At 40.8% G+C, this 72089-nt stretch overlaps 1 long non-coding RNA gene across 1 annotated transcript; it reads right to left on the minus strand.

Moving 5' to 3' along the window:
* Positions 1-13958: 13958 nt before the first annotated feature.
* Positions 13959-29359, minus strand: LOC122238341. Its single transcript, XR_006217249.1, has 3 exons — positions 29172-29359; positions 18317-18490; positions 13959-14246 (listed from the first exon to the last, which is right to left on the minus strand). It is a non-coding gene; the product is annotated as an uncharacterized LOC122238341 (long non-coding RNA).
* Between the last annotated feature and the right edge of the window lie 42730 nt (positions 29360-72089).

Consider the following 72089-nt stretch of genomic DNA (forward strand, 5'->3'; position numbering starts at 1 on the left):
TCCTGGGGCAAAAAAGGTTAGCCATGAAAGAAAAGTAATAATAAATTCAATAGTATCAAAATTATAAATAACTAGAAAACCTGAACAGACTGATTACTAGTCAGTAAATTAAAACTGTAACCAAAACCTCCCAACAAAGTCCAGGGCCAGACAGCTTCACTGGTTAATTCTACAAAACAAAGAAGTAATACCAATCCTTCTCAAGCTCTTCCAGAAAAAAAAAAAAAAAGAGGAGAAATACTTCCAAACTCATTCAAACAAAGCTGGAGGCATCATGGTCCCTGATTTCAAACTATATCACAAAGCTATAGCAATCAAAATAGTATGGCAATGGTGTAAATATAGACATATAGGTCCACAGAACAGAATAGAAAGCTCAGAAATAAACCTACACTTACATGGTCAATCAATTTATGACAAAGGAGCCAAGAATATAATGGAGGAAGAAACAGCCTCTTTAATAAATGATGCTGAGAACACTGGACCATCAACTCAAAATGGATTAAAGACTTGAATATAAGACCTGCAATCATAAAACTCCTAGAAGAACACATAGGCAGTAAGCTTCTTGACATAAGTCTTGGTGATAATTTTTTGAATCAAAAGCAAAGGCAACAGAACCAAAAATAAACAAGTGAAACTATATCAAACTAAAAAGTTTCTGACAACAAAATAACCTGTCAACAAAATGAAAAAGCAACCTACTGAATGGAAGAAAATATTTGCAAACCATATATCTGATCAGGGGTTAATGCCCAAAACATATAGAGAACACGTACAACTCAACAGCTAAAAAACAATCCAATTAAAAAATGGGCAGAGGATCTTAATAGACGTTTTTCCAAAGGAGGCATACTCTTGGCCATAGACACATAAAAAGATGTTCAAAATCACTAACCATTAGCGAAATGCAAATCAAAACCACAATGAGATTACAGCTCACTCCTGTCAGAATCATCTATCTATCTATATAGATATAGACACAGATATAGAGATAGAGATATATAGGATGTATTAGTTGCATAATATAAACATTAATAGAATTTTTCCTGCATTTTTCTTTTCCTGTACAACAAAAAACAAGTGTTGGCAAGGATGTGGAGAAAAAGGAACCCTTATGTGCTGCTGGTAGAAATGTAAATTGGAACAGCCACTAGGGAAAACAGCATGGGAGTTCCTCAAAAAATTACAAATAGAAATACCATATGATCCAGTAATTGCACTACTGGGTATTTACCCAAATAATACAAAAATACTAATTGGAAAGGATAGATGAACCCCGACATACACTGCAGCATTACTGGACAATTATTGGACAACCTAACTGTCCATTGATAATTAAATGGATACAAAGACTCAGTATACATGTACAATGGAATATTATTCAGCCATAAAAAGGATGATATCTTGCCATTTGTGACCACATGAATAGACCTCAAGGGTATTATGCTAAGTGAAATAAGTCAAATGGAAATATGGAAATGCCATATAGTCTCTCTCAGAAGTAGAATCTAAAAAAAAAAAAAAATGGAGTGGATGCATATGAAGAACAGATTAGTGGTTGCCTGAAGAGAAAGGTAGGGGCTGACGGATGGGGAAATCAGTAAAGGGGGTCAAAGGATACAAATTTCCAGTTATACAATGAATAAATCATGGGATATAATGTACAGCATGGGGACTATAGAAGAATACTGTATTGCATACTTGAAAGTAGTTAGGAAAGTGGATCTTGAAAATTCTCATCATGGCAAAAAACAATTTGTAGCTGTGCGATGATTGATGTTAACTGAATTTACCATGGTGATCATTTTACAACATATGCAAGTATCAATTCACTACATTGTACACCTGAAACTAATATAATGTTAGGTCAAATATATTTGAACAAAAACAAGAAGAAAGGAAAACAATTTATTCATCAAAAGGCATCATAGAATTAAAAAACAAATGGCAAACTAGGAGAGAGATTTAAAACTCACTTAATAGACTAAGGATTAGTACCCTGAACACATAATAATTTCTATAAATAAATAAAACAGAAAACCCAGCAGAAAACTAGGCAAAGATCCAAACACAGGCATAAACACAGAAGAAGAAACAAGTTTGTCCCAAACACATGTCAAAAGGTTCTCAATCCAGTTAATAATCAAGGAAATACAAATTACTGCCAAAATGGGATAATTTTGGGAATGAGATTCCATTTTACACATATTTAGTTGTCTCAAATCTAAATATTTGATAATAAATACCAAGTACTGGAGAGGAAGTGAGTCAACAGGAAAGGCAGAGGACACTAAGTTGTTATTATTACTTTAGAAAACTATTTGGCATTCTCTTGTAAAGATGAATATTCACACACCTGATCTCCACCCAACAGCTGGGTGGAGTGATTCCTGGGTCAGTGATTTTGACCTCTAGAGAATATGTGGCAGCTGTCTTTAGACATTTTTGGTTGTCACACTACCGGCATCTAGTGGGTAGAGGCCAGGGATGCTCTTAGACATCCTACAATGCACAGGACAGACCTACACAACAAAGAATTATCTGGCCCCAAATGTGCCAATCAAGAAACTCTGCCCTAGGTACATACCCAGGAGAAATTGTTGCTCATATGTACACGAGGAGATACAGAAGAATATATTCAAAACAGCATCAACAAAGTGGAGGTAATACTTCCCCTTTGACAAGGGAAGATGTTAATCAACGTGACACTGTCATTGAGGGAAAAATACATGATTGAACGGCAGTGACAGACAACATGAATGAATTTTGGTGAAACGAAAGAGTCACAGAAGAAGATATGCCATGTGCTATACTTAATGTAACGGTCAAAAACAAGAAACACTGGAAAATGTGTTATTTAGGCATAGATATAAACATATGATTAAACAATAAAAATAAGTTAGACAGTGAGAAGACAAAATTCAAGGTACTGATTAGCTTTTGTGTAAGGTAAGGGGAAGATTGAGGGGAACGGGGGAAAGATACACAGAGGGAAGTTTTGTGACATGTTCGATCACTTGGACTGGACAGTTGGGTTCACAGTTGTCCGTTACATTATCACCCTTTATAACTTACACATGCAGAAAGATACATACATAACACATAACATACATATATGTCACATATATTCTCTTGCATTGAGTACTATATTAAAATATAAATAAGTTGAATACAAAATCAGGGCAGAAGTCGTGAAGTGGGTTGTACAATATGACCACACAAGTAACTTCTCGAAGTTAGGACAACTCACTTTCACCCTTTTCGAAAGGAGCTGCTGCTACTTCTGTGGTAGAGGCAGGCTCAAAATGAAGTGTAATTTGTCCATCGTATTCCTTCCGGGCAGTCCACTAGGATAGCAACCCTACGCGAATACCATTGACCTAAGCACCCCTTACCTTTGAGCTCTGTTGGCAATACACATAAGGCAAATAAAACTTGGAATTTGTAAGGTCTTTTTTTTTAAACTTAAAAAAAATGTTTTTAATGTTTATTTATCTTTGAGAGGGAGAGAGAGACAGAGACAGAGACAGAGCATGAGCAGGGAAGGGGCACAGAAAGAGGGAGACAAAGCATCCAAAGCAGGCTCCAGGCTCTGAGCTGTCAGCACAGAGCCCCACGCGGGGTCCCAACTCAAGAACCATAAGATCATGAGCCGAAGTCCAAGGCTTAACCAACTGAGCCACCCAGGAGCTCCCCTCTTTTTTTTCTTCTAGATACTGTAGTCATACGCTGGTAGGGGTAAATGTCACTTTGTAACAACAGCAAGAAAGTGGACGACTTATGGCTTTCTCTGTCCCTGTGGGATAAACCTTGATTCCTTTTAAAAGTCAAAATTTCAGGGGCACCTGGGTGGTTGAGTTGGTTAAGCATCCTGCTTCAGCTCAGGTCATGATCTCACAGTCCCTTGAGTTCGTGCCCTGTATCGGGCTCGCTGCTGCCAGTGCAAAGCCCGCTTCAGATCCTTTGCTCCCCTTCTCTCTGCCCCTCCCCCACTCTCTCACCCGAAAATAAACAAACATTTTTTAAAAAATCAAAATTTCAAAATAGTGTGCCTTTAAACCCTAGGTTGGCAAATTAAGGTAGTCCAAATCATCTGAAGTTCCATGACCACCTGCCACGTTTTGTTGTTTTTTTAAAAAATTTTTTAATGTTTATTTATTTTTGAGAAAGAGAGAGAGAGAGAGAGACAGATTGTGAGCAGGGGAGGGGCCAAGAGAGAGGGAGACACAGAATCCGACGTAGGCTCCAGGCTCTGAGCTGTCAGCACAGAGACCGATGCGGGGCTCAAACTCATGATCATGAAGTGAGCCAAAATCGGATGTTTAACCAACTGAGCCACCAGGTGCCCCCACCTGTCAGTTTTAAGCAAAATTGTAAAGATCTCCTTCCCTTCCCTTTCTCTTTATTTTTATTTTGTTTTATTCTAACCAGGTTTTCCAGGTGACAAACAGCTCCCTTATTCCTATTCTCAGTTGACTTCCAAATAATCCCTGCTAGAGTGTTAATTGAAAAGTAAGGTAATAACTATTACAGCTTACTATGATTCCTCCTGGGGTGGCTTTTATTTTCATAGAGGACTCAGAAAGGTTGGCGTGGGGAGCAGGGAAGCCAGGGTAAGAGATGACCTTCAGGAAGCTATACTAACTCCAATATCTGAAGAAGCAAATAAATAATATTTGTGATGCAGCCTCTGAAAGGTTGGCAAAACCTTGCTTCGGGCTCTGTTTAAACATCCAGGCTCTGTCTACTACTTTTGGAACTGAGCTGCAATAAAACCTCTTACTTTCCTGACCCGGGAGGAAATATTTTATAAATTATAGTGTAGAGAATTATTTGGTCAACATTTAGACCTGAAATGCCCTGAAGAGTGAGAAAGTTAAGGGGAAAAAATAGATTTGGAGAAAGGACAAAGGCCAAACTCCACCAAGAAAATGCATAATAGCGTAAAGAGAAGGAACTTTTCACGTGTCCAAGCATAAATGTCAAGAGTATTTCAACAAAGCCCAAGAGGTTTGAAGTTGAAGCCTGTGAAAGAAAGAAAGAAAGAAAGAAAGAAAGAAAGAAAGAAAGAAAGAGAGAGAGAAAGAAACAAAGAAACAAAGAAAGAAAGAAAGAAAGAAAGAAAAAAAAAAAGAAAGAAAGAAAGGAAGGAAGGAAGAAGGAAGGAAGAAGGAAGAAAGAAGGAAAGAAAGAGCAAGTCTGGGTGACTCAGTTAAGCATCCAACTTCAGCTCAGGTCATGATCTCACAGTTCGTGGGTTCAAGCCCCATGTCAGGCTTTGTGCTGACAGCTCAGAGCCTGGCGCCTGCTTTGGATTCTGTGTCTCCCAAGCTCTCTACCCCTCCCCCACTCATGCTCTGTCTCTGTCTGTCTCTCTCTCTCTTTCTTTCTCTCTGAAAAGTAAATAAACATTAAAAATTTTTAAAAGAGAGAGATAGAGTGAGAGAGAAGGAGGGAGGGAGAGTGTAATGCCTGAAGTTCCAAAACCTCCCACAAAAGACCACCAGAGTCGTAAGTCAAAGCCAAGTGGCAAGGGTCGTTTATTGCAGGTTCGAACCTGGTCCTCTGCGCACTCATCGCCGGTGACACAAGAGGCCACGAATAGGGTTGGTATAGCGTTTTTATAGACAGAGACAAATAGCACAGGGGAGGTTTTTTACTTGTGGCGGGAGGAAGAAAGGGGGAAGGGGGTAGGTGAGGAATGTGCTAAGCAGGCAGGTTTACAGAAGCGAGAAATGCCGGTTAGTTTGTATACAATCACTCATTCCGTTACATATCAGACTACATTTAGGAAGTTTTACAGCCCATTCTACAGCGGGTTACAATCAGGAAAGGTCTCACAATGCTCATAGCAAACAGCAAGCAAAACAGACTTCTCAGCAATTGTATTTCTTATCAAAGATCCATAATAAGCAGAAAAGAGAACCTAGCTTTAAACTAAGGCAGGGCTGTCATTTGGATTCAAAGCTGTTCCTTTCAAGAGAAGATGGAAAGGGAAGATTCTTGAAGAGAAAACAAATATGGTTCTACCAGCTTCCTGTCTCACCGTACTTGATAATAGTAACTGCTTTGCCTAAAGAAAGTATCAGCCCCTCATCTGATCTGGCCTCTCATCTGATCAGTCTGGATTGCTTCGGCCAACAGGTCACAGTGGAATCAAATCCGAATGCGCAGTCATGGTCCTGAAACTTCACTGTGAGTAGTCATCTAAGGATGTTGATGAGAAATGCAGGTTTCGGGTCCCCAGCTGAAGCCATGCGGCCTGGGCAGTTTTGTGTCCTAGCCCAGGAGTCTGCATTTCTGAGCACTCTGGGTGAGCTGGACGCACACAAGGGCCAGAGCAGTGAAGCCGGCTCAGGAAGCCAGACCTAGGGTTTGTGTCTCACGCTGTGGGGCCCCATCTCACATCTTCGCAAGAAGCCTTTTACTACAGCGTCTCCACAGAAACCAGCATTGCTCAGGTAAACCCTGAGAGCCCGTCCTTGGCGACACTGCCCAGATCGAGCTTTCTAGGCCCCGTCTCTTCCAATGCTGCCGCTCTGAACACTTACAGGAACTTCTCTACTCGCACAGGCATGAAACTGGAAATGAGAGAAAGGTTCATACTCTGAAGGCCAGTCCTTGACCACTGGAGGCAGGAGGTAGTAAGTAAAGGTTCCCATTCTCCCATCCTTTGGGTGGGCCATTTTCTGAAGTTCATTTTGTGTGATTCCCCAGATGGTCCTGGCGGGAACAAACCCCAGGTGCCCCCAGGGATGGCCAGCTCTATCACGCACCCTTGTTTGGGCTTTGTTCTTCTTCTCTTCTGTCCTTCCCAGTCTCCTAATCCTGTTCCTTTGGATCTTATGCAAAAGTAAACTACCTGCAGGTCAACTCTTGCTGCAGACTGCTTTCTGGGGAAAACCCAAACTGAAGAAGGGTTCTAGAAGGTTCTAAAAGCCTGAGGGATTGGGGCTGGGACTGGAGAAGATGAAGGTGAAACAGTACAGCCCTGGGTATATTCTCCCAATGCCGCGTCATTCAAGTGGCTACTCTTCGACCTGTTTGCTTATTAAACTTCCTCATCTTACTTCCTTTAAGAATAAGGCTCTGGAGAAAAAAAAATTTTGAAAATAACCAACCTAATAGAAAAGAAGCCAAGGGCCTGAATTTCACTACTGTTATGACCTGCAAAGAACTATATAACGTTCCACAATTGGAATTTTTTGTCTGCATCACAGAGTTGTTAAGAGACTAGCACATGATTATTATTAGATGTTAATATAACGTAAAATTGATAGCAATGAGCCTCGTGGCCAGACTCAGTCGCTCTATCCTTACAGTCATCATTAGCCACTTTGACCACACGAGTTTGCTCACGGTGATGGGAGGTGGGACATAAGTCCCAAACACTCTAGAGGTGACGGAAATCTTAGGATGTCATTGCAAAATCCGACTTCATTAGTTGATGCTGTATCAGTATGAGTCCCTATAATCACAGGGAAAAGGAAAAGAAAGAAGAAAGGCAAAGAATTTCTCAATAAGAAAGAAGTATGATCAGATGAGTTGTATGACCTCCCCATGATACAGGTACCCATTTAATTTACTCTCACTCTGTCTTTTCCTCCACAGTTTCTCTTTCTGATTACCTGGTAGTCAGCTGTCTGGGTACTTGCATTACTCTACAATACTAGGCATCTCCATAGATCCTTCCACAGGCTCTTCTGACATATAAAAGTTCAATATAAAAATAAAAGCCATATTTGTTATACCATAAGCTATAACACCATGTTGCTGGACTCACAGACTTCTCCACTGGCTCCCATTTGCTTTGTAGGGAAACACACAAAACAGAACCAAATCAAACCAAACCAAACAAAACATAGGACTTATGCCTTAGGCACTACATTTATATTTTCACATAATTTTCTACTGAAGTACAATATCCATTTAAAAAGGTACACAAATCATAAATGTACAGCCTGAGGAACTTTCACAAAGTAAATTCTCCTATGTGACCAGCATCCAGGCCAAAGGAATACAAGATTACAAGCATCCAAACAGTCTCCCTTATGTCACTTCTGGGCTTTCAATCCACCTCAGAGAGAACCAGTATACTAACCTCTAATACCGTCACTTTTACTGTGCTGGCTTCTCAAGTTTACACAAATTGGGTCACAATTTGCATTGAAACTTGTCTGGTTTCATTCATTCCCTATTGCCAGATTTATCCATGTCATTATCTACAGTAGTGGTTCATTTTCATCGCTGTATATTTTCACTGCACTCACTTGAATCAATATAAAACAATTAATGTATTCATTCTACTGTGGTGGAAAACTGGGATTATTTCCAGATTTTTGTCGATGACAAAAATTGCTGCAATGAACATCCGTATATGTCTTTTGTGCACCGTGTTTCCATTTCTTTGGGGGAGTGTACTTAAAGGGGAGCCCCTGGGTCCATGTGTCCAGCTATGCCAAAATGTCTTCCATGGGGCTGGGAATGAACAAGATAATTTAAAATTTATATGTAAAAACACAGAGCCAAATATAGCCAAGACATTCTAGAGGAAAGAATCCTCACCAAAGTGGAAAGACTTATAGTATCAAGTTTGATTTGTTATAAAACTGTAGTATAATGACAGTGTGGTACTGTTATCATAGTCAAATAAATGATGGGATAGAATCTGGAGTCCAGAAACAGATGATAGGGATATGTATCAGTACCTATACCTGTGTCTACTTGATTTGGAACTAAGGTGGTGAGGTTGAACATTGTGGAGACGGTGGTCTTTTCAGCACGTGGTGCCCTGTCAATATTATATCCATAGTGAAAGAAATAAATGTTCATCCCTATCTCACACAATAGACAAAATCCATTTCTCAGAAAGAAACAAGGTCCTATTTCAAATCTAATCAAATGTACATGTCTTTCAAGAAATTTAATTTTCATTTGTATGAAGATTAGTACTTCAGATACACTTCTTTACGGAGATTAAGATGAAATCTCTATGTATATTTTGGAACATTTATTCTCCTCTCTCCCTTTTTCCCTCTGCTCTTCTCCCCTTCTTCCCTCTCTTCCTCCTTTACTTTCTGCTCTCCCAACATCTGCCCTTTCTTTTGGGTTGACCGCATGCATCAGATAGCAAGGTAACAAATCAGCAACCCACGTACCAAATTGGACCTACAGAACTGTTTTAAAAGAAATTGTGTTAAAAAAAAATCCTGTTGCCAACACGACTGTGAGACTTTACACAAAATCCAATTATGGGACATCTTTTGAAAATTTGGCAGATGCGGCCACCCTAGGGCAGGAGCACTCTATGGCAACAGCCTCCTGGATATTGTGATTTTGTAAGGTTCTTGTCTGCTTTAGACAGGGAAACCCTCTTAGGTTCCCCTCAATCCTCCCGGGGCGGGCTTTCCTCGTGCATATTACCTGCTTGACCCCTATAGGATCTGCATTTAAGAACGCTGTTACCATTAATGTTTGATGAGAAGAGCCACTTGTAAAAACATGTTTCTAAAAATTTATAGATGCACAAATGTCAATATTGTTTTCTATTTATACACAGTTTTCAGTGTTCTACATATGGTAGCTAAAAAGATTTTTCTTCTTCTTCTTTAGTTTTTGGGCATAAATCCCTTCTTGTTTGCACAGGAACATTAGCTCAAATTTGCAGATACTGTGTGCTACAGATAAAATTGTTGCGTTTAAAACCATATGTCACACTGAACTGTTCAAGAGGCACCAAGCCTTTCTTACCCGCAGATCTCTAAAGATATAATTTTATGCTCAGTTAAGATGGAAAAGAGCATTAGGCTTGAAGATAAACCTATTTAACCATGGATGCATTTCGCTAAATTATTTTACCAAATGACTAGGTAGAGAGACATTAGTATAGTATGTTAAAGGCAACTTTTTCAATTTACATGTCTCCCTGCATATTAATCAGCTGCTAGGGGTTACAATCCTAAAGGCAGCAGGATCAGTAAGGATATTCCTAAGGATCTGCCTCGTGCTCATTTACACATCCATATTTACTTCCTAAAAGTTGTAATAAGGATCTCAATTCATAAAGTGGCTTTGAGCCATTTAACATTTTATGGGAATTTTGTTCTATTTCAGGCCACCATTATATTATGGTTATAGAAAGACATAAAACTCTATTACTATTTTATAGATGTAAAAAAAATCAACTTGAGTTCTATAAAATGAGTAGTTCATGACTGTGAAAAGTCTTTCAGGAATAAGATACATTTCACTGTAAGTATTCTTCCTTCTCATACACACAACTTGTAGGCTCTTTTAAGACACAGAAGCACATATGAGAATGTACATTTTGCTCTAAGCCAGTACGACCCCTAGGGCCCTGTCCTTTTCAGAAGGATGTTTCAATACAAAACACAATTTAAATGACAACAAAACCGAATTCATATCACAGTCTTGCAAAATTGACTTCACTCAGCTAACACACACCCATGCACGCGTGCACACGGCTTTTTTCTTCAAGTGATATTAAAAGACTGGTTGAAAATACAGAAAATTGAAAGTGACTGTGGAAGACATCATGCAAAATGTTTTAGCTGAGGCGTGACCAGAGCCCCAGCTTGACAGGGACCTCACTGGGGACCAGAGTCCAGCCCAGGGGTGACCAGAGCCCAGAACCACTTAACCAGTCTGTCTTGAAAACAGTGAGACTAAAATTGTAATAGTTTTTATAAAATATTGATGATGGGAGCAAATAAAAGAATTAAGAGTCAGTTTGGGATATATACATACATACCCAACGGAAGGCCACTTCTGACTTAGGAATACCTGGACCGGAAATTGCTCCCATGGCCATGAACACTGAATCACTTTGAGAACTGAGGCTTCATCTCCAGCTCTCACTCTGCCCGTGCTCTCCACTTCCACCCCTACCCCATTTCCTCTCCTCTCCACTGGCCCCAGTTGTCTGTTTTCAGCTCTAAAGTCAAAAAGAAAGTATGACAACTACTGTTCCCCCCCCACAGACACTCCCATCTCTGCCTGCCCACCCTCCTAGTGTGCTAAAAAGCGAAAAAAGAAGGTGGCCCTTAAGATGTGGATCAGATAGAAAACTAGAGATAAGGGAGGAAGCCATTGGAAGCACCTGATGGTCCATGATCAGCCACAATTCCTTCCTTTCATAAAACTTAGTTTGAGCAAGTCCTCAAAGCCCTACAGTCCTTTAGCATATTTACAGCCCTTTTCTCCAGCTAAATTTCCTTCTCTCTGGCCAGGGCAGCCATCTTGAAGGCTGTCCATCCATACTTGCAGCCTCGTGGCCTTCCCTAGCTAATTCTGTAGTCCCCTTTATCCACGGTTTTGCTTCTCGTAGGTTCAGTTGGCCACAGGTCGGAAGCAGATGAGTGTCCTTCTAACGAATCATCAGAAAGGCAGTCTATGCTGCGTCACAGTGTCTGCGTCATTCACCTCACTGCATCTCATACCTAGGCGTTTTATTTTTAATTTTTTTTTTAACATTTATTCATTTCTGAGAGACAGAGAGACAGAATGTGAGTAGAGAAGCGGAGGAGAGGGAGATACAGAATCCAAAGCAGGCTCCAGGCTCTGAGCTGTCTGCACAGAGCCCGACATGGGGGCTCGAACTCACAAAGTGCAAGATCATGACCTGAGTCGAAGGTGGACATTTAACCAACTGAGCCACTCAGGTGCCCCAATACGTAGGCAGTTTATCATCTCACATCATCACACGTAGAAGGGTGAGTACAGTACAATAAGGTATTTTGAGAGAGATGCCATATTCACATAACTTTTGTTACAGTACGTGGTTATAATTGTTCTGTTATTATTGTTAATCTCTTACCGAGTCTAATTTATAAATCAAACACTATCATATGTATATACATAGAGGAAAAACATAGTGTATATAGGGTTTGCAACTACCTGAGGTTTCAGGCATCCACTGCGGGTTTTGAAACATATTCCCTGCAGATAAAGGGAACTAATACATTCCTTGCTTTTGACCTAGAGGTTTTTGCCAAGTCTTCTAAATTTGAAGCCTTGCTTTATGATTTTCAGAATCCCTATCAGTAAATATTTGAAAAGTTTCAAACACAAAAATGCCACATGAAAATTTCCTCTTCCATTGGCATTGGAGTGCATCCAAAATAAAATGCTGAACAAACCATTAGTCAAACATTGATTTTCTCTGCTCTTATTTCTGAATTATCAATATTTCTGTGGTATATGTATAATGTTATAGAGTGGGGACCCTATCAATCTATGACTTTCAACTTTGTAGAACACTTGAAGCTGTATAGTAAACCTTGACTTGACTTGGCTCAGTTTGCCTGTTCTCTCGGCTTTCCAGTTTTCTCAGGCCCTTCCTTAACTTTTTTGTTATCAAACTTCAAGTGTGTGTGTGTGTGTGTGTGTGTGTGTGTGTGTGTGTGTGTGTGTAGATAGTTGGCTTATAGATAGATAGATAGATAGATAGATAGATAGATAGATATGAATCCAGTCAGATCTCTTTCTCTTCTGTGTTCCCCAAAGCTATGTGTCTCTATGTTCTTTTCAAAATCTCTTGGGTTGTGCTCTTTAACACATTTCTATCTCCATGGAGATGACACAAATCCAATTTTTCCTGTCCTATCATATACCTCATTCTCTTTGCTGGTGTCTATGCCTTGGGCTGATAGACATTGTTGTATACTTAATAAATAAAATAAAATAAAATAAAATAAAATAAAATAAAATAAAATAAAATAAAATAAAATAAAATAAAATAAAATAAAATAAAATAAAAATAAAAATAAAATAAAATAAAATAAAAAAGTTGGCCTTTGACTTGTTTTTCTGGCACAGAACTCCCAGAATCCTTGGAATTTCCTGATAGGAGTGTCTTTTGTTATTCAAACCAAGACCCTCTGGAACACACCAGAGCCTTTGCTGTTGAGGTGACTCAGGATGGGGCCCCCTAAATAGCCTCAGGATGGGGGCTGATCCCCAGTAAGACCAAATGGTCATTAGAGGGTGGGAATTCTCAAGTTCACCCCATCCCAACCTTTGGGGAGAAGAGCGGGACTAGAGACTGGGTTATAAAATCTCTTGAACGGTGAGATTTGAAGAGCTTCTGGATTGATGAACATGTGGATGTGGACATGCTGGGAGGGTGGCATGCCCAAAGAGGGCATGGGAGCTCTACCCTCCCCCACCCCACCCCCATAACTTGCCCTATGCATCTCTTGCCTTTGACTATTCCTGAGTTGAATTCTTGGGAATAATTTGGCAAGTGTAAGTAGTGTTTTCCTGAGTTTTGTGAGGCATTCTAGTAAATTATCAAGCCTGAAGGGATGAAGAGGTCATGGGAACTCTGGAATTCATAGCCAACTTGGGCAGAAGTGTAGGTAGCTAGAGGCAGTCTTGTGGGACTGAGCCTTTAAACGTGTGGAGTCTGATGCCAACTCCAGGTTGTGTCAAAATAAAATCGAATTTTGGGCATCCAGTTGATGTAGAGAATCAGAGAAATATATTCTGCTATATTTAATTCCTAGCTAGGTCCCTTAAGTCTCTTGTCCCTTTCCTCCCCTCCCCTCCCCTCTCTTCTCCTTTCCTCTCCTCTCCTCTCCTTTTCTTTTCTTTCCTTGTCTTCCCCTTAATCATGCAACTTCTTGAAAGACAACTCCCTAATAGATATTAACTGTTTCTTTTCTCTTTCCTCATCTCTCTTCTTTTCCCACCCCTCCCCTCCTCTCCTCTTTCCTTCCCCCAATCTCCCTTCCACATCTGTATCCCTAGCACCTATGACTTTCCTTAAAGCCCCAAGCTTGCATTACCATCTGCTTACTGGATATCTCAAACTGGAGATTTTTATAGGCACCTCAAACTCAATGTGTCTAAATCTAGTTGCATTCTCTCCTCTTTACTCAAATGTTTTCCTTCTCCCCTATTTCCAAACCCAGCTAAAAGCATCACTTAATTAATTATCCTTAGTTGTATTTCTTTATTCTTTGTGTTCACTATGGACAAAAAGAATTATAAAGCACTGGGTTAGTGCTCGCTTCTCCATGTAGCTGAGATATCTAGCTAACCACAAAACTCCACGCGTCTGACATTCAGGAATAACAAAAGTGTAAGTAGTCCATTTGTACGTGGGTGTTTCATACATGTCCCATCGAGAGAGGGAACTTGTGATGGCTGTGGATTTTCCTTCTGGTTGAAACTCATTTGTGTTCACGTTCCTATTTCAGAAAAGAGGAAGGCTGCATCAACTGTAATTAAAAATTTGAAGACATAAATTCACTTAGACATTAATTCCATAGAATGCTCTTCCTTAAAGACTTCTTTCCTAACGAATATACTGGGTATATGTAATATTCATCTAAATGGGCATTAGGAATGGGATGAGAAACTGACATCATTTTTGAAATCAATTTTGTTACGGTGTGATTCCCATGCAGCAAACCACACCTATTTTAAATACATAGTTCAATGGAATTTGACAAGTGTATACACCTGTGTAACTACCTCCACAATCAAGGTACAGAACATTCCCATAAAACCCCCAAATTTCCTTATGTCCCTTTGCATTAGGGCCCCTCATCCTTCCTTAATCTCAAGGAAAATATTTACCTGCATTCTGTAATTTTAATTTTCTGGGATTTCATCTGAACAGAAGCAAACCATATGAACTCTTTTAGGTCTGGTTTCTTTTGTGCAGCATGAAGCTTTTAAAATTAAACCAGCGTGTTGTATAGATCTTGCTCTTTATTCTGAGTAGCTTTCTATCATATGACTTCACCACAGATTGTTCATTCATTTGCCAGTTTGGGGCTATAGTTAATAAAACTTCTAAGAACATTCATGTACTCGTCTTTGGGTGGATATATGTCTCTCAGTGTCTCAGGAAAATGCCTACCAGTGGAATTGTAGGGTTATATATTAAGGGTATGTTTAACTTGATAAGAAAATCCCAAGTTGTTTTCCAAAGTGGTTGAAACATTTAATATTCCCATCAACAATGCTAATTCAGTGAAGCTGGTGATTGTATTTTATAAGATTTCTGTATTCTACTGATTTTATGATGACTCATGATATTAACTACTGAAAAAGGATGGCTGAAATATCCAGCCATAACAGAGAGTTTGTCTATTGCTGATTTCAGTTGGGTCAGACTTCTCTTCATGTATTTTTGAAGCTCTGGTATTAGGTACATGAACATTTGAGGTTTGTTATATTATCCTGATAAACCGACTCCTTGGTAAAATGTTCCCTTCTATTTTTGCTAATATTTCTTTACCAGATGTGTACTTTGGTTAGTGTTAATATAGCCATTATAGTTTTCTCTTGATCCGTAGTGGCACATTATATTGTTTCCCATCCTTTTACTTTTAAGTTATTTATGTCTTTATCTTTAAAGTCTTTTTCTTATAGGCAGCATACAGCTGTCTTACTTTATAATCTAGCCTGACAGACCATGCTTTTCAAGTAGAATGTTTAAATTGCTTACATTCAGTGTAGTTGTCTACAATTTGGGGATTATATCAACCATCTTGATAGCTTTTGTCTCTTTATTTCATTTTGTCTCTGTTCCTTTTTACTTTTCCTGTTTTGTTTTGGATTAATTGGATATTTTTACTATAACACTTTATCTATACTAATGGCAGTTTATTTTTCCCATGACATTTTTAAAAACAATTTGCATTTTTAACTTACAAAAGCCTACCTTCAAGTAATAGACCCCTTCAGGAATAAAGCAAGAGTCATAAAACAGTATAGTTGTATTTCCTCCCTCTCCTTCCTGTTTCTAATTATACTCAATTACAGATCATTTGAGACTTTTTTATTTTTTATTATTTTAGTCTTCTTTATTCTTCATGTCAGTTTAGATAGTTTCTGGTGCTACATTTTCAATTCAATAATTTTTCTTCTGCAGTGTCTTATCTACTTTTAATACAGTTGAGTGATGTACCAAATGTATATATTTATTTTTCAAGTCTACAGTTTTTAGACTTTTTCATCACCTCCTATTTTGCTCATGTCGTTCTTGAAATACTTGAGCAGATTCATAGAGGCTGTTTTAAATTCTCTGTCTACTAATTCCATAATCTGTGTGATATGTGTGTCTCTATTTATTGGTTTTTCTCTTTGTTACAAGTCTTATTTTCCTGCTTTCTCACATGTGTGATAGTTTCCATTAGATGCTGGATATGGCATTTCACAAGATTTAATGCTAGATTTTGTTGTTTTCCCATAAAGAGCTTTGGACTTTGTTGTGGCAGGAAGTTAGGTAACTTGCAGGTCAGCTCGATACTTTCAAAACTTGTTTTTAAATGCAGTTACAACAGGTTCAGAATGACCTCAAGGTAACCCTCTTTATGTTAGGATGCCCTCTGTCTTATGGTCTAGAAAGCAACTTCAGGCAGAAACCTGGGATGATCATAGTGCTTGCCTTGTTTGCTTCCTTCTCTCAGGGTCACCACCCTGCCTTTGCTGCCTGCTTTATTTTTTGTCTAATGTCTGAAATAGTTGCTTTATATATTTTGCCCATTTTTTTTCTAGCTTTGTTCAGCTTTTATAGATTTTTATGGTATAAGGATAAATCTGTTCATACATCATGGCTGGAGGCAGAATTCTGACTTCCCTTTTCAGAGACATAGTGTGTGATTATTTCTCCAAAAATTTCTTTGTTCATAAGAGAGAAAGATTACCTTTACATACCAGAAAGTACTGCTTACCCCCAAGTTTACTACATCTTTGTCTAATGGAAGATATTCAATAGACTGTACATTTTTTTCGGGCCCACACCATTACTTTTGTGTTTAGAGAAGCAGAGGTTACCCTCTATCACCCATACCGTTTGCTCATGAAAAAAAAAAGTTGAATATTATATATGTTGCCTCAGTTAGTTATTGCTGTGTAACAATCCATCCCAGTATTTTAGTGGCTTAAAATAACAACCATTTTTTTTTTTCATGAGTCTGTGGGTCGATTAATCAGTGCTACTGGTCTGACTGAGCTTGCTGTGGTTCTATCAGTGGCCTGTGTTCATCTGCTGGTCTGAGAGTCCTCTTTCTTGCTCTTGGTTGGATGCTCTCACATATCTTGGCCTTCATCTGAAACACCTGGACTGATTCAACTTTTTCCATGTGGTCTGTGTTTGATGTCATGGGGTGGCAGTTTTCCAAGAAAGCAAATGGAGTTCTTTAAGGCTTCTTGGACATGAACAGACTTCTGCCGCATTCTTTTGGTCAAAACAAGCCACAGCATCAGCCTATACCAAGGATTGGAGAAATAGAGCCCATATCTTGATAGGAAGAGATGCAAGTCACATATATAGCAAAGGGATATAAAGATAAGTGGACGTTTAGAGCCATTTTTACAATCCATCTACTATATAAAATTTACCTTTGCAAAGTGATCTTAGTTTAGGAAACTGACTAGGCTCAGAAAGATTACAGTGATCTGAAATTTTCTCTCCTGATTGTCACTAATTATGATGACTCATTCCAACATATGGGCAATGAGAACACCAGGAAATCTCATTAATCAGCTGTCTGTTTCTGTCTACTCTAGCTTCTGCCTGTGACTATTTCCATATCTTTATTGGTATTTTTACCAAATCATGCAAATATGTCATAGCCTATAATCAAGCAAATACTATTAAATGAACATCTATTCTGAATGTCTTGGTGAGATATTACGATAGCTCCTTGTACCATGACCCTTATGACATTTATCATATTTTACCTTTCTTCTAGCTACTTTTTACATTGTGTAATCCTCAGATATACCATCTAGTTCTTGAGGTCCAAAATCATATCCTTTGAAATTTGTGCTCCCTTCAAGACTAATCCCCAGCCCTTAATAGTTGCACCACTGAATAAGCTGAATAAAAAAGAGGTTAAAGTAAATATACTGCAGCTGCTTTTCTAATGAGCAGTAAGGATGGTTTTCATTGTAATTTTGATCAATACTATAAATAACCACAGCTACCATTTACTGAGTATGTTCTATGTCCAAATACTGTTCTAAAATGCTAAGAAAAGCAGTGTTAAGAAGAGTGAGTAACTATTCATTGTTGCCTACCTGAATGTCAGTCTATATTATAAATGTTCAGCAAATGCATACTTTGCTGCCTAGTGTCTGGCAGAGGACAGAACAGGGCTTTCAAGACATAGAAATTAGATTCAAATCTCTCACTGCTGCTGCTCAAATATGTTGGCCAACCTGAGGCTTCTACCCTATAAAGCAGAGATTTTTCAATATTTGACTCATAAAAAATACAAGAACTTAGAAGAAATAAAATATATGGAGAGTCTAAGACATAGTAGGGACTTACTGCATGTTCATTTAATTCAATTCCTCCTCCTTCTCTCTCTCTCTGTCTCTGTCTCTGTCTCTCTCTCTCTCTCTCTCTCTCTCTCTGAATGCAGGTCTGCTTTATTGGCCATCACTGCAGAGCCGTAAGTAGGTCCTTGTAATTTTACAAATGCGGCTTGGGAAGAAGATTAACCTGGGGGAGAAAAGAGAGGTGTGGTTTCTGTTTACTCCGAATCTCCTTAGACTTCACTCTCATTTTGGAGGGATAAGTCTTGTCAAGTATCTGAAGCATTGAGGACCACCGTGGGATGATATCCCACCATTGCAAAGGAGAGTGGGCTACTCTCTCCATGCAGCCTCAAAATTAGGGGGCAGATCTATCCCCTGTCTTCAGAGGATAGATCAGGGAAGGTTTTTCTCCTGCTCCTTCCTTTCTGGGAGCCACGTGACCCATGTCTATTGCTCAGAAGCTCTTTGATCATCCCTTCCACTTTTCTCCTCTCCACTTGGTAGTTACAACTACAATTACAACTACTTGGTAGTTACAACAGAGTCTTTGGGACTCTGGGACTTTTCACTCTTCAAACTTTCCCACAGTTCCCAAAGTGTAGATCACTAAGGAGATACTTAGGAATTCATTTTACCAGTAATCCCACTCTTGGCTGCAGCAAACATCTAGTCTTCCTCATGGCATCACAGCAAATTTTAAAAGATTTGAAAAGAGAGGAGAGAGGGCACAGGATCGGGAGTGGGTGTGTTAGGCAAAATATTGCCCCCCGCACCACCCCCCAACACACACACACATACAACCACATCCTAATTCCTGGAACCTAAGGATATGTTACCCCTTTGTGGGTGTGATTAAGTTAAGGACCCTGAGATGCAGAGATTATTCTGAATTATTCAGACAGACCCAATGTAACCTCTACCCCTCCTGACTGTGGTCAGAGAGAAATGTAGCCATGGAAAGTGGGGCAGGGAGATGTAACGCTGCTGTCTGTGAAGATGGAGGAAAGAACAGCAGCCAAAGAATGACATTCTCTAGAAGCTGGAAAAAGCAAGGAAACAGATTTTTACACTGAAGCCTCCAAAAAAGAATAAAGCCCTGGAAACACCTTGATTTTAGCCCAGTGAGCCCCATCTTGGACTTCTGACCCACAGACTGTAGGATAATAAATTTGTGTTATGGACACCACAGTTTGTTGATAGTTTGTTACAGCAGCAATAGGAAAGTAATGTGGTATGGATGGACAAGGATCAGCAGAAGAGACTTTGCCAGAATTGCATAGCTATTCTCAGGTGATCGCCTTTATCCTTTGCTCAAACTTAGAAAGACTTCCTTTAAAATCTCTGATATAAGCCCCATCAGAACAAAGATTTTTCTCCATGGTAACAGACTTCAACAAGAACAAGAACTTTTTCTTCCCCTCCATAATGTTGCATTTCTGTACATATGCATCTATCTATCTATATCTATATCTGAGATTAAAATAAAAAATAGAATAGAGAAACAGAGGTGATGTAGGCAGGCAATGTTATAAACATTCAAATCTTCATCGTTCATTGCCATATACCTTTGCCATATGCCTGCTACATGGAAGGCATGTGACTGTGCACTAAGGAAATAGAAAATTAAACAAACAAATTAACTTTGGCTTCTGTCCTCGATGCAACACCACCCACTTATTTGATGCCTAGATCAACTTTTTATTTCTGAGCACTGCTTTTAGAAAGAACTAGTAAATGACCCCTAAACATTGACCTTTTTCTATTCTATAGTATTTTACAATGGCACCTGATTTTCCCAATGATGGTAATTCTCAGAAGGCATTAACTCACCAAAGCAGAAATCTGTCTTATTTCCCATCCTGTACCTACTAAGGCAGAGATTAGGAAGATTCAACAGAAACTAGAACAGTAAAATAATCAGTCCTAGCGGAAGTTCACAGTCCCTTGAGTCCTGGCTAACGAACACCATGTTGTGCATTAACAACCAATTGAACCAAAGTATAGAAGGCCATTACCAATTGTTGCCTATGTAGAGAGGGAGGAAATAAGAATTTTATTTCTCACTGAGAAAAAATTTTTTTGGAGGTATTGATGAAAATTGGCCCTTCAAGCAGCAAGTGACCTGAGATAAGACCAGTACTTTGTGATACCTTGTAGCTCTGCTTTGAGAAAGTTCCTTAACTTCCAGGAGCATCTGTTTTATCATTTTTTAGACATGTATGATACATTATGGAATCATAGAAATGTCATCAGTATTATATCATAGGAGAAAAGATTGTAAAATCACCTAGTGGCGCGCCTGTGTGGCTCTGCTGGTTGAGAGTCTGACTCTTGATTTCGGCTCAGGTCACGATCCCAGGGTCATGGGATTGAGCCCCACATCGGGCTCTGCACTGAGTGTGTAGCCTTCTTGAGACTCTCTCTCTCTCTCTCTCTCTCTCTCTCTCTCTGCCCCTCTCCCTTGCTCACTCTCTCTCTCTCAAATTATATATATATGTGTGTGTGTGTGTGTGTGTGTGTGTGTGTGTGTGTGTGTGTGTATACATATAATTGTTTTAAAGCACCTAGTGACATGTTTGGTACAAACAATATAAATGAAAGGTCTTTTATTCATTCTTTCATTGGTTCAAAACCTACCTGGCATTTGCAAATACAGTGACAGTCCTTGAACATAATAATTCCCCACACCTGAGAATTGCTGACTTTCAAATTTTGAGATTTTCAAATGGAGTCACCAAACTGCCAAGATTTGCACAAAATGCTTCAACAGAGCAATTATAAGTTAACTCTCTCTTTTGTTTCAAGCTTCATTTTTAGATGTTTCATAACCAACTCCTTTGGAAAGGAAAGAACATCTAGCACATCAGCGTTTTTTAAGCACGTTAGGATTTGAACAGCTGAATGACAGTATCTCCTGGAGGAGAAATTTTCTACTCACAGAACCTGAGACAAGAATCATCTGTCCCAGTTTTATGAATTACAAAAAAAAAAAAAAAGCTCCAGTGGCTTTTCTGCCAATATTTTTGTGATATTGGAATTCTGATTGAAACATGCAAGTTCAATGTAATCCTTTCACTACTTCTTGAAGGCAAGACATGCCTTTTTCTTTTATATCCTCCATATTCCAACCCATGATAAAGATGTATTTTATACATATATCTTCATACATATATGTGTATACATGTATGTGATATTCATTAATTATTAGATTCCTGAAAAGCAAGAAAGGCTCTTTTTACAAGATAGAGCTTACCATATAGCTTTGAAATTAGAAAGCTTCTAAAATGTGTTTAACCTGTCTTGTGAGGGAGCTAGCCCTCAATCCTGGTTGCAAAATAGAATGATGTAGGCAAACTTTAAAAGATATCTATACCCGAAGTGCCCCCGCCTTCTGATTTCATGGGTCTGGAATGGGTTCTAGGCTACATTGGGATTTTTAAAAAGTTTCTCAGGTAATTTTAATGAGTAGCTAAAGTTGAGAAATAATGACCTAGGCCAAGGGTTTAGTGGTCTGAAACCCCTGCAGTCCATTAGAATACGCTGGGGAAGCTTTAAAGCAATGCTGGGGGACAAGGCACACTCCAGACCTTCAAATAAGAATATGGGGTGGAGGAGGGGTCTGTAATTTTTAAAGCTTCCCAGCATGTGCCACCGGGGTTGAGAACCACTGCATACACCATGCCAGTGAGTAATGATTATGATGTACATTAGGCATCAAATGATCCATTATGCAGCTTTATATTCCAACTGACTGCAGCTGGGACTCATATTAGACTCCTCATCTTTGTTTCACATATGGAATTAACAAATTAATTTCAAATTCTATCATACCTTTGCTAAGATGAATACTGTGTCAGTGATCAGAGAATTGCCTCCAGTGCCTCTGACATATTTGCTTTCACAATATTTTGAGAACTAAGAGTCTACTGTGAGCAAATATTAATATCATTCCACGTGAGCAAATTTTGTCCGGAATTGGCCTTAGGCAATTCATGATTTCATGAGCATTAGGGTCTCTCACCCTTACAGACATATTACGTTCTAGGAATTTTAAGCTATACAGTTGCTTTAGGTAAACTTCTAGCCTTCATGCTCACCACTCTTTAACGTCTGCCAGTCCCAGGGGGATCTTTTTAATATATAGGGAAGTATGCAGGCTACATTGCTAGGCTATCACCAAGCTCAATCATACCCAGAACATGAGAGGACTTTCAAGAAAGCTGCATCTTTTCTTGGCACCTTGATATCACCTGTCTGTAAAGAACTGTCATTGTTTTTCTCAGTATATTTCTTCAACTAGCAATGGAAGCATTGCTCTCGTGTCATGGAGTAATTTGACTTGATAATAATGAGTAGTCTTTAGTAGCAGGAATTTTTATGCATCTTCCTACATGGTCTTTGCCTGGAAAACATTTTATTGCATGGTCTTTGTTGGCCCTCTTGTAAATCTGTTTTGGAACAGAATCCTTAGGCATCTGGATTTGAAATGAGGCTTTGTTAGTTGTGAAATCAAATTCACAGTCCTTCTGTGGTTTTGGTGTGAGAGCTCCATCTGGAAATGGATCAGCCCTTACTGTCTCAGCATATGTCCCAGGGACTACATTCTCCCAATAATTTGAGCAACTCTGTGGTTCCAAATTCAGCAATTTTCTCCTTCTTTGCTGCTATATATCCATCTATGAGCAACCAAACTTCAGGAAGCTAAAAAGGACATAGAGAGATATTTACAATGAAGAAATAAAACAGCATCTCATCAAAAGTAAGTGAGGCTGAAATATTCTTCTGTTTTGCATTCTACTCAGGGTTATGGAGGGGTTTTACTTTTTTCTGATTTTGTTTATGTGTAAGTCAGCTGAGCGCTCACCATTTTCCTACAGATCAGCATTTCAGCATCACAGACTGACCTCTGCCATTAACTCATTGGGCATGCCAAGGGGCCTTTCTAATTACAAAGCTCTGGGGCATAATAGAGTGGCTCACGTTGTTGAGGCAGAATGAGGGCAAGAAATGGGTTTTCCCACTCTAGGTTTGGAAAAAAATATATGAGACAAAGGTTTCTATACCTCAGTATGTCACAGAATTCAGATGGCCACTGTTCCCTGAATGGGAAGAACTACACTTAACTGCTTCCTCTTTCATATGGGCCACTGCAAATGGCCAGCCATGACCTTCAGAGACTGGTCTTCAACTTCGCTTGCAATAGAAATATAGCCATCAATGTCAATTTCTGGAACATTCCCATGACACCACAGGTGAAAACATAATGCTTAAAGCAGGATGAACAAGAAGGAAAGAGCCATCCCCCTTTGGCCCTAGGTTGATATCCAATATGGAGAATTTTCACAACAATAATAGAAACATACTTTCCTTCATGTCTCCCCTTATCCTGATCTCTTATACAGTCTTATATATGCTCTGTTTTCAATGGAAACTGCCTGCTGCTAAAGCTTTCAGACTGTTCTAATTCTGGAATCTTACCTTCAGATGACTTGAGATCCTCTCAGAGGGAATGGAAGTCAGGAAGAGATTCTAAAGCCATAATCCCCACTAGATAACATCTCTGCCCAAAGATGAGGCTGCCATTTGAAAGAATGACCAAAGGTGCACCTGAGTGGCTCAGTCGGTTAAGTGTACAACTCTTAATTTTGGCTCAGGTCATGATCTCATGGTTTGTGAGATCAAGCCCCAAGTCAGGCTCTGTGATGACTGTGCAGAGCCTGCTTGGGATTCTCTCTCACCCTCTCTCTCTGCCCCTGCCCCACTCATGCACATGTACATGCTCTCTCTCTCTCTCAAAATAGATAAATAAACATAAAAAAAAAACCCAGAATATAAGCTCCTTAAGGGCAGGGACCATATTTCAGCTATGAAAGAAAGAAAGAAAGAAAGAAAGAAAGAAAGAAAGAAAGAAAGAAAGAAAGAAAGAAGACCAAAAGGCCATTTCTGGGTCCATAAATCTCAAACATTAATGCCCATAAGTATCATCTTGGACACTTGTCAGAAATTCAAACTCCCAGTCCCCTTTTGTCTAATTCAGAAGGACTGGGTTCAGGCCCCGGTGAGGGAGCCTGATCTATCACTGCACATGACTCTGACAACATTGGTCTATGGAAAACACACCAAGTGTTGCTAACCTAAACTATAAGAGGCTTAGAAACACAGCAATAATTTTTTCAGATGTTTTTTCAAAGGTGGGATTTAAAGCGTATTTGTTGTCAGCACTCTTAGTTTATTTTGGATACCAGAGAACCCCGAGACTCTCTAAAACCTGAAGGGCATCTGGAGTTCTTTATTTTTGTGTGTCTTGGCACAGGAACTGACTAGGATTAGATATTGGGGCACATCATTCAGTCAGTAAGTAATACTTAAACTCTTGCTTAGCTGTGAGAATTGCACTAGGTACTGGTACAAAGACAAATGAAATGCAGTCCTTGCCTTTGATGAGTTCAGTTTAGCAGAGGAAACAGTGACATGAATGAATTTAATAGATGACGTGAAAAAGTGTCATCAATGCACTTCAGGCAACACAATTTACTTTGCCAGGGGAAATTTAACAGAGATAATAGAAGCTGAGTTTTGTTTCAAACTATTGCTAGAAAATTGCAAGGCATGGAAGAAAAGAACATTTTGAGAAGTAGGAAAATTCACAAGTAAGATCAAGGAGTTAAGAAATAGCTTTTAGGGGTGCCTGGGTGGCTCAGTCAGTTAAGTGTCCAACTCTTGATCTCAGCTTAGGTCTTGATCTCAGTGTCACGGGTTCATACCCTGTGTGAAATTAATTGATAGTATAGAAGTCTTATAAGTAGTTACCTTAGGGTAGGGAGCATGACAGGGTCTTGGAGAATTCTAGAATGTTTTGTGTGTGTGTGGTGGTTACTCAAATGAGTTCGCTTTTTGAAAATTTACTGAATTTCACGCTTAAAATGTTGCACACTTCTGTACTTATGCTATAATTTAATACAAATTTTTACTTTAAACATTTTCACAGGAAATTTCTCAAAATGGAGGACGTGTGCTATTTTCTCAGATGGGACGTAGCTTTTTCTGGCATTACATTGAAAGAAAACATTTTTCTCGCTCGACTTTGCTTCCTCTTGGACAGTGTTTTCAACAACAAATATCAAAGCAATTTTCCTTAAAAGAGAAATGAGAGATTATTGTGTAAATGTAGGGAATACAGGATGAGAATCTAAATTGTGTGGAAATATAGGCATGAGGCGGAACAGAAGCAATGTTTCACAGATAGAAATCACAGGACGAAGTTCAATTATCTATAGGATGAGGGAAAAGGGAGATAAAAGTGACTCTAGAGTTTCTAGCTTGATATATTTGAATGATTATGCAGTTGAACATAATGAACCCTTTTGTTTTCATTTGGATATGTTTGGTTGGAGGTATTAGAGGATTATCTAGGTGGACATAGTTTTATGCAATTGAAAATACGGGTCTGAAACTTAGCAAAAAGGTCAGGATTGGAAATGTAATGGGTTTCTTCCAATGTATATTTTATGGTTCAAATTTCTGTTTTATGGATATAGCCCTGAGAATAGATGCAATGCTCCAACACTTGGCAGATGTAAAGAGAAGGACGGATGATCAACAGAAGCTGGGAACGTGATTAACAAGGAGGTTTCAAGCAAGGAGCCCATTTGCCATTTTTTAAGTTTATTTATTTATTTTGAGAGAGAGCGTGAGCGGGCGAGTGGCAGAGAGAGAGGGAGGGAGAAAGAGAGAACCCCACGCAGGCTTTGAGCCGTCACCACAGACGTGCAGGGCTTGATCTCATGAACCCGTGAGATCATGACCTGAGCTGAAATCAAGAGTCAGATGCTTAACCGACTGAACCACCCAGGCGCTTCCATTCGCCATTTATTTTAACTGCTTTTAAGTGTCCCTAAGTTTCTGAACACGCAGCAGACCTAAGTAATTCTTTTTTTATTAATTTTTTTAAACATTTATTTACTTTTTGAGAGACAGAGACAGAGTGTGAGCGGGGGAGGAGCAGAGAGAGAGGGAGACACAGAATCCGAAGCAGGATCCAGGCTCTGAGCTGTCAGCACAGAGCCTGACACGGGGCTCGAATTCACAAACTGTGAGATCATGACCAGAGCCAAAGTCAGACACTTAACTGACTGAGCCACCCAGGTACCCCAGACCTAAGTAATTCTTGTATTCTTCACTCGTAATTCTTTTTTTTTTTTTTTTTTTGATGGAGGGAAGGGCAGAGAGAGAGAAACTTAAGCAGGGTCCACACCCCATGCAGAGCTCAATGTGGAGCTTGAGCCCACACTGACAGTGATTCAGACTGACAGTGATTTGGACACTTAACTGACTAACCAGCCAGGTGCCCCCATTCGTAATTCCTATATTGTTTATTCTCCTTTAATATTCATTTTCTAAGTGTAAGAAGTATTTTAGCTGCATCAAAAATAGTAGCTGCTGTTCCACAAAACATTGGTTACTCATGTCTGAAGCACAGTAATACCAGAAAACAGTATTAGATTGGACCTGTTATAACGACACTTATTTCAGAAATACCTTACAACTTAAATAAAATTGATGTTGACATATCACGTCTATAGTCTCACAAGTGAATTTCAGACATCTGAATCAGATATCCATAAAAACCTCCTATAAAATGACTTTTGAGAAGAACCGCATTTTTAATTTTTTTAATGTTTATTTTTGAAGGAGAGAGAGACAGACTGTGAACAGAGGAGGGGCAGAGAGAGAGGGAAACACAGAATCAGAAATGGGCTCCAGGCTCTGAGCTGTCAGCACAGAGCCCAATGCAGGGCTCAAACTCATGAACCACAAGACCATGACCTAAGCCAAAGTTGGATGCGTAATTGACTGAGCCACCCAGGTGCCCAGAGAAGAACTGGATTTTTAAATCAACGTGGAACATGAAATATTCCCAGGTTTGGGTAAGATCAACAAATACTTATAAAATTATCTTAGTTGTTTAAAATATTATAGTTTTCTTCTGAAGTCTCTTCATCCATTACAGTTTACTGGAGCTCGCAACTATCCTCTGAGTCCATACTAACCATACCCACTAGGGCAAGAAACACACTCTATTTCCCTGTCTGTGAATTCAGTGTTCTGGAGACCTGTTGGTACGTGACAAATTACCTGCAAAAATTAGTGGCTTAAAACAATCCCCCTTTATTAGATCCCACAGTTTGGGGGATCAGGAATGCTGGCGGTGCTGAACTGACAACTCTTCTCCATTGATGGAAGTGACTGATGGTATTCAGCTGGTGGATGGGCTGGGTAGAAGACTGAAGGGGAGACTTCACTCACATGTTTGGTGTCTTGATAGGGATGGCTGGAAGGCTAGGCTCAACTGTGACTGTCCCGTGGAGTACCTGTAAGTGACCTCTCTAACGTGGCAGATCTATGGTAGTTAGTAGATCAGTGGTTCAGGGTCCCTGGAGACAGTGTTCTAGGGTAGAGGAAGTGGACAGGGCTAGATTTTTAAGCCCTGCACCTGAAAAAGGGAGCGAGATTCCTTCTGCTATCATCACTTTGTCAAGCAGTCACAGAGGCTACTCAGGTTCAAGGAGAGGGGACAAGAACCTCTATCTCTTGAGGGGAAGAGCTTAAAACAATCTGAAGTTCTCCTTAGTCCCTGTAATAGCCCATGTGATAATAATAATAAATCATTTATAACGCTGAATATTAAATATTTGTGTATACCAACTTAGACTCCAAAAATAAAAGCAAACCTGAAAATAAGTTAAAATATCATGAAATGTATTTATCTAATTTTTTTTTTAAAAAAGATAGATGATTGTTTCTTGACCTGGACCTAATCATAACTGGAATTAAAATTTTGAGAAAATGAAATAGAAGTTTCTAGATACTTACAGATGGTATAAAATATGCATATGGTAAGAGCAGAGAAAGACTAGAAATTAACTGAATTATTTTTTATGCCGTGATGTACTGTTAACAAATTTGGACTCTTCCACTTAGAAAAACACACATGATTCTTGGTTTTTCTCTACCGATCATTGAAAAATACGTATTCTCAATTTTTCACATGTGTAAATCTCTGTGTGTTTGGCTTTGATGCTTAAGTGTTCTGAACAGGAAACTCACTGTGATTTCATTCTTCCTATCTGCCTGGCCTTGTGGTAAGCATAATACTTATATAATTAATTCATCTTTAGAACCAATATTTGATTTGAGCATCATAATCCTCATTTTATAGATGAGGACTTGAGATTCAAAAAAGGCATGCATGTATATATGCATATATATATGCATATTATATATATATGCTTATTATATATATAATACCTGTGTATAATATGCAATAATATGTAAATACAATTATTTTAAAACAATTTTAAAATTAGTTACCCTCCTTCTGTTTCTTAGAATAGAAATGATGTCTCTCAGGTGTCTCCTCCACTCTGTTTAGTGCAGCATGCCAAAATAGCTTTTAAATTATGAGGTGTATTTTCACTTACATTATAGGCAAAATGTCTGGCCGTGTCTGTTCTTCAGGCACGACTAAAACTAAATGAGCATTAATCACTACCAGCAGCTTTTGACGTAGATAAAACACGGTGTGATTCCAATCTGGGATTTCACAGTTTGAGTTGCAATACTTCTTTTTCTTCAGGTGATCAGCTCTGCTGAGCTAACAGCTGAGAGAAGCAGTGAAGACCACCATGATGTGATTGGTCAAGGCAAGATTAGTGTTGGTCCGATGCACAGTCCAGTTTTCAATCATCTTAATAGCACCCTACAGAGCCCTCGCACAAAGAACCTGATTGGTATTTGTCTGATACTGATTAGAGATGTTTGTGTAAGACCTTCATTGACATTGTTTCCAAGGAGAAGTGACCTACCTACAAGGAGCGGGTTAGGATTTCCAAGTTCAGACATGCTTCGGTATATTGGGCAAGGATGTCGTGCTGTATCTTACTTAAAGCATTTCCACCGGTGCCACGATGCCCTGAGGGTTAAGTCCCAATTTCCTTCTTGGTACCCAAGCACTTGGTCTGGCACCTCCACTTCAGCCCCATCCTTCACCTGTGTCCACACCCTTCCTCCGTGGCACCATGTACCCCAACTGACCTGAACTTTCTAAGTGATGTCACAGTGAGACACTTACACTTGCTTCTCATTATAGGTATTCCCATCTGGTTGAGGAGTGTGGGGGATTCCTGGGAAGCTCAAAATAGCAAGTAGGTGGAGAGATGCCCCAAGACAGTGTTGAATTGCATACAGTGTGCACACAAGATCAGCTCCAGACTCCAAGGTGATGAGTAGAAATAATTACTATCCACAATGGACCTGGTGAGGGAGACTCCAGCCCGTAGGAGTCTGGCCAGGAGAGACTGGCTAGTTTCATATCTGAGACTGGCCAGGAAAGGCAGCGAACAGCAAAGCAAACAGGGTCCAGGGGACACTACTGAAACTTTTGGGAGAAGGGATCTGGGCATGAAGTAGGCATTTGATTAGGTGGTGCCATAGCACCCGAATTAATCGTATCTTTCCTTATCTCTGAGTATATGACAACCTTGCTGGAGCCTGCAGAACACCTCTTAGAATTCTCAGATCAGGAGGGTATTTGGGGGAAGAAGGTGTGTGTGTGTGTGTGCTTTTCTGGTGGAAGATGTAGTGATAACTCATCATAAAAACATGAGATTCACCCCATAACACTGCTTGCATATGGTAGGCTAGATGCTGCCTGCCTTGTATGAGAGTCTAAACCAAATTTTTTAAATGAAACCTCAAATCAAGACAATTTAATCAAAACTGGTATATCAGAGATGTTGGCCATACCTTAAGAGGAACAAGGAAAAGGCAAATGATTTTCAACTCTAGAATTCAAGGGAGGGGAAAAAGAAGGTTACCAATCGTAGAAACCTCATTCCGATATGTAATTAGATTGTCCTGTCCCTGAGAAAAACTGTTGATCTCCGTGAGCTGTTTTTATAAGTAACTACATTGTAAAAGTGGAGTCTGCCACTTGGAGAGACTAAATACTGAGTTGAAATGTACGGGCTCCCCTGATCTGCACACATTGAGCTTGTGGGGGTCTGAGATGACCAAATAGAAGGAAACACTGATAAAAAGTCAGCCCAGACCTGAGCTTTGCTAGACTCTTCCAGAGCCACACACACACAAAAAAAAGCTACAGGGATTAGACCTCTTCTAGAACAGGAGAGGTAGGGGTTCTCAAGGAGAGTGCTAAGGTTATATCAGACTGAAAGATTTGGCAGAGATTTGCCTGTGGACAGTGGAATACCAGAAGAAAGAGAGGAAACATATCAGCAGACAAAGCATCTATGAAGAAAATCCTGTCTATAAAGGCTTTAATTGGTAAGAGCTTTTCTCTCTCAGACCCAGAAAATTCATATTAGCCAGACCTTCAAACTTCAGAGCTTCTGGAGAGAAGTGGACAGAAAGTTGTTGGCTGCTTTGGCTAGATTTTTACATAGGACTACTTTGGGTTATTGGCAGAGAGAAAAGTACCCACTATTCAGGAAGCAATGCAGAGGACCCCATGCATAAAAAATGGTTAGACTGAACTTGTTAATTCTACGATGCAGGTTAGGAAAAGTCACTCCTTGAGAGCAAAGGTTTCAGTTTTTGGTGAAGAAAGGGGACTTACTTTCAGTACCACACTCAGTCTCCATTGGGGAAATCACGTGTGTTTTCTAAATTTAGATTCATTTAAATGGATGCAGCAAATCAAAACTTAATATTGTCTACATCTATAGCACTGTGCAGAATTATCAATTGAGAGGTCCTAGTTTTTTCTTCATGCTATCGTTTTTATTTACTTATTTTTAATCTAAGAAATGAAGGAACTGACAGATGATATTTAAGGGTGTCTGCAATTCAAAACCCTAGATAGCTGTATCATCCCCCTCCCCGAAAAAGAAACCTACAAATATAAGTGAGCTTCAATACATATGTTTTGTGAAAATTGGATCAGTGAGCACAGTGTGGAGATGTGAATTGCTTTGATAAAGATAATGGCCATCACCTCCAGCAGAAGAAATGGGCATCATATGGAAGAGGAAGAAAAAGAGAAGCAATGAACAAGTTCTCTGGGGAATTACGAGGTTTGCTTCTCCCATCACTGTAGAAATGTTCCAAGGACTGTAAAAATCCAAAGATAAGAATAAAATTTTGCTTTCTTAGTCGTTTTGATTGGATAGAAGCCAAGTTTGAATTGAGAAACAAAATATTTCCATGTACAGAGAGCAGCCTCCTGAGAGAAAAGAAAGGATGGGCTTGGATGCCAGCATCTCGATTTTGGATTCCTACTTACTCTAAAACAATCTTTTGCATACAGAGAAGTTGTCAGCTGGGTTTCCCCAAAAGCAGACCCTAAGACAATGGCTCGGGGCCTTAGTGGGTTGTGGGTTGCAAGTTAAGGCTCTTGAAATGAGATCATCCTGGATGAGGCTGGGCCCAAAATCCAACAACATCCCTAAAAGGGGGAGATGGGGGAGACAGAACATTTCCTCCAGAAGAGAAGGTAATGTGATGATGGAGGCAAAGATCAGAAGTGTTCTGCCATGAACCACATAATACCTGGAGGCCCCGGGACATCTGGGTGGCTTAGTGGGTTAAACGCCCAGCTCTTGATTTTGGCTCAGGTCATGGTCTCATGGTTCATAAGATTGAGCCCTGCGTCAGGCTCCAGGCTGACAAAACAGAGCCTGCTTGGGATTCTCTCTCCTCCCCCTCCTCCTCGTCCCCCTCCTCCTCGTCCCCCTCCTCCTCATCCCCCTCTTCCTCCGCCTCCATCTTCTCTCTCTCTCTCTCTAAATAAACAAACAAACTTAAAAAAATACCCAGAGGCCCCAGACACTGAAGAGGTAAGCAAGGCTCCCCTGAACTGAAGCCCCCCGTAAAACCATCAGAGGCAGCGTGGCCCTATCAACAACTTCATTTCACATTTCTGACCTCCAGAACTATGGGAGAATAAATTTCTCTTGGGGTCATCTTTATGGCAGCTGCAGAAAACTAGGGTGAGGTCCAAGTAGTTTACTTGGGAGGCAAAAGAAAATAGGGATGGGAAACTGGGAGACAGAAAAGAGAGAAGTTATCCAAAAAAAAAAAAAAAAAAAAGGCTATTTTTTTAAAGCTTGTTTATTTATTTTTGAGAGAGACAACACAAGAGCATGAGCAGGGGAGGGGCACAGAGAGAGGGAGAGAGAGAGAATCCCAAGCAGGCTCCACGCCACCAGCATGGAGTCCGACATGGGGCTCAGACTCACAAACTGTGAGATCATGACCTGAGCCGAAATCAAGAGTCCGGCACTTAACCGACTGAGCAACCAAGTCACCCCCCTCCCCGCCCCCACTGGCTATTTAGGTAGGAGTGTGAACAACTGGAGCTTAATATTGTCAGGAAAGCCCGAGAGCCCACATGAAACAAGCCTCAGGGCTCGTGGATCTGGGGAGAAGGGGGTAGGGTCATTGCACGTCTATTCCGGTCAGCCATTGACTGAAGCGCTGATGCTATCAGCTGGAATCTGGCCGCTGCGGTCAGATCCTAACTAGACTAGCCTGGGTGAGGTCCGGTGAGACCGGGCACAGATCAAGAATGGAAAATGAGAAAGTGTCCTGACATTTTTATTACGCTCACACCTCCCTGGAGAGAACACAGCGAGCCATTCGGGGCCACTCAGGGGAAGCAGCCAGGCAGCTTCCGAGGCAGAAGGAGCAAGTGGACAGCCACCTTTATTGTGGTTTCCAAGGGAGGCGATGGACGAGGCAGGGTAACGAGTTCAGGACAGGCTGTCTCTAGCTGTCTGCTCCCCTGACGTGATGAAGGCAGGCGGATAGTGGCACAGAGCGTGAGAGCCCGACAGAAGAGGTGGTCGGGAGTGTGGGCTTAATCGGCTGGTCCAGAAAGAGAACTGACTGACTTTCAACCAGGGCCTCCAAAGTGGGTTACGATAACATTAAAAAAAACAAAAACAAAAAACAATATTACACATAAGGACTAAGAAGTATGGATAAGACCACTAGAAGAGAATCCCATTTTAACATACTGTGGTGAAAATAAGATCCAAATTTCCATGATAACTTACAAAGCCCCAGAAAGCACTTGTAGTCATTCATTAAAAGTCCCCTTAAGTGGGAATTTGAGAAATTACTAAATATCATTCCTCTTTTTCTTTTGTCCCTTATCAAATTTTGAAAGACATCTTTATTCATGGATTCATTTCTTCAGTCCACAAATGTTTATTTTTTTAATGCTTATTTATTTTTGAGAGAGGGGGAGAGACGGAGAGAGAGTGGGGGAGGGATAGAGAGAGAGGGAGACACAGAATCCAAAGCAGGGTCCAGGCTCCAAGCTGTCAGCACAGAGCCCGACACAGGGCTCGAGCTCACAGAGGGTGAGATCATGACCTGAGCCGAAGTCAGACTCTTAACTGACTGAGCCACCCACGCACCCCAAGCCCGATGTGCGGCTCGAACTCACAAACCACAAGATCATGTCCCGAGCTGAAGTCGGATGCTTAACTGACTGAGCCCCCCAGGCGCCCCCCGGTCTACAAATGTTTAATGAGTGCTTACTCTGTGCCAGGGCCCGGATGCCGAGGAGGCCGTGGACACAACAGACAGAACACGGTTTCCTCAGAGCACTTGAAGACTTCACAATTCGGGTGAGTGAGACACGACGACAGGCAAATAAGGAACCATAGACAGTGCGGCAGACGATAATTCTTTGGTGATTTAAAGCTCTTCCCATCTGGTGTAACAATAACCGCACATTAAACGATATGAAAAAGCCTATTTCAACACCAAATCGCAACGTCAGAACCTCTACGACGTTTTCTCAGTCACTCGAGGTTGTGTAAGCCCCACCTGACACCTGTCTGCAGCACAAGGCTGCATTCTACTTGCTTGTACGAACACCGTGTCTTAGAAAAGGACATGTAGCTTTAAACCCAGAGAGTAGAGGTAACAGATCCTCTTTGAAATGGTTGCTAAGGGACCATTCTATATAAATTAATTAGTAAACATCAACTCTGGTTTCAAAGGGCAAAGAAGGTCTCTCACTGGAGAAGGGAAAATTACTCCCCGGTGATTGGAAAAAGGCCATCATACGGTTTTTCCATGCACACCCCTACCATTACACTACTGCATCATTTCTTTTCATTCTTTTTGTTTGGAGCCTCTCTCCTCCCCCTCATCCTTTACTGTTTGCCATAGTTTTATTTATTCCTTCTGAGGCTTTTGTTTTGTTTTTGTTTTGCCGAGGAGAGCAAGGGGAATATCTAGGTAATACAGAAGGGTGAACAAGTCTTTCTACATTCTGAGCAGAAGACAGACGTGCCTCTCCTGCCAGAGGACCAACAGGGCTGAAGAGACATCGTGTGTAAGGGTCTCTGCCACTGGCTTCAAAGTGCCTGAAAATGTTACTGGAGTGACAAACCAGCCCAGGACGTTTTCATCAGACGCACAAAGATTAAGGATGATTTCTGCAAAAACCACTGTGGAAAATAAGGGTTAGTTTAGGGAGCTGAGAATATCAGTTTATGTATTTTTTAAGTATCGATAAAAATTGTTTCGACTTTATAAAGAGTTTAAAATGATGCTTCAATATCTTCGTAATTTTTTTTTCATAAAAAACATAATTTAGAAGAAAATCAGAGGAAACTTCGACCCAGATAACTCATAGGAAGTCTAGTTGTTGGGGGCAGAAAGACCAGGATAACATAATTGTTCATCTGATGACAGGTTAATTGAATTTCATGAATAATTATGAGAAAGAAAAAAAAAAGCGTCTAGTATTTCAGCCTTGTAAACACTGCAGGCATTAAAATAAGAGCTAGGGAAAGGTAGAAAAAAAAAAAACGTAAAGCTAATTTGTGTTCCCTTCAGAATGTATTTTCTAATGCCGCCACACTTCTGAATGATAAGAAATGATTGTATTTCTAAAAGTTAATACTGGAAAGGCATTTTTACTCTACGTGTATTTTTGACATAAACTAACTCAAAAATAAAATATGGCTAGCAGGAGCAGTCCTTTGCTAATTAAACATCAGGAAGATGTGGGTTTTTTTCCCCCCTTCGTTAAAGCTAATTCTCAATGAGAAGAAAGAGAGAGGGAAGATTTCCTAATATGTCAAGTGAAATTCAAGCTATTCAGTTTTTTCAGAAGGCAAGACTCACAAACTCCAAATTCAAGTCAGCTGTGAACTTAAGATCTTTATTTTATTTATTTATTTATTTATTTATTTATTTATTTATTTATTTATTTTTTACAAAGGATGGGCACACATCATCTTCCTGTCCTCTCTCCTGCTGTCTACAGAATTCGCCCTCACTTTGCTTACGTAGTCCTCGGTAATTTGGTAAAGAGGTAGTCCGATGGGATTCCAAAGGCAATGCAATGGAGGCAAATGAATGGTTTCACGTCCTCTGTCAAGTAATTACTGGAGGAAGGGGAGAAGCTAGCGCTTAAGAGAGATTTTTTTAAAAAGAGCAAATAATGCCCACTCACTGCTATTTGAAATGTATCTAATTACAAAATCAGGTTATGTGTATTTATCATAGGTTCAAGGGCCAGACCTTCAGTCTGTTAAAATAGGACATTGACATGCACAGTGAAACTTCTGAAACCAAAGAATAATATGGGATATTTTCCTAGAACAAACTGACGTTAGATGTTGGGAAAAATTATATCTGAGTAGTGTTGTCAGATTTAAAAAAACCCACACATTTATGTGATATTCATATTATACCTGGTCTTCTTACTGGCTTTTGTGAAACTGAATGTTTGCAAAGATGAATACCAGACTCTTGGCTTGTGTTTTCAAGTTTGTTTACCTTAATTCTATGCAGGGAGTGATATCTCTGAAATCATTGACTATTGTCCTGGCCTATACCGGAAATGTCTTTGGTACTTAAGAAGAATAAAGTAATGTCTGAAAAATAAAACCAGAAAGGTAGGAGGAGACCAGAGTGGTAAGATTCTTCCCATCATGAAACTTTGCCATGAACTTGGCTTGGTACCAGGTACATTTCTTGGTTTCTTCCTTTCCAAGCTTTTTAGTCAATGGGGACCATTGTAAACAGTTGGCAAGTCAGCAGAGGAGTTCACGTGTAGGAAGGGTAGGTACTTTCCTATTCCAACCCTCGGGCCTTCCCTTCTGACTTAATTTAAGCTGCATCCCCACAGGTGTGGGGAGAGCTTGCTCCCGAACTGATGTAAGTAGGTCTAAATGTGTAACGGTAGAGCCAGGGAAATGTGGGGCCAGATCCTACCACTTGAAGGGAGACACATTTTCCTTTACTAAGTTACCTCCCATGTACACAGAAGGTCATGTTTAGCTTTTACTTCTCAAAATGGAAACTCTTGGTTCTTGTCTGCCTCCTTTCTGGAATGTGCACGTTGCTTCCACGAGACAACTTTGAAGGTAGGCACGTGTGCATGCAGAATGTCATATGCCTTAGAGTCTCACAATGTATAAAATGATTACACATCCATTTCGACTAACGAATAGCTCGGTTTTTTTTTTTTTTTTTTTTTTTTTCAAAAATCCAACTAGGGGCGCCTGGGTGGCTCAGTCGGTTAAGCGGCCGACTTCAGCTCAGGTCATGATCTCGCGGTCCGTGAGTTTGAGCCCCGCGTCGGGCTCTGTGCTGACAGCTCAGAGCCTGGAGCCTGTTTCGGATTCTGTGTCTCCCTCTCTCTGACCCTCCCCCATTCATGCTCTGTCTCTCTCTGTCTCAAAAATAAATAAACGTTAAAAAAAATTTTTTTTTAAAAATCCAACTAAAGGTGAACAAGCATTTTTCATTGCAACACCACATTTTTGCAGACCGATTATGATGATCAGATAGGAGTTCGCGACTTGACATGATCTAAAGAGATGAGTTTACAGACAACGACTCTCCGTCAGCTTCAGGCTTTGGAGCCTAAAGCAAGTCCCCAATCACCCGTGAGCGGTCAGCTCGGCCTCGGCGCAGGAGGCCTGCAATACCAATTTATTAAATGCATACCTGCCTCAAAACAATCTTTTCCCAGCAGATGCTCTGATTGTGCTCTGTGAGGGAGCCAGCCTGCCATCCCCAAGACAAGCAGTTTGAACACTGGCGTCCTTGGAAGCTGATAGACGATGGGCTCCCCCTAGGGGCAGCCGAACCTTCCAGAGGGAAAGCCTGCTGGCAGGTTGCCAGGAAACCAAGTCCCCTGTGGCTGCCGACAGCCAAACACAGGAGCCAGGGTCTCCTTCCTGCACAGGGTTTGGTAGGCGGTTTCGTCTCTCTCACACACACACCAGGTGAGTGTAGATCTTTCTTTAACGCTCCGAAGCCGACAGGTTTATCTCCACAAATCTCAGTGGAGAAACTTCACTGTATCACTTCCTCCTTGTGGGGAGCAGGTCCCGTGCTTTCCTTACACTCCGCATATTTGTTTGTGACTGTTGCCCTTGTAAACACAAGACAAAGCTGGAGGAGTGCTTTTGGAAAAAGACGCGGCTGAATGGCTGAGCTCCAGTAGTCGGCAAAGCAATGTCCCTAAACGAGGGTATTTTATTCTTACGGCTTCATACCTACAGAGCTCTTTGCCTTCTGAAAGCTCAAAGAACAATTCTGGCCTTGGTTTTGCCTCAGCAAGATGCCATAAGGTTTAAGAAAATACAACCTCAAAAGACGGCTCGAAAGAAAATCACAGACCACTTTTTGAGATTACTATATTTATGCAGTATTAGAAGATATTTAGTTGGCGGTGTTTCGGGGCCAGATCTTTTATTATTCCGATTATCCTCTGAATGGTGTTCTTGCACTTTAGACAGGATTTGACAATTATTTTCTTTATCGCCTCAGGTCTTTGCTCCCGTGTCCCCTTCTTGGTGAGCACTCCCCCGATTATATTATTTGAAATTGTAGTTCACGCCTTACCCACCCACACTCTCTCTGCCCCTACCGCGCTGCATTTTGCCAAGGCGTTTCCATCCCTCGTGGTTCAGGCAGGGAAGCAGTGCCACTGAGGGTCGGATGGACGTGAATGTATCAGAGAACTAAGACCTCACACGACTGTGAGACAAGCGGAAAAGGAATGGGGTGCGAACAGAACTGGGAGATCAGAGAAGAGTCCTAACCCAACCCTTCTGAAAACACAGCTGCCCATGAACGAGTGGGAGCTGGGCAGAGAACATGTCCAACCGGAGTAGAGCAGAGCAGTGCACGAGAGCTGGTGCAGAAGCCAACAGAAGGCTCTTGCCTCTGCTCTGTTGGTCCACCTGAGGCTGCTGGAGTCAGTGGAGCAGATGGTCAACTAGAGCGGATGGACACAGAGCAGAGGGAGGGAAGAGCCAGGCAGAATCCCCTGGCACGTCTCACAGCATCTAACCCTGATGATCTTCAGGTAGTACGGCTGCCGCTTCACTTCGGGCTTCCCAACCTTCTATAAATTTCATTTCCGGCCACCTTTAACTGAGAACCATACAAGGGAAAGGATTCTGAGAAACATGGTTCCACCGTAACCAACTGGACAAGGTACAAAACTACCACAGTCTTCTACTTCCTCTTACGTACTTTATACTTTAGTTACAGACCTGTATTTCTCTTTTATGTGTATACGCATGCACGCACACACATGCACAGTCCTATTTTTATGGGATTTAAACACCTTCGTCTAGAATAATGCCTGGCATACAGTAAATATTCAGTGAATACTGGTTGAATTTTTTATATCTAGCCGCTGATCTACATCTGAGGTCAGAGCCTGAGTCAGGATCATTAAGTGATCACTTCCAAGAAATGAAACAAGTCACCGAATCATCATTGGAGACCTCACTGTTTGCCCACGTCTAAGACGTCCAGCTAGCATGTCATTGTCCGTTAAGAAGCTGACTCAGTCTACCGTCAACAGTGACCTTATTTCTGCCTGTAAGCCCAGGGAAGCTTACAGGTGGTTCAGGGTATTAACGAAAGAGGGGCTAATGTGGAGGGACCTAGTTTGTCACATTTTTACCCATGGAAACTCAGGAATTAAGCTGTAGGAATATGCGTTTTTAGTACCAGGTGTCAAGCAAGGTCTTGGGAACTCATTTTATTAAATGTCTTGAAAAGGCCTCAGCTCCTACAGCCTACATGGGACATACTTTCTCATCTTCTATATTTCCAGAGCTGGATTTTATTGACAGCTGGCTGACCCTTAATAGACATGAGTCCTACCCCAAATATGTCCACTAGGAGATTATCTGATATCTGGTAGCATTAGAAATTCCCTAGGATCCTGCAGGCAGATCTGCTTTCAAGAGTCTCCTTACTGGTGGAAAGGGTCATGCTTTGAAGCTTCCTATTTAATCATTTACAGAGCATTTAAAAATCTAGCTAATTAAAAGACCTAAAAGAGCCATGATTTGGGACACACATCCTGATACTGGAGGCAATGGAGCAGAATAGTGAAATGCAAACTGAATTTATTGTTCAGGAACTCCGAGACTATAAGTCAGATACACAATAATCTGGACACTAAGACCCTACCCTAGAACCTTTTGGTTGGGACTGAACCTTGATTCACTTGTGTAGCCCGTGTATGAAACAGAATGGGTCCCACTGAAAATAGAAGCAAACAACACAATGTGGCTTAAGCAGTCTAGTAGGTTTATTAGTGCACGTAACTGAAAGGCTCAGCTTTAAGGCATGGGTTGACCGCAGCTCCAAATGCACGTTTCCTGTTTTCTTGTTTGCCTCCTCTGTCTTTGGTCCTCTGACTGCCTTCCCAAGATGGCTGTCCACAGCTACTAAAGCTGCGTGGCGTGTTTCGCTCCGTCACGTGCAGCAGGAACAAAAGGTCCCGTTTCAACACCATCAGACAAATTTCTAAGCATTATGCTTATGTGAGCACTCGTGAACTAGTCCTTGTGTCCGGGAAAACATCATGAGACCGACTGGCTGAGGTGAGCGTTATCTGAAACTTTGTTGTGCTGTGGTCATGGGGTGGCCTGCCCTGACACTCCAGTACAGGGACCAGTGGATGCTGCACGAGTTTGCTATGGCTGCCGTAACAAAATACGAGAGACTGGGTGGCTTGAGCTACTGAAACTGATTTTCTTACAGTTTGGGAGGCTGGAGGTCCAAGACTCAGGTCTCCTAAGACCTCTCTCTCTGGCAGATGTCCATCTCCTCACTGTGTCCTTCACTTGGCTTTTCCTCTGTGCACATGTGTGTTCTTGGCATCACTTTGAATGTTCAAATTTCCTCTTCTTATAAGGACACCAATTGTATTAGGGCCTCCCCCATATGATCTCATTCAACCTTAATTACCTTAGTGAAGGCCCTATTTCTCAATACAATCCTATTAAGGGTTAGGGTGTCAATATGAATTTGAAGACAGGCACAAGGTAGTTGAACACAGGTGCTAAAAGTGGGGACAGTCCCTCTCAAAGAGTATGACAGTCATGGAGCGAGGGGGAGAAAGAGATGTTGGCACGTTAGCCAAAATATCCATTACAATCTGGAAAACCCTCTAACGTCAATTTGCCCATGATTTCAAAACCAAACAAAACAAAACACCGCTCACGGAGTGTTGAGCCTCCCTAGGGCAGGCTACAGCTAGATGTGGGTCTCTTGGGCCTTATTGTTTTGTCTAAGCAAATATTTCCAAAAGTGTAGTCCAAGGAATACTTGTCTCATGACATGCTCCACAAAGAAAAAAAAAAAAAGTATCTCTTGGTTAAATAAATAGTGGGAAGTCCTGCATAATATATTTATAAGGATTTCGAGCCACAAATTAGCATGTTTAAATGCCCCGACCCAAATCCCAGAGTTTAAAAAAATATGTTGATTTTTATATAACACAGGACTTCTCACACTCCTTGTCTACACAGGATTTTCCCAAATATTCCTTATGAAAAACTCGCATGGGATACCTTGTAGGAAATGCAGTTCTGAGGACACGTTTCTTTTTGTTGAAAGTCAGAAGGAAGAAAGAGGAGGAGAGCAAACATAGCAGGTGCAGTGATGTCACAGGCACTGACATTAGGCTAATTTAATTTTGCTTTGCTCTTTTTTTTCAGAGAGGATTAAAGTCTCCTGCTCTGGGAGAGGAAGCTAAAAAACGTCTGTGCTATACTTCGGTGGTAACAGAGGATGCTTCTGGTGCTCGATCTGCAGAAGCTGCTCTAGCTGAACACCTGAAGCATGTGGTCATTGCCTGTTTGCACTCGTTGCTACCACAGGCTGGGAGAGACAGAAACAGGAACAAGGGACATTCAGGTTCCGGAATAATGGAGTGTCTGTGCCAGAAACCTCGTACAATAAGAACTCGGCAAAGCAGGAAAATGAGGATCCAGTGGCCAGAGAAAATAATCAGTGACAGCAGCACAGAGACAAGAGAGGCCAGAGCCGTAATTTGCAAGGACGGCAGGGGCTCGTGTGCCAAGAGCTCAACTCCACCTCCTTGCTCCCGGGGACCCTCTTTCCAATTTTAAACACTTGGACACCATAAGGACTGGATACTTCCACATATAACCCAAGACATCTGTTCGAGCAAAGTTAAGACTGAAAAACCTGAAGGTAATTTGGAGCCTTCCAAACACCTGTGAGTCAGATAACACACACTCCTCCCCTTCTTTAAAAGCACAGATGAGTTTGAACCTTCTGGGCATTTTAGCAGTTTACCATCTGTACCGATAACCCTTTTCTGCAGTACAGAGAGTCTTCGAGGAGGATGTAAAACCCAGGAACCAAGATAAGGAAACATGTTTACACCTGCTACATCTGTTCAGTCATTTGCAGGCCTCTGCCTCACACTGGACTTTCTGAGCAGACACTTTTGAAATCATTCTTGTCTGGTTAAGTTCCACATTTGTTCCCTAAAAGCGGAAAAGAAAAATAGAAAAACCAGACTTAAAAGCTCCGGGGTCTGGGGTTGTGTTTCCAGGGAATACTATCTCCATTTTCCTCTTATCTTAAACAGTCGTGGAATCGAAGTCATCATTAATAAGGTTAAGTACTTCTCTAGAGGTAGACGATGTACTCACAAAAGATGGGGCGGGGGGGTGCATGTTAAATCAGTTCTGCTGGAAAGGAAAGCCTATAGACAAGCTAACTGCAGTAAAGAGGTTCATAAAATAACAGGTGAAGAAAAAGAACAATAACAGCCAAACCACCCAGACAAAGAACGCAGTCATCTGTCTCTCCTGAAGGAAGAATAGAACTCCAACTGGCTATTTTCCTTGCTGTCAGCAGAGCCAGACATACTGGAATGTGCGGTAAAAAGACACAATCAAGCCCAGAGAAAGAAACAGTGCGACCTGGACAAACTACTGTATAACAGGGATTCCTTTCCTGTGCTCAATGGCTGAGGAAAGAACAGCGCAGGTGAGTGGCTGTAAAGGACGCGAGGGGTTTCCTAGAAGACCTGAAGTGAAGAAAGGAAGGTATATGGCACCATCTGATTGGAAAACCTTTGCAAGTGGGTTGGATGGCAGAGGCCAAATAAGATCCAATTTTATAACACTCATTACCTCTGACCTGTTCGGAGTACTTAGACCATGGCATTCAAAGACATTTACTGATACTTATACTATGGGGATCTATTTTATAGTATATAATAAGAGCACTAGTGGTATTCATATTGAGAAATTTTGGAGGTCCAGGGTCAACCAATGACATGTAATGGGTCCATTTTAAGAGCATGTAAAGACATGTAATGGGTCCGTTGATAATGGGTCCCCTTTTAAGAGCAACCATATGGGGCGCCTGGGTGGCGCAGTCGGTTAAGCGTCCGACTTCAGCTCAGGTCACGATCTCGCGGTCCGTGAGTTCGAGCCCTGCGTCAGGCTCTGGGCTAATGGCTCAGAGCCTGGAGCCTGCTTCCGATTCTGTGTCTCCTTCTCTCTCTGCCCCTCCCCCCTTCATGCTCTGTCTCTCTCTGTCTCAAAAAATAAATAAACGTCAAAAAAAAATTTAAGAGCAACCATAATTCTATTAAAGGTTCTTTTTGGGATCTATTTCTTTGCCCATCCAAACATGGAACTGACTCTAAAGTACAAAGTGTCAAAACTAGATCACCTAGCCCAGTGTTCACCCCTGCCCCCCATTTTAAAATGGAACAATGAAGGCCAAAAAGACTGGTCCAGGGTGTCAAAGACCATGGCAGAGTCTGAGTAAGAACCTAGTTTTCTGCCTTTAAGCCCCATGCTTATTCAGAGATTCCCTCTGGTTCCGGTCCTCAATGAACCTAGTCTTCCCCACCCACACAAGTAATGGGTCTTTTCTCTGGAAGACTTTCAGTTCCTAAAATTAACGATTCCAAAGTTTCATATTTTCTGTACATCCACTAAGGGCTTGTACACAGCTCAGGATGGTTGGTGTTATTTTGTCTACTACAACTAAGGGCTTGTGTTTCCCTCCTTCTGTGAAAGGGAGGTCATCCGCCTAACTACAAAAGGAAGAGTCACCTTCTCCCAAGTCAGCCATCACCATATTTGTACAACAGCACGCTGCAGCACGCTTTCTGGGACCCTAGAGAAAATTTATGGAGAACTGATGTCTAATGGCAATTCTTTGTATCTATAGGTCTGCAAAAGTACTGGGATTTCAAATCTGCTACCAACCTATAATGCAAACGCATGATAGCACAGAATGTTGTTATATAAACCCAAGAGTAGACTTGAATTCGCTTCTCCAAAATGGCAGCACTAATAGATCTAATGCTTTAGGTCAATTAAACTCAGGCAGCTCTGAACGCCACTACCAATGCCACAGAGACCCCGTGATGGGTCCCTGACAGAGGCAGGGTGAGAGCCTAGATTACCCCCCCTTGAAGCTGCTACTTATTTTACAACATCTGGCTGTAAATCAGCACATTCTTCTAGTGGGCCAACAGAGCAGCATTATTTGGTACTGACTGCTGATCAGAGACCAGACTTGTTCATCTTCATATTATCTTTAAACCAGTTTATAAGAGTGAGAGCGATTTCAGCCTTGGGGGACCTGCAGAGCAGAAAGGCAAAGAATAGGAGCTCTGGAGCAACAGCTTTGAACAGACAGCTCTTCTTGTGACGTGTTCGCTGCTTCCACTACCCATGGCAGTGATCCCAACATGTCACTCCACATCGTCACACATCCTACCTCTGGTGTAGTGGGCCACCACTCTAGGATTCCATTTAAGAAAATTTATAGTATGTCGTACCTACTTACAGATAGACCTTCCCTTCCAAGACAGGACGTTAAGGGTACCAAAAAGCCCAAACATTGAAGACTATCCCCCCCGCCCCCATATTACGATCCTGGTTTTGGGACGACACGCTGTCTCCTAAGAAGCCACTGTTAAAACACAGATATTTAACCTGGGTGGAGTAAAGCAAAGCGACGTGTTGTCATCTTTCTAAAACTTTCTTTTAAACGTGAAAAATTAAAAGTGGCTTCAGCTCCTCCTGCGGCCCGCCCCTAACCTAACTCCACTCACTGCAGCTGAAGGTCAGATTCAAGGCTCCTGTGGCTTTCAGATTCTAACTTGCATCTGTAACACCTCTGATGAGGATTTTTCTACTCCAGGTCAACAGCGTCTCTCTGTCCCTCCACACTCATTCTTCTGAATGCCCCCATCTACGCACATGATGTTCTTCCTTCCTATCCAATCTACTCCCATCATTTCTACCCCTAAGGTTTAGCTTGACCTTTTCCTGACCCCTCAGCTCTTGATAATTTCTGCTATTTCTGTATCACGAGTTGGAGAATATAACCACAATTTGTTTCTATTGCTCTTTAAAATTTTGTTCCCAAGTAGGCTTTCTTTGTAGTTCCTTTCCACTTTTTTCTCCCTAACATAGAGCAATAGGCCTGAGTGTCGATAGGGCAATGGCCATGACTATTGTGAGGGGGAGGGGAAAGAAACAGTTATTTCTTCAACATCATTCACTAAGCACCTTCTGTGAATGGAACATCTATTATGTGCAAAATGCTGTAGACAGAGTAGGCTACCCATGGGCCTTACCCCCCAAGGAACTCCCTGACCAGTAAAGGAGGCAGAAGCCAGGGTGCAAGGGCTGGAAAGGTGGACCCCCAGCCCTTTCTATGGGCTTTGCTTCCTTGTGCAGCCACTGTAGCCTTCACATGCATTGGATTTTAGTCACTGAAATTTCTTCTTTTTTAAAAATTTTTTCTTAATGTTTGTTTCTGAGAGAGAGAGACAAAAACAGAGACAGAGGCATAGTGCAAGTTGGGGAGCAGCAGAGAGAGAGGGGGAGACACAGAATCCAAAGCAGGCTCCAGGCTCCCAGCCATCAGCACAGAGCTCCACACAGGGCTCGAACTCACGAACCGTGAGATCATGACCTGAGCTGAAGTTGGATGTTCAACTGACTGAGCCACCCAGGTGCCCCACTGAAATTTGTAACATCAGTGGTAATGTTACCATCCTCAGACACTTGCTGATGACAACTTCAGAACTCATTTGGCATAATTTGGTGATAATGTGACTCGATGCCTGCTATGTGCCAGGCATGGTGCTAATGCCTTGTGATAGATTCATTTGTTAAACCAAAAGAGTGATTTACTATTAACTGACTCTAAGAGTTTAGAATCATACGAATAAAACAACCCAATCAAAGCTAATTTTTTTCTTCTCTATCCATACCCAAACCTCAAAGTCATATAATGTTTTATCTTAAAAGGAGAAGTTATGAAGAAATTTCCATTTTTCCCTTTCTTGTCTTAACTCTTGATATTCAGATCATTTAGCCCTTTTATTATGAGATGGACACCAGCTACTCTTAATTTATTCCGATTGTATCTTCATAGTGGGAGAGGCTTCAAGACATCCTAGGGGCACCTGGGTGGCTCAGTTGGTTAAGCACCTGACTTTGCTCAGGTCATGATCTCATGGTTCATGGGTTCAATCCCCACGTCAGGCTCTGTGCTGACAGCTCAGAGCCTGGACCTTGCTTCAGATTCTGTGTCTCCCTCTCTCTGCCCCTACCCTGCCTGCTTTCTCTTTCTTTCTTTCTCTTTCTCTCTCTCTCTCTCTCTCTCTCTCAAAAATAACTAAAACATTAAAAAAAAAAAAAAGATCCTGGAAAGAACCTGGTTTTTGCCCCCAACATTCATGGATTCAAATCTTAATCCCATAATTCAGTGAGGCAGGTAACCTCTGAAAAAATTAGAGAAAGACACCCTCTTTCTCTGGGATTACATAACCCTTAATTATGATGCATCACTGGGCAGCAGAACATAAAATGTGTATCAGTCTCAATTTGCTCCTTCCTTCTACCAGATGCTGTTGTATGGTACACAAACTGTACAATCATACCTGGCAGCCCTGAGAAATCTCTTTGGTCATCACTTAAACCTATTGAGCTTTAGTTTCCTAATCTGTAAAAGAGGGGTAATAAATAGTTCCCTTCAAGACTGTGAGGCGTAAGGGGATAATTTCCTGAAAATGATACTTGGTCGGCATACAACAAATATTCATCAAACTTTTTTCCTTCATTTAACTGTATCTAGCTCATGTCTAAGCCTGATTTTCTGAGGTTGTTTACTTTGTCTCTGATCCTCAGAATAAAGAATTTTTTAAACTCATTTTTTTAATCTATGGAGTGAGATTTTTTTTCCTTTCAAAATATTTTGAGTCTTACTTTTGAATGCCACAGATAAAGCATACACACACAGAGAAACGCTTCTGTCTACACACATCTATATAATTATACATACCCTTTAAATCAATCAAGCTGATATTAGCTAATATTAATTGTCTCATTAAGATTCCTGTTAGCCAGAGCTAAAGTCAGGGATCCTTGAGAAATCTAATTGACTCAAGTTAATTGTAATTTCTCCTAGGGGCTTTATTATGATAACTCCTAAGTTGATTGTAAAATTATACATTTTGCACAATACTGAGATTCTGGAAATGAATTATAGGTGGATGAAAGTCTTGATACTAAAGACAAAGCCCATTGTAGTTCATTTGGATGTCTGTCCATGATCCACCCCAATCTCCTCCCATTGCCAATGTTAACTTCACCTCTTTTCACTTTGTCTTTCTTTAGTTTTCTGTGGTTTTTGCTTTGAATGTATTTCTTATACTATCTATTTGATAACCAGATCTGTGTTATAAGATTCTTGTCCTCTTGAAATGTCTTGGTGAGAGGTAGGGAAGCCAGGTAGAAAGGATGTGTGTTCTAGAATCCAAAAAACCTAAGTACAAACTCTGGGTCTTTTACTTACTATACAATCTTGGGAAAGATATCCCTTATGTAAATATCTGTTTTCTCAGCTGTAGCCATACCATAATCCTGGTGTAATACTCAACATATACATGAAAGTAATTAATATAACAGGTGTAAATATGACCGTTTAACATGCAGTAGGTTTTTTCAGTATATGTGTATTTGTACAGCATGTAGTATATGGGTGGCTTTAAAAAAAGATCCTATGTAAGTAATTGTGACTTTTAATTTAATTTTGGAGAAATCCATCTTGTTACTTTTTCTTACTCTTTTAATGGCAAACATGGACTTGAAAGAGTGCTCTTCAAGGAAGATTGTGCAAGCCCTGTCTCTTTCATCTCTCAGCCAAGTGATGTTACACAAACCATGTAATGTCCTGAATATTGCTTCCTCACTCGTGAGATCAGAGTCAGAAAAGATCATCTCCACAGTGTTCCTGCTCTGAAAACTCTAATTGTAACTTTTCTTTACTGGGATAAAATACTAATTGTTCCTAACAATAAGGTGTCCAAATCGAGCTATACTACGTACAGCTTGTCGATTTCATAACAATTCCTTACTCTAATTACACTGTGAAGAATCTTTCATTGTTACTGACTTGGGGTTGGTTAATACTAATATTTATTATTTTCTACCCAGGCTATCATGTATGCGGTATATGTCTCATTTCAAAGGCTGTCAACTGGATAACTGCCCAATGGACTTGTAATTTCCACAGCCAGAGCCCAGAGAAAATCCTCAGCGATAGATATTCCACAAAAACTGTGAGGAATGCACGTATTTTAATTTTTCCCTTTCTTTCTTTCTTTCTTTCTTTCTGGCCAGACTCTAAACTCTGTCCTCCTGCTTGATGCCTTGTCTAATTTAGAACCAACCAGAAAGAAGCAGAGATAGAGGGGAATTTGTAAATACATTCTTGCCTCAATTATCAAAATTCACTTCACAAAATGGGCTTATATTCCTCCATACCTATCGTTCCCAAGCTTCTCCAAAGGCCTTGATATCTGAAATTATTTTATATCCCACATTCCATTTGGATAATTGTCGGATGGTAATGACGTGTCATATGCTTAGTGTGTTTTCCAGATTGAAAGTCATTTAAATATGTATATCTTAGGGCCAACAATTTCCAAAGGTGGTCACCCTAGTTTAATTTGTGACATTTTACTTGAATCTATTGCAGACAGAAGGAAAAACTGGTTTGCAAAATTGGTAATGAAGAGCATAAGCACCATTTTACATGCGCTATTCCTAATTTTCTAACTGAAAATGCATGTGGGTGTATAGATACATATGACATGTATGCTGCACATGGTCAATATGGAAAAAAGCTACATTGTATTTATTTATTTATTTATTTATTTATTTATTTATTTATTTATTTATTTTTAAGTAGGCTCCATGCCTAATGTGAAGCTTGAACTAAGAGCTTGAGATCCAGTTGCATGCTCATGACTGAGCCAGCCAGGTATCCCCAAAAGCTACATTTTACTAACATCCATGAAGATGCTGGGCCTCATGAAAATTGAGCAATTAGTTGGAAAATTAGTATGATTATCAGCACATTGAAAGACTGTCTGACTTTTCCATAGGTGACATGGTGTAGCAGAAAAGTATGGGTGGGTGGGCAGAGAGATGTCAGCTTGAATCTCAATTTCTAATTTGGTAAATTTTTGGAAAATGATTTCACCGGTTTAACTGTTCATATGCAAAGTGCAAAAATACAATGTCTCTAAGACAACTGTTTGCTGTGATTAAATGTAAATGGATTCAGCAAAGTGAGTAATATATGGTAGGTGTTCAGTACAGGAAATGAGTTCGTTTTGCCCCATATAATTATTTCTACTTTCCACTTGCCCATGTAAATGCAGCCTTAGATAAATGAGCTTGAGTACAAACATCACATAAAATCTCCCTGTGTTAATGTTATTATGTCTTCTATATTTAAGATCAGAATTTTTAAAAAAAGGCTGTTAACAACCCTGCCATTTTGATGTTTGCTGCATGAAAAATAATGTCATAATGATTGGTGTGGATTAATTTACAATCTGATATTTGTTCACGCTTTTTTCCACCACCGTGAAATCATGTTTGGGAAAACTAGTCATAAGTTGTTTTCTAATCATGGGAAAAGGGAAGTAAAATGTTTTAATAATATAAAGTTGCCGCAAGTAAGTTACTTCAGTTCAGTGTCTGTCACCTGACTTGTCATGTACATTCACATTCCATTGGCCCAAACGAGCGATAAATGCACACCTAATTCCAAGTGGACACAGAATAATTATTCTACCAAGTACCTGAAATACCAGAATCGAAATATCTGCAAACAATCCAATTAGATACAGTGATTCTGGGAGCAGAGAAACTTATTTAAAAGGCAGCTACGTGGTTGGATTCCACAGCTAAAGATCCTCATTCATTAAGTCTGGAGTGGGCCCAAGAAATAGGGATATTTCAGAAGCCATTCCGGTCATGCTGAGGCAGGTGGCCTAAGGATGTCACAATGAGGGCACTTTTTTAAAACATTTGAGTTCCCACAGGACAGAATTCAAAATTAGAAATTTAAGGGTCATCCCAGTTCATTCGTCAAATGACTTTTTCCTGATGTAAATGTCTAGTACCATAACAGGGGTGTGAGGCATCATAATCTGTTAGCCAACTCAGGGAAGCAAAAGAGGAACCAGTTAGACTGGGTTTGGGGAGTTGGCTGCAGAGGTAGATCCTGAAAAAGTAATCTGCAAGTGTTTTCAGACTTACTTTGTCTTCATAATCTCACCATCATGGAGAGAAAACTGGCATTATTAATATTATATTCCCCACTGCCATATTCTATAGATGAAAAGATTAAGGCTCATAAAGCTTAAGCTATTGCCTGAAGATAGATACTCCATGCTGGGACTGAGATTTTTCTAATTTCAAAATGGTATTGGTAAATGGCAAAGAGAAAACCAGAAGTAAATATATTCTACATGTTGAAATGTCTGTAATGTACCAGTAGATATCTAGTCTGACTTCATCAAGGAGCCATGCCTTATTTTTCACACTTATTCTTATCGCAGGATCCAGAACACATATGGTATTCAATAAACATTTCTTGACTGAAGAACTATATCATTATAATACAAAATATGGGTAACAGACCCAGTTGGCTTTACATAAAGAATGGGAAGTGAATAGTGATAGGTTTCTTTTCTTTCTCAATATGATGGAAACAAGCAAAGAAATACTATTTTAGTAAAATGTTGATCTCTTTCCATTCTCTTTCCCCCTGGAAGTTCTCTGAAATCTGTCAATGGAGTTTGTTTACTCCAAATCACATCTTTGTTGCCTTTAAGTATTGGCATGTTTGAATGTTTACCACTCAAATTCAGCATAAAAGTGTTTTCTTTTTTAGGTAAGATCAGGCAAAGAGGTACTGAATGAATAACACTTGATTGGGAATGGTAAATAACCATGTAATTAAACTGTAAACACTGTGTGTGGTGATTTTAATGTAATTTGAGGACTTGTAAATTACATGGTCATAAAATGGCACTTGGGCTTATGCTTTACAAAAATATCCATGTTTGTATGAGATTAATTAGTGCAGTTTGCATAAAGACATTGACTAAAAACACGTTCAGAACGTTCTCATTTTTAAGGTTTTCTTATTTATAAGGCCTTCTTGAGGTTTTGTTTTGTTTTGTTTTTTCCTTCTCTCTGGTCTTCCAGAAATTATTGCTCACAGATTTGTGTAGCTGAAAATTGATCTAGACACAGTAAACAGTTGATGGGCTTGAGTTATGCTTATGAATAAATTTTATTTTAGTTACTGAAATGGGTTGGCCATTTCACAAACTGATTACACGGTTCCTTCTATGGTACAGTTTATAGATGATGCCCACATAGGTTTTTTGTTGTTGTTGTTATTGTTTTTGGGTTTTGGTGTGGTTTTTTTTTTCATTTGTTTGTTTGTTTGTTGCTGTTGGAGGGGTTCATGTGCAGCATTCTGTAAATTGCAGACACCCAAGTCCCAGGAAAATAACCATAGAAGAGGGGCCATTAAGTGTTCTTGCCCCCATGGAAGGTTCTGCCCAGAACTTCTTTTGGTGTTTGTGATGGCAACTCTAGGAGACCCATGATGACCTTTCCATCTCCAGGGAACTCTCTAACTTTGCAAACTCAGACTCAGGCTACCAGGGTGGGCTATGAGGAATTCTCCTAGGTTAATATCACAGTGAAACAGTGATAGTGGTGATGACGATGATGTATAATTTTTATCGATGACTATTTTCCAGATGCTCTGCTAAGTGTTTTGTAAGCATTACCTCATTTAAGCCTTACAACGATGTTATTAAGTTCCTATTATTCTCACTTTACACATGAGCAATCTAGAATGTAAAGAGGTTGAATAAGTTGTCCAAGATCACACAGCTATTCAGTGAGAGAGTTGAAGATCAATCCTGGTTTGTCTGGTTCTAAAGTCCCTTCTCGTAACCTCTTTGTGATATTGTGTTAGTAGATTAGGGCTAAGAATCCCTTGGAACCACGTGTCCAGCACTGTTTCAGGTCTTTCTGCATTAGGTACCTCACACCTTAGGAAGATTAATTTTTTAGCCAGAAATCGAGTTAGCTAAGAGATAAGAAGTCATGGCTACTGAGTTGCACATCTCCCACATAAGGACGCTAACATTCCCGACTTGGAGGACAGTTACGCATCTGGGCCATTTGTAACTTACATGGATTTCGGCTATCTCGGAAACATCCCTGGCCGTCTTCAGAAGTCTAACTCCTTACATTCGGGAGAGATGGGAATGGAAGTACACGGCATACGAGAGGGGCCAGCATGCAACCACAAACCACCTCCAGAGATCCAGGATATACGGCAAGGCTTTCAACCTGAGGGGAAGATGTATGCAGTGGAGCGGTGCTGGAATGCCTGCTCACATCATCTGGGAACATGATCCTAAATTGTCACGTGGTCACGAAATGAAAGGTACGGGGAGGCCGTATTGGCTGTGATCCCTGCTTCGGCATACCGAATTATCTGGTCATTTCACCAAAACATTCCATTTTTCACCACGATGACTACCTTGTAAGCTGGTCCGAGGTAGACGTTGATTTCTAAATGCCTGGCTGTTGATGCATTGCAAAGACATAGGACACGCAGTGCCGGATCTCAAACAAAATTAATCACTCAACTCACTAAAGCAAGCAAATAATTGAAGCTAGCCAGATATGTTTTAAAGGAAAATTCAGGGAGCTTCACTAGGCCACAGAGTTGGCATTTTATCCATTCGCTCAGCATCTTGAACATCATCTAGATGTCAGACATCATGTTAGGTGCTGAGAGCACACACATGAATAAAATTTAAACCCAAGTTTCGTCAACAGAGGACTGCATATTGATTTTTGGTTCAGTAGTGACTATTACTCACATAACATATTGCATGGTCATAAATTTCAATAAATTGGGAACAGTATGTGAGCATAATTTTTTAGCACAGGTGGAGCTAATTATAGAGGGTTATTTTGATTTGGACAGCAACGTTGCCCGCCCTTTCTCTAATCATCAAACTTCTGTACAAGATTCAACATACTTTCGCCTCCCACATACTGTTAGTTATTAAGTCCAGCTGCTTCCTTCTCTGTAACACACTTAAAAATACCCGTCCTTTTTTAGGCTTTACAACCACATCCTTTTCCTAGGCCCCAATGACCTTGTTCTACCAAACCGTAGCTGATAAAATAACATCATGATGTGCAAGATTCCAGAGTTTTCTCCAATGGCGGAACTGTAAATATGCCGAGGAAGACTTTTGTTCTTTCTTTTTGCCTGTAGTCCCTGAACCCGTCACCCTTTTTTTACTTTAAATCCCGAAGAAAAGCAGCACGTTTCAATATGGCACAGACACTTAGCTTTTGCTCACTGAAGCAAAATGTTCAAGTATTTGATTCTTTCTCAGATGATTGTACTCCTAGGTAAATGAAATGTCAGTGTGAGGGATAGCTTCACCCACTTCTGTAGCTGGCTTTATTCAATCCAAAGAAGTCATCAGGGAGCAGCCAACACAGCAAAGTAAGCATGATGAGGTAGGCTTTCTGTCACGTGCCAGAGCCTTCCCACCAGCCTCAAGGCTGCCTTGCAGGCCTTCCTCCCCACGTGTGTGTCCTGGCCAACCAGAAATTCCAAAAAGAAGCTAAAAATAGGCAGTGGCTTTCAGAAACAGGATTGAGTAAAACCCTACCTCCAGGTATCACACAGAAGAAACCACCTAGTTTGGATGACACCAAATGAAGCAAACAGCTCATTCGGTTAAGCTGCATTCATTACACAATAAAGCTAAGTGCCACAATTTCATGGACTCTTCAAAATTAAAGAAAAAAGCAAAAGGACCAGAAACGTGGCAACCAGATGGGATGGAAGAAAAAAAATGTAGGAAAAGGAAAGAGGAATGCTCTTCTCCTTAAAATTCCCCCACAGGGCTTTCTCTCAGAATTATCATCCCTTTCCTACCATCCTCCCCGCCCCACCCACACAAGATCAGTTGCCAACTTGGGGAGATCCCAGCCGGTTCTGCATGAGAATCCACATAGTACACCTGCACATTCCAGCCAGACTGAAGTCTGAGCTCAGTTTGGACTTGTCAGTACCAGAGCCAATGCCAGGATCCCTTTGTGTGGGCAGGAGCTCAGATCACATCCAGGTGTGTGTGAGAGATTAGCCCATCAGCAGAACATAAATAGAGCTGCTCGTCAATCCTCCCCACCCTCCTCCTGCAGCCTCTCACTCCCAGGGGATGTATTACAAGAAGAGATATATCATCTGCAAAGTTTTCCAGGTTCATTTTGAAGAAAGCTGCATTTTCAGTGGAACAGAGTCTTGCCTGAAGCAAGGTTCCTGGATTTGTCTTGGCCACAGGCGGCTGCACAAAGGAGCACGTGCTGGGAGGAAAGGGCTCCTTGCTCAGAGAAGGAACCAGGGCGCCCCGTGAGGATGCAAGGCCTTTCCCAGGTCACTCTCCAACCTGGTCTCCTTCATGGCTCATTACTTAGGACCAGAGAGTTGGAAACTAACTAAATCAGAAATAGGTAATGGGCCCTCAGCTGGAAATACTCTCAAAGAAAAAAAATACTGATGGAGTAATAAGGGCTTTCGCCTATTGCTATTTCCTGAAGAAATGTGAGGGAACATACACAAGAAAATATCAGAAGTCCCTCCACTGAAAGCCAAGGCACAAAATACCCAAATCAGGGATATTTTTGGACAGGAAGAGCCTACTCTTTTTTGCACCAGTTTCTAGATCTATCGCACACATATCTTTGCATAAATTTCAGAATATTGGAGCATCTACGACTCACCACAAAAAATGCTCAACTGTTAATTCCTGAAGGGTCCTTAGGGTTTACCTATTCAGGGCTGAAGAAGCTGACGGCTAGAGCTGAAGGGACTTCCATTGGCAAGATATTCTCTTCCTACAAACACGAGATCTTGGAACTTTGGTATGAAGAGAAATTCCAAGGTTTGGGAGGAAAGCAGCATGTATTGAAATTGACTTTGTTCAAACCACTTAGCGTAATTCAATGATCCATGAAGGAGAGCCATATCTGGGAACAGAACCAAGTTCCCCCATCAAACAAACTGGAAATGTAATCTGGTCTGTTGACACTAAAGGAATATACCACTTTTTCCACTGTGAGCAAAATTAGACCATTTTTGAAGCAAAATTAGACTCTCAGGCAGCATGATCTAGTCAGAATAGACCCAGATTCTTACCAGCTGCTCCTCATGTTATTGCCATCCCTGGGCCAATAAGAGAACATACTGCTGAATTTGAAATGCTCCTTGTCCGTCTCTGGACCGCTATTTTGGCCACTCTGAGGATAGATAGCTGACTTTGAAAATGCTTTACTTCAAAACGCATCTCACATTAGTATGCACTTCACGTTCATAGCTATGTTACCCTAAGTAGATTTTTAATATTTTATTATAATTAGTATATGTAGCTTTGTGCCCCTCTCAAAACTAAACTTTTCTTTTATTAACCCCAGCTGTTCTCCAATTCTGCAACAAAACTAACTCATCAGGGGAAGTAACAGACTAATCAGCCAGCCAATATTTATTGAGCACTTCTGCTGGTCATGTCAGAGCTGCCCAAGATCAGGCACGATGGCCTCCACCCAGTTTTCTTCCACCACTGCCCCAGTGAGGTACACACACGGACAAATGAGTTCTAGACACCAGATGCTGGGTCTTCCCAAGGATCGGCACATCGTAGCCACTCAATGAATGTTGTTTTTTAAGTTGATTTATTCGTTTTGAGAGAGAGAGAGCACGCGAGCAGGGCAGGGACAGAAAAAGAGGGGGAGAGAGAGAATCCCAAGCAGGCTCCGTGCTGTCAGCACAGATCCCGCCACGGGGCTCAATCTATAAACCATGAGATCATGACCTGAGCCGGAATCGAGAGTCAGACACTTAACCAACCACCCAGCCCCTGAGCCACCCAGGTGCCCCCACCACTCAATGAACATTTGATCAATGAATGAGAGACTTGATGGTCGGTTAGAGCTAATATATGAATCCCAAAGACCACATATTTCTCCTGGGCCCCATTCTGGCCCCCACTGGTTTTTCCCTCTTACCATGTGATGGGTCAAGGAGGATAAGATGGATTTCTCTTTTTCTATGAGATTATACATCCCCCGTATCACAGAGATCCCATACCAGTCATTGAAGCCTCACTTTGGACTGTGACCCATATCAGAGACCCTCCACCTTCCATTGGCATCATAGGAACATGGGTAAGTGTAAAGACCTTGATTGTCAGTAATTCTTACCCTGGAGTCCATAAAGGGGTTTCAGGGAGTACAGGTGCTGCTGAAATCTTAAGTGCATTTTTTTTTTCTGTAGTGAGAACCCATTGCTCCCACCAGATTTATACACACAACATTAAACTCTACTGTCCTGCAGGTTACAGTGCATGTGTGTGATCAACACCAATTCTGTGCCTGGAAAACCACTAGAACCTGCAAAAGAAAATCTAAGATACGGTGTCCTGACACTCTGTGCTTATTCTCTAGCTAGAAACAAGACTAATTTATAAAAACTAGTTCATACTTACCACTTTAAAAAGGGAGTCCTCCCTTTATCAAAAAGAATCATCAAGCTTCTCTTTACATTATGAACTTTTCAATCTGCAATATGACCAGAATTATAGATATATTTTCCAGTATACTTCTTAGGAAGCCATCTGATAAAGGCAAAGACAATGTCTGTCTTGATCTCTGCCTGATACATAAGACGCATTGGTAATTATTTGCTGACTGGATGAATATGACAAAAAGGTACAATCTGAAATTCTACGATTGCTTCCAACTCGCACGTAAAGATGCCATCACAAATAAAGTTCTGGGACTCATTTTCATATTTTCTGGAAATATCTAACACTGCAATAAGGAGCTAATACACTAAATTTAATCCACAATTAGAGATGTGAATTGTTTACATTTATATGTGATTTTCCTAACGCAATGGTGCTTTTAGTAATTTATGGAATAAATACACATAAAAACAGAAGACAAAAAATAAAAGATGGGGAGTTATCAATGAATGGAAAATATCAACACAGCAGAGAGGGGGGTTGGAAGCCTTTAGAATGATACCTACTCTAAACAGTGTTGTTCTGTCATTGAAAAATATCTAACAGTACATTGAAACTAGGTTTTTAGCACTCCGCTAAACTCAAGTCCAATTCTGAATGCCACACCAAAGCCACAGAAACCAGAGGGCCAACATAAAGCAAGCTATGAAAGTGATTACATTTTTCAAAACCCAAACAATAAAAGATAAGTGTTCTTAGGCTACAAGAAGAAAAGTAAATAGGGAGTTAACAACAAATCTTCGAATATAGCAAGAGTTGCATTTAGAGATCAATGCAAGCCTCTCCACCTCCAATAATCAAAAAAGAATAGATGGGCCAAGTAACAGAATGAGGAAATTAGATTATACATAAATAAGGATTTAAAAAGAGACATAAATAAGGATTATCAGACTTTGGGGTATCCCCTGAAATTCTCCATCATAACGGAAATTGGGCACATTCTCTTTCTAAAGCACAGAAGAAACCAGACCAATCTTAGCAAGACTGAATCGGTGACCTCTTGTCAAACAAGGAATAAAATTCTCTCTGGTAAATGTAGATGTGTGTGTGTGTGTGTGTCACTACTGTCACTTCAGAATATATGGCAAGAGTTGAAAGCATTTAATACAAAAACAATCTACTGGTCACTCAGAGAGAGATCCCATATGCAACAGCAGTGAAAACCTGATTTCTTATTTCTAAAATGTGGCCCAAATAGCTTATCTGGTTTTCTGTGTGTATGATCGTTGCATTTCTGAGATTAGAGATTCACTGCAGCAAAAGGCAATTAATTGAATGATGAGTCTGTTCTAATGTGCCTGCATGTGTGGACAGCAGAGATAACTTAATATGCATCTAATGTCACTATTAATTTATTTATCATCTCCTCCATTTAATTTTCAAAATACAATGATTTCTTAATCAATGGCCAAATGCTCGAGAAAATATTTTCCAACAATTTTGTGAAAGAACAAGTTAATTATACCTAAAATTACTTAACCAGTTAGAGCAACTTCATTCAATATACTATAAGCCTTTTAATACACTTTGATCACTTAAGGACCACATTTGCGATCATTTCCTTATATAAAGTCCATTTATGGTCTATTTATGTTAGTCCATTTACCACTATGACCATATCTTGTCTTCTTAATTTTAAACAAGGTGAGAATTTCACAGAATTTAGCATTGAAAGCCCTTGTTAAGCAAGATGTTTAAACCAGCCTCACCATGCATATAAAACTATCTCACCTCTAAATTCTAAAAAAAAAAAAAAAAAAAAAAAAGGAAAAAAGGAAAAGGCACATATAGGGTTGGCCAAGACTGCCATGTAGGCTCCTCACCAAGGAACGGTGGAGGTTGATGATCACATGACCCTGATAGGCCTTTTATTCTTTTTTTTTTTAAGTTTATCTATTTATTTTGAGAGAAGAAGAGAGCAGGGGTGGGGCAGAGAGAGGGAGACACAGAATTCCAAGCAGGCTCTGTGCTGTCAGCACAGAGCCCAGTGTGGGGCTGGATCCCACATGCCATGAGACCATGACCTGAGCCAAAATCAAGAGTCGGAAGCTTAACTGACTGAGCCACCCAGGCCTTTTATTCTTAAACCTAAGAAAATTATCATGACCCATGTCTCTATCTTATGCATCACAAGAGAGACTGTGGGAAAGGTATCAAGGTGCTTCTCTTCTTGGCCAGGACACCAAGCCTTAGACATTGTTTCCTCTTCCAGAGTCACTGCCTCCCTTGCTATTCCTAACTTAGAAGACTAAAATTAGATTTTCTTTTTCTTTTTAGTGTTTATTTATTTGAAAGAGAGACAGAGACAGAGCATGAGCAGGGCAGGGACAGAGAGGGAGATCCAGAATCTGAAGCAGGCTCCGGGCTCTGAGCTGTCAGCACAGAGCCTGACGTGGGGCTCGAACCCACGAACCATGAGATCATGACCTGAACCAAAGTCAGACACTAACCAACTGAGCCACCCAGGCACCCCAATTTATATTACTTTTCAAACTTGAGTACCAATAAAGTGTGTAGCCTCTGTAACCCAAAAATAAATTTTAAAAATGTTTTACTTATCTATTTTCTACCTTAGGGCTGTATTCATTTTCTGATCTAGAGGAAGTGACTTTAGATTTAATATAACTGCATTTAACTAACTATTGATCATCTAATGTAAGCTTAGTCTGTTCACTGTCTTATTTCTTCAGGAGGTGAAGAAAGTTGTTTTTTAAAAAAATCTAGTCTCACGAAGAATTATGTTAAGTCCTGCACTTAAAAAGATTCATAGCTTTATTTTTAGCAGTATTAGGTTTAGAGATAAACTTGAGTGAAAAGTAGAGAGTTCCTGTATAGCCCCTCACACACCCCACCTCACACCCCAACCAGTTTTCGTTATTATTAACATCATGCATTATTGTGGCACATTTGTTATAACTGATGAGCCAATAGTAATGTATTGTTACTCACTAAAATCAATAGTTTGAATTAAGGTTCACTTTTGGGGATGTACATTCTATGGGTTTTGACAGTTATATAATGTTATGCATCCACCATTATCAAATAATACAGAATAGTTTTACTGCCCCATTAATCCCTCTTCCCTCACCCCAGATCCTTGGCAACCACTGATCTTTTCACCATCTCATCCATGGTCTTGCTAGTCCCGCCCTATTACTTAATTTTCCCATTCCCTTTATCCACTCCCCCTTGCTATCTTCTTTTTCTTCCTTATTCCATTTAAGTTCTTTAGCCAAATGTCATCATCACTTCCTTGAGCACACCCTTGATTCTCTTATCCACACTCCCTGCATCCTACTCAGGTGGCAAAATAACACTCTCTGCCTGGCCACGCTGACGTCCCCGTGGCTGACCACGTTGATCAGTCCCGATGTAAATTCATGATCGTGAACTTCAGGTGAGCATCGATGTGGCCACACTGGCACAGGATACGCCCTGGTCACTCGGCCAACCTCGAACTGGATTCTTCCAGACTATTTCCTCTTTCTCCAGCCTCTCTATTCCCTCTCAGCTGCTGATGCTGCCCCCACTTCAGTAGAAGGCACTGAAGCAGTCAGAACCACTGCTCCCACCAGCGTGGTGCCTCCATACTGTCCCTTCCTGCCACTTGTGATGGATGGACTTACCCTTCTCCCACCTAAGCTCCCTCCACTGTGCACTAGATCCAGACATCTCAGGGTGTGTAACCTACCAGCTGTATTTGGACGAGGAAGCTTCACTGGCCATGGGTAGTGCCCTTCAGAAGGGTGTAGCCAGTGCTCAGAGCAGCTGGGGGTGTGTATGTACTGGCCCAGTAGAGAGACTCTGGGTCCTCACCTACCCTACTTCCTCCTACTCTTTTTCTCTTTCTTGTTTTGATTCACGTAGTCCTTATCACCTTTACATATTACATTTGTTAATTATACATCACATTTTATCTCCATCGCCTGTCTCTTTCCACTAGTTTATAACCTCCCTGGGGTCAAAGATACTTATTTTGCTCATTGAGGTCCCCCAGGCCTCTAGAACAGAGCATGGTACATAGTAGGTATTGAGTAAATATTTGTCTGATAAAATCTACCTTTGCACATTGGGATCTTGCTGCATAGCAGTTTTAAACTTTTCACCAAATTCTGGTTCTCTGAATTCTGCCTATCTCAAAGTACCCATTTGTGGGGCACCTGGGTGGGTCAGTCCATTAAGCATCCAAATTCAGCTCAGGTCATGATCTCATCATTCTTGAGTTCAAGGCCCGCACCGGGCTCTGTGCTGACAGCTCAGAGCCTAGAGCCTACTTCGGATTCTGTATCTCCCTCACTCACTGCCCCTCCCCTGCTCATTCTCACTCTCGTGCTCTCTCTCTCTCTCTCTCTCTCTCACACACACACACACACACACACACACACACACACAAATAAATAAATAAACATTAAAAAAAAGAACAGTTGCAATGGTGTCTGCCTGTCCTACATTTTCAGACCATTTGGGCCACACTGTGTCCATTGTACCCACATGCACCCACATCTGTCAGGAGACCAAGGTGCTAGCCAACAACATAGCTCAATTTCACAGGATTAAGACACTGCTGTGAGCTCACGGAGAATTATGACATAGGCTTCTGCTTTTCAGACCTAGAAATGACATTTTGTCCAAGTTGATTGGCTCAGAGGTGCTAATTCAGACTAGAAAAATTCATATAAGGTATACCATACATGAACCCCAATGCTAACTTGTTAGCTTACAATAGGTATACTTTCTCAGCAATGTGGTAATCATATCTCTCATCCAGAGTATGTCCGAGGCCAAGTGAATTTGCTTGGTAAATTAGGATTAGATTCGGCTATGAATAACCTAATATGAAGCCTACGCAAGATGATTTATTTTCTCTCCCACATAAAAGGTATATTGTCACAAGATACATAGTTCAAGTTGGACTAGAAGCTCTGCCCCGTGAAGTCCTGGGATCCCAGCTATTTTAACACATCACCTCACTACGCCTGTGTGTGGCCTGCATTTCCTGGTCTAAGAGGTCGTTTGTCTCCATGACCAAGGCAGCATGATAGAGGAAGGGGAGGAGAGAGGCGACACAAACAGCATGCACAGCTTTACTTTCAGGAACGTGTCAGGAAGCTGCCACATGAAAATTCTCTCTCATATCCTGATGACCACCACTTAGGCACACGATCCCATGGGCTGCATGGACACCAGCTAAGAAAATGTCACCTTCATTCCAGACGATCATGTGCACAGCAAAAAAATACTGTTACTGTATGGGAAGAAGAGAATGGATATTTAGGGACATTTGGCAGTTTCTTCTAGAATGTGTGTGTAAGCAGAGCAGAGCCCTGCAAGGAAGTGAGGACCTCCCCACCCCGGTCTTGGTGAAGGAGAATGAAACATCCCTGCCCATGACGGATCCCATCCCTTTACTGCCCTAAACATCCATCTCACTGTCCCCTGAACAGTACTGGGAAACGCTGCCCATGTTTACTTTCTTAATGCCTTTCTTTGTAGGTTCCTTGCAAATACCACCCTCTTCAACTAATCTCTTTGCCAGACTGGGCACAGTACAATGGAATAGGTCTCAACTAGAGTCAGCTTCATAGGGGACACTAGGGGCAGTCACCTAGACCCCCCACTCAGAAGGGTCCACATGTGGTCTGTAACATTCTGCAGTCATCATCTTGAAATTCTTAATAATGTTAATTTTCAATTTGTGGGTTTTGTTTAATATTTATTTTTGAAAGAGAGAGAGAGCACATGAGCAGGGGAGAGGCAGAGAGAGAGAGACAGACAGAGACAGACAGAATCCGAAGCAGGCTCCAGGCTCTGAGCTATCAGCACAAAGCTCAATGCAGGGCTCAAACATACAAACTGTGAGATCATGACCTGAGCCAAAGTTGGACGCCCAACTGACTAAGCCACCCAGGCGTCCCTTGAATTTGTGTTTTTTAACCAAAGCCCAGAGGGACACTGGAACATGCCCCACTGGCCGTGTTTTTGTTGTTGTTTTTTAGTTACAGTCAGATGTTTATTTAAAAATATTATCTGCCAACTTGGCATTTTCCACCAATTCGGGGTGCTGAAAACTTCCGAGGCTTCACAATCTTTGGCTTAGGTGCTGTCTTCCTGGGAGCCTTAGCGATAGCCATGGCTAGCTTTTTAGATGCTTGCTTAGCTTTTTTTTTTTCCCCCTTGGTAGCCCTGATGGCTTCTTCTCTTTGAGCCTTCCTAACTTCAGGTTTCTGATTCCTCTTGGCCATTATATCAGCCAGAGATGCACCAGTGATGGCCCTCTGGAATTTGACTGCATGGTGGGTTCTTTTCTTTTCAATTTCTCCCGACTGTCCCATTTTTGCGCTTTCTTCTCTAGAGGACAGTCTAGCTTCTCTGCCAAGGACTTGAAGCCTCGACTCACGGACAGTCCTTCCCCATGCTGCCTCCAGGAAACAGATTCCCTACCACCCACCTATTCTCCTGCCTCTTGGTGCCAGGAACCACCTGTCCTCCCCTCTTTGGTCTCTGCCCAGTGACCACTGCCACCCCCATTTCCCGACACCCTGGGTCCCGCCCAGCTTTCCCCTCCTGGCCCTCACCCAACCTCTCACTCAACCCCACCCAGGTACTGAGTATGTCACGGCATTGCAGTTGCAATCAATCTGCTGAGGGTCACCTGCCCGCACAGTTGGGGTGGCTGGTCCGTGGGACCGAGCTGGCGCAGCGTGCATCAGTCTGATGGCTGGTTGGACCAGGCACCTGGCAGTCAGGGGGCCATGTGCTCACAGGCTGAGTCACAGGGCAGGACCTGGGCATCCGTGAGGAGTGCACTCACCCAGCCGGTATCCCTGGGTCCCAGGAACATGACATTGCAACAAAGACAGGTCAACAGAGAGAACGTGGAAGAAAGAAACATGTTCCACATTTTAGTAGCTAGTACAAAGTAAGGGCACATTCTCTCTTAAGTTTTGAACAGGGGTTCTGCATTTTCATTTTGTACTGGGCCAGACAAGTTACGTAGCTGTTTCTCTAGTCTTCATAGTCCTTTATCACCTTCACATTCCAACCAGGGCTTGCTCAGATTATCCCCAAATCACCCGACGGACCCATTGGGCTACCTTATAAACTCTTTCAAACTTTTACAGTCTCTTGGGTTGCTTCCATAGCTGAGAAATTGAGGCCATTCTATTTCTTTCCTTTATATTCACATGATAACTTTTCTGTCACCCCCATGCACCTATGTCATGTTGTAATCATTCACTCGTGTGCCTTTGAATCTCCTGGGCACCTGATCAGAAACTTCACACAATGTAGGCTTGCAATAAATGTAGTTAAATATTTAATTCATGAGCCCATCAAGAAAGCCTGAAAGGTTTTGTGTGTGTGTGTGTGTGTGTGTGTGTGTGTGTGTGGTGTGTGTTTTGTGGGGTTTTATGGTTTTTTTGGCTGTTTTGTTTTGTTTTTTGGTTTTTTTTTGTTGTTGTTTTTTGTGGTTGTTTTTTTCTTTTCTTTCTTTTTTTTTTTTTTTTCCTGTATCCAGGCAGGAATCAGTTTCAGAAGCCTTTCTTCGGTTCATATGACCACACCAAAAGTAGGACAACTCCTGAGGAGTTCCATTCCATGGTTCCAGAGTGGCCGCTTTGTCATCACCTACGCACTGTGCCCTCCCGTCTCTCACCAGCTTCAAATCAATGGGCATCGCATGGGAACATACAGCAAGCCCCAAAACACTGGGCACTGTCTCTCCTTGAGAAAGAGAGCTCTTGTTTATTCACCCAGGCTCTTTCCTTTTCCATTCAGAAGACAAAGCAGCAAGCAAGAGCTTGTTGGGAGCAGAATAAGAGCTGCCAGAAGGGAGGGGGCGGGGAAGGGGTTCATTCTGTTGTCACTTGCAGCCCATCCCAAGTCTGAAGCATCTTTAGCCTCCTAATTGTCTCCCTCCCCTTTCTGTGTCTGCCTTGCACACACTGAACACTCTCAGACAGCTTTACAAATTGGCTCTGGAAATGTTAGGCAGTAAAAATTCCACTGAGTCTGAAAAAGACACACTTCTCCTCCCCATGTTTATTAATCAGTTGCTATTTTATGCCCTGTCCTCATCCACCTGATTATGTTTCACGCTGCCCTGGGCGATACTGAGAAGGAGGCAAAGCTCATCTTTGTCCTTTGCCCTCGACATCCCAGTTCTATAGTCCTTCCCTTATTCTAAAAGCCCCCTCCTGCTGTCCGTCTCAGAGGTCTCTGTTCTCCTGAGTCCCTCTCAGATCATATCCTCATCCGAACTAGGTTATGACTGACACAGTGTATCACTCTTCCTGGGAGCATTTACATTTTAAAATGCCGTGCCTAGAGAGGGCAATATTCAACCTAAAGGAATAAAATCTCCAGTTGTATAATTTTAGATCCTACAGAAGATGGCTGAGTATGGTCTTTCAGGGCAAAGGGATTCCTCAGAAGCCCTCAAACCATAATCAGAAGAAGCTCTTCATTACAGACCTCGGAATTATTAGCCCCAGTGATTCTCCTCCTCTTGCCCCTGAACTGAGAGAACTTCATTTCTTTCTGCAGCAAATACTTAACATCCACTACCAACACGGTTGGCCCAGGGAGCACAGATGGAAAGTTAACAGGAAGAATATTCAGGCTATTGTAAATTGCCCTCCTGGTTTTCTAGATTCTAAAACCAGAATCTAGTTTGGGGAACTTTTGCTTATTTTTGACAGCTTCTCAAGAGGAAAGTCAAAGCCTTCAAGGACGAATGGAAGGTGCAGCTCCCCCATGGCCGCCTGTCAGCTAGCAGGTAATCTGACCATTCCTGTGCTATAGATCATTCAGTGGCTCCCATGTCTTACAAAATAAAATCTTAACACAAGCACGGAGCACCAGACTTTCCCACCTGCCCAGCCTCCTTTTCTTCTAATCATTCTTTCCTCCCCTCCCTGTGGCCTTCTTTCCAGAAGACCCGCACGTACTGTTCCTACAATGACACTCAGATGCTCAAGGGGCACTCTTGCATCCCCTTACCCTATGGTCTCAAATGCCCAGATGTCCATCTTAGCCCTACACATATCACACTGTAGGTGTTTGCCCTTCTGTCCAACTACTCACAAGACTGTGAGCTCCTGGATTTGTTTTTTTATGCTTCCACATTCCCGGTACCCAAGACAGAGTCTGGCACATAGTGGGTATTAGAAAATTAGTAAGTATTGAAATACGGTGAGTTGTTGAATAAATGAAGTTAAAAATGTTTGGGAATATAATATGCCTGCTTTTTTCTTGTAAATGCAATGGGAACTTCCTTTTCATTTATTTATTTTTAATTTTTAAATGTTTATTTATTCTTGAGAGAGAGAGAGCAACAGAGCCTGAGCAGGAGAGGGGCAGAGAAAGAGGGAGACACAGAATCCGAAGCAGACTCCAGGCTCTGAGCTGTCAGCTCTGAGCCCAACAAGGGGCTCAAACCCCTGAACAGTGAGATCATGACTTGAGCTGAAGTCGGACACTTAACCGACTAAGCCACCCAGGCGCCCCATGAGAACTTCGTTTTTAAATCACTAGTACAGGGGTCAGCAAACTGCAGCCTGTGGACCAAATCTGGTCCACCAGATTTGTTTTTATAAAGTTTTATTGTGACACAGCCACACCCATTCATTCATGTATAGTATACACCTGCCTTTGCACTATGACACAGAGTCGCAAGGGAGATCTTATGGACCACAAAGCCTAAAATATTTACTATCTAAACTATCTGACCCTTTAAAGAAAAAAGTTTGGCAACCTTTACCTGAAGGGAAAGGAGCAAAAGAGAGTAGGAGAGTTGTGCATGAAATAGAGGAAGGGAACAGGGATTCGGGACAGGAGGCAAGCAGTAAACTGTGCTTATATCCTTCAATCTGCACTGCTCAGAAGGGAGGTCCAATTTTCAATGCCCTCGCAGAGTGGAAGCACAGGACTCCTGAGCAAAGACAGGAAAAGCGAGAACAAATTCTCCACAGGAGCCTGGAACACAAGGGCGTTGTTGTCAACTGTTTACCAAGGCAGAGAGAAGGGCAAAGCTGATCCCAAGAAGTTAGTAAAAGCACTAATGCCTAATAATGATTGCAGCAGAGAGCATTTCAGGTGCCCCATTAAAAAGAGTGCTTTGTCCTAATAAATACCAGAATAAGAGTCTGTTCTCAGAGCCCCCTTCCTGCACTTTATTCTTAATGAGCCTTCTAATGAGTACGCCGTATTTATTTCCTTGAGAGACTCATCACTCCCAATCTCAGCCTGTTATTTAAATATATGGCATGGTGTGAAAAGCTGGAAAAAAAAGTCTAAAGAATCTTCTCTGTGCCTTTTCCAATGGCCTACGTCACCCATGCAGGACAGAGGAGAGGGTATGAACTGGTTTCGTAAAATAATGGGTCCCTGTACTTTTAACGAGGCAAAAATGACAAAAGCTGAGTTCTGCCAAACTCAGGGGTTTTTTTTGTAGATATATTTGTAAAAGGAGAGAAAAGAAAAGAAAAAAGGCGCTAGAGAATAAGGGCTTCCTTGCTCTATTATTCACCTCTGAAAAAGATAACAGCTCTTTCCCTCTCAAAACAGAAGGAACCTAGAGTCAGTGGGTTTACCTTTGAAGTCAAGATTTGCCTATTTTATTTCACTTTTGTGACATTTTCTCTTTTTTGTTATTCAAAAAATAAAAATTGTCCCAGGAAGAACTGAGTTACTCAGAACTGCGGAGTTATGAGTCATTCCGGGTTACCAAAGGTTCCAGATAGATAAGATTTGCTCTTTTTTTTTTATGGCAAACTATTAAAAAAAATTCTTCCCATAATCATAAAACCATTATCTTAGCTACTTAAAAACACAAAGAGAAAGGAAAGAACAAAATATAAAACAATAATTCTTTAATATCACTTAATATCATCAAATATCCACTTAGTGTTTAAATTCCCCCAACTGTCTCATAATTGTTAGTAAGAATCAATGTGTGTCTTAGCCTCTCTTAATTTATAGGTTAGCCCTAACTCTCTTTTACCCTTTGCAATTTATTTGTCAAAAAAAAACCAAAAAACCTGAGTGTTTATCCAGTAGTGTTTTCAATATTCAGAAATTTGCCAATGATATCCATGTGGCATCCTCTAATATGCTATCCTGTATTTTCTGTAGTCACAACTAAAAGCTCATGATGTTTTAAAAAATTGTCCTTATTCTTGGAGATGCATTCTGATGAAATATAATTTCTGAGATTTGCATAAAATGAGTAGATCAAAGGGTAGGGGTATAGAAGGAAGGGCTATTGATGGAACAAGATTGGGCACATCGATCCCTGTTGAAGCTGAGTGGGAGGTACATACGGTATCTCATTTTTCTACTTCATTGTATGTTCAAAACCTCATATAGTTAAAACGCTAAATATATATAGTTTTAGATAAAAATTTGTGAAAAACATCTCACACTTTCTATCTCTCCTAAACATCTGATCTTTTCTTGACAACACTTGGTCCTCACTCTAAACAGCACAGTATAATAGAGTAAATTTCTCAGTGAAGGAGAACTTTCTCATTATGTTTCAGTATATGGAAGAAATCATGCTAAATTCTTAGGTTTCATTTGAAATCCATGTTTCTACCTATTGAAGATAATTTTATTTATCCATATTTTAGACTAATTAAAACTATTAAACTGCCAGTCTAGAAAAGTATTTCTCCAATAGGCATCACAACCCCTAAGAGGGATGTGAGATTTGTATGAAAATCCATTGGAAGGGGATCCATTCTCTTTAGCCCCAACTTTATACTTGAGATTGGCTAGACCTATTTATTAATTTTTTGTTTGTTTTTATTACTAACATGGTAAATGCAGGGCCAGCAAAATGTAGTGGAAAAAAGTCTGAGACTTATTGGTCCACAGACGTTGAGTTATGGTTGAGTTTCCCAGTCTGTGACTGACATTAATTGGGGTCAGAATTGTCTAGACATGGAATCTTCTAGTTCTAATTTTGACTCAGAAAGGGGGAAGATACCAGAGTTGGAGCAAGAAATAGGGGTTCTGTTGATTTAAGGGATCGAAGCTCACAACACTAGCTACCTCTCCATATAGGAATCCATTAACAATGGTTCCAATAAAGTGCAGCCTCTTTATAAATAAGTCTGAGAGTTAGCGATTGTTTCATTTCCAACCACTTCACCTCCACAGAAGAGCCCATTTGCTGAGAGACACACGATACCTGTGGCCAAAGCTAGGGGCACTTCCATGCCTCAGAGACCAACTCTTACATTCGCTAGCTACTCCTCTAGGATACTTTTCCTGATTCTCTCCTTTACTACCAATGCCCAGACAGCCTTCGTGGAGATCTCACTGGGCCCCAGCTCAAAGCAGCTGATGCAGATGCCTCTACTGAAGAGACACTTACTGCTGAGTATGTAGCTCTGATCTGGGCAGTTAACCAGACCCCCCTTGACAAATGAACATTCTGTCCTGAACCCCACATTTATGATGTAAGAGAGTGTGTCTTGAAATTAATCTTAGTTATTTCTAATAGAATCTTAGAACTTTGTCCTTGTCTGAATTAATTTAGAATTGATATTAAATGTCCCTGTGGCTTATACTTTTACTTTTAAACTCTGTCTATAGTCTTATGCCTATTATCCGTCAATTTTTCAAGCTCATCTAAAATTACTTAACCCATTATAAAGATGACTAAAGGTATTGTGAAAAGGTATCACTGACTCAGTTTGCAACTGGATACTATTTTGCTTTCTTCCACAATTTCTTCTTTAGTTCAGGCCTGTCTTTTGGGGACTCTGGAATAATTTATGTATCTAAATCAACCTTTCACTTCCAACTTTCTTAAGCTCGTGTCCTGCCTCTGTCTCCTTTGCCATTAATGACGCCCCTGCTGTCCAACATCTGTACTAATTTTTCCTTGCTTTTCAAATAATTTGTGGAAATGCACAAGCCATGAATCCTCTATAACAGCACTGATCAATAGATCATTCTGTGGTGATGGGACCATTCAGTAGAGTAGCCACTAGTCACATATGGCTATTGAGCACTTAAATACTTAGGGGAGCCTGGGTGGTTCAGTTGGTTAAGTGTCTGACTTCAGCTCAGGTCATGATCTCATGGCTCATCAGTTCAAGCCCCACATCAGGCTCTCTGTTGTCAGTGCAGAGCCCGCTTCAGATTCTCTGTTTCCCTCTCTCTCTGCTCCTCCCCCACTGGCTTTCTCTTTCTCTCTCTTAAAAAGTAAATAAACATTTAAAAATAAACAAATATTTAAATGTAAGTGTGACTGAAGAAGTGAAATTTAAATTTTAGTTAACTTAATCTGTTGTAGTTAGGTTAAAATTTAAATAGTCACTTGTGGCTATTGGTTGCAGCTTTGGACTGGGAAGCTCTAGAATCTTCTACTAATCTCACTATTACTAAGATGTTGTGTCACTATCACTGTTACACCACCACCAAACACTCTGGTCAACTGAAAGGGATTTTCTAGTGGCTAATAGTTGCTTGAGTTTTGAGATTTTATACACACACACACACATTTGTGAGATAGAGTATTTAAATAAATAAATATATATATATGTATATATATATGTATATGTATATATATGTATATACATATATATACATACAGCACAGGATCCTGGAGAAAGCACTGATTTTTACACCATTGGATACCAATTCTTATTAGTGAAATGACCTTAGATTATTCATGTAACCTTTACAAGACTCCATTTCCCCTTCTCGAAAACAGGGAAGATAATGCTTATCTTTCTAAATTGTTGTGAAAATTACATGAAATGCATTAATTTCATGGAATTAAATAGCAGACACGAAGTGCCCAACATGCTGGCTCCTGTAAATGGTGGACATTCAACCAGGAGAGACAATTACCGACTGAGGTGAGACATCACGGGCTCATGTAAAGTTAGTTTAATTCCTTCTCTGAAAGGTCTGGAATGTAAGCACAGAAGGCTTAAACATCAGGGACGGAGAGTTCAGGACATTTACTGTATTAATTGGCTGTCAAGAGAGGCTGTGAAAACTCTCACCAGGAATTTAAAATGGCATTAAAATAATCTTTTTTGGATGGATTTAGATAAGTTTCCCTACAGGCACAGAATGAGGCTCCTTTTTGAAACTAACCCTAAAAATGTAAATCTAAAGTACCCGTGGAGGTGCCCATATTTGGGAATTTTGTTTTTCTCGTGTCGTTTGGAAAAATGGACCGTATACAATTTTCTACATAAGATGTAAGAAAAAAGTAGTTATAAATCACACATGGGATGTAGGCTTAATCAATCAAGTTTATGGTGATATAATTTCCTGACATGGGAAAATCTCTTTTTAGGAGGAGACTAGGCCATGGAAAGGTGCCTGGAAGAAAGAATGACATTTTAGGCACATTAAGCAGGAATTGTCTACTATGCATCCATGTGGATTTAAATAGCAAACAGTCGGTATATAAATCTGGGGTTCTTTTGGAATAGAGACATAAACATGCTGGTCGTTAGCATATTTGTTACACCTAGAAGCCCGGGATTAAATTATATTCTCTGCTAAGGAGAAGCCTTAAGCACTCTCATATCCAGAAATTGAGTAGAGGAAGAAAAGCCACAAAGGAGAATAAAGAAGAGAAGGCACAGAGATGAGAGAAAACTAGGAGAATGTGGTGGGAGTCAAGATAAGAATGTTTCAGAAAGGAGCAAATTGTTAGCTGCACAGAATAATTCGTTTTCAAGAAAGATGGAGACTGAGAAGTGCCCACGGCATTAAAAACAGGGAGACCATTTGTGGCCTTCGCAACTTTCCCTGGAGCAAGGGGAGGCGGATACCTATCTGGAATGGGTTAAATGGTAAATAAGAGAGTGGATCCAAAGTTGGAGAAGACTAAGTGACACTCCACCTGTTCGCTGTCCTTCATAACCTTTGTCCGCATCGTTCTCCTTGGAGGGCTAATGAGCTAAAATCAGGCTCAGTCTGTTTGTCTCTAAATAAACACATTCGCAACTGAGAAAGAGATGAGTGCCAATGTTGCTTTTGCTGCTGACTATTAATGTTTAAGATATTTAAAAGAACACGAATGTATTCTTTTGGGAATACAGAAAATTGTTCCCAAGGGCAATCGTTAAGTCCCATGTTTTTCGTAGAGCTGGTTCCAAAAGCCAGAAGTACGGTTCTGCCTCAACTTGAAAATATATGACCCACAATAAGTGGTGGGACCCCAGTGGGAAAATGTGGACTCACCCACAGTATTCTGACAGAGCTTCCTTTGAATGTTTCTTTCTATTAATAGCATATTCTAAACATGGGGTAACTTTTCAAGCATTTATAAGCATTTCAAAATGTTTCCAAGATTACAGACCCAATTGGAATCAGTCCTCGTAAGAAGAGTTTCATCTTTAGCCTCATAGTTTCACTCAATTATTTCTGAAAGCCAGCATAGTGACACTGAGTAAGAGAATAGAGAAAATCACCAACTTCT

The sequence above is a fragment of the Panthera tigris genome, chromosome B2, assembly GCF_018350195.1.
Source record: "Panthera tigris isolate Pti1 chromosome B2, P.tigris_Pti1_mat1.1, whole genome shotgun sequence".
Classification (NCBI taxonomy): Eukaryota; Metazoa; Chordata; class Mammalia; order Carnivora; family Felidae; genus Panthera; species Panthera tigris.